Source organism: Salvelinus fontinalis, chromosome 10 (assembly GCF_029448725.1).
Source record: "Salvelinus fontinalis isolate EN_2023a chromosome 10, ASM2944872v1, whole genome shotgun sequence".
NCBI lineage: Eukaryota > Metazoa > Chordata > Actinopteri > Salmoniformes > Salmonidae > Salvelinus > Salvelinus fontinalis.
The window spans coordinates 20,199,941-20,256,689 of NC_074674.1; the positions used below are offsets into that span (position 1 = coordinate 20,199,941).

A 56,749-nucleotide genomic window follows, 5' to 3' on the forward strand; every position below is an offset into this window, starting at 1 on the left:
TCTTTGAGGATATTTCCATTTGATGGAGAGTACAGTGTTTCTGTGTGTCCCCTTAGTGACAGATGTCCAAATGTCAGAGACTGCACAATAGCAGTCAGACGTGTCAACACCTCTCTCTCCATCTGATCCTCTCAGCCTCCATAAGTGCCATCTCATGCTTATCAATTGTTTCCACTTTTTTGATCCTCATTGCCAGTTCTATCCTTGTTTTCATGCAGTTTTGGTGTTCTGGACTGCAGTCGTGTGAAGTCAGCAAAGAACTTGCATGTTTCCAGTCTGTCAGTCCTGAGATAGCTAAATACAATTTGAAAAGAGTTTGCAGCAGAAGACGAAAATGCTGTTGTTTCTTTCAGAATACAACAACCAACTTCTAGGGATGTTGTCACCACTCACCAAGGTCTTCCTGAACTTCTTCCATCACTCTCATTCCCTGGGAAAACAAAGTCAGGTGGTACCTCACTTGGTCCTCTGCAAACTAGTTGTGTCCAAGTTCTGTCAGTCAGAACTGAAGGACAGTCAGCAGAGTCTGTAGATAGTGGTTCATCATCAGCAGCAGGATTTGGTGAGGCTTCTACTACAAGCAGTTCTAATGGAGAGCACATTGGAAATATTATACACACATTATTCACAGCATTTATAGTGGTGGAACATCCCACATACACACCCAGTAATATTGTTGTTACCGACAATATGGAAACTTAAAACTTTGCAAAAGGGAAATTATTTATTGTGTTTATGGGGATGCACACATAAACAGGGATGCACACATAAACACATGTGCGTGTACCCACACACACACACACACGTGCGCATGCACACAACCACACCTGAAGAATTCTGCTGGGGGGAAGTGGAAGCAAATGGGTCTTTATCCTCATCCTCAGACAACATTTATGAAGACACCTGTGTGGCTGAGGAGGTGGATGGCTCCTCATCCTGAGGCTCTGAGATAATTTCTGATGAGGACTGTGTGGCTGAGGAGGTAGATGGCTCCTCATCCTGGCCAGTGCCAGAGGGTGCTCCAAAATATTTCAGAAGTGCCCCTGAATTTGCATTGAAATACAGTATATAAATGCAACAATATGTCTGTGAAACTATATATTCACAGTATTATGAATGAATTGTGGTTTATTTGGTAGCATTTCGTAGTGTGACTGATTCGACCAGTTGCATTAGTACTGTACAAAGTTAGAGGTGGGCTATTTGATAGATTGCTTCACTCCCCCTACCTTGGGCTTCCAGTGGGGAGACCTGAGGTCAACCCCCTCCCCCCCATCTCATACTTCTGAGTGGGAGACCTTTCCAGGCATTAGCCTGCCTAGCTGACAAAATAGAATCAGGGCGCCCACTCCGACAAGGTTAATTGACTCACAGTCCCACACGGTGGTGACATGATATTATTGACGTGACGTGCAAATGAGCGATAGAAAACCGAATCCGCAAATGTCACCATTTTCAGATTTTTTGTGTGCGGGCGCCCCATGCCGGCCCCGCCATGGGCAATTGTCCATGTCGCCCATACCTAAATCCACCAATGTGTATGTGCACATTTATTTTGCAATGCTTGCGCACGCGACTCGAGCCGTGTGGTCAGCATGTTACTTCGAAGCAGTGTGCCGATGTTGTATCACTTTATTAGAAGTACGTCATCAATGACGTCCGAAGCTTCGTTTGATCACATGCCTTTTCCAAATGGTGTATTGCAAAATGCAAGAACCCACTGATTTCGCCGTGGTTCCAGAGCTTTCTTCTATTCAGAACTGCTTTCAAACGGTGACCTACTGGACACAATACTTACAAATATAGTCAGGATTTTGTACAGAAGTTGATGGGGTAGTTTAGCAGGTAGAGTAGGGAACATTCAGGCACGTGGGTATGAGCAGTGGAGGAGAAAGTACTCAATTGTCATACTTGACACTAGAAAATGACTCAAGTAAAAGTGAAAGTCACCAAGTAAAATACTACTTGAGTAAAAGTCTAAATGTATATGGTTTTAAATATACTAGTATCAAAAGTAAATGGAATTGACAATTGAAGCATTTGTGTTTAATGGTCGAAACCCGTTGAAGACACACTATTTAGAAAATATTTTTATTTGAAACCACACTTTCTGCACTGTTGTTCAAATAATTTGTTTTATTTAGTATAGTATAAGCTTCTGTCTTAACCATTCTAGAAAATGCCATAGATTCCGTTTTTGAAAAATAGTAAACTTGAAGGAAGATGCAAACATCTGGTATTCCAACTGGCTACAGGCCACTAAAGCTAACGATTTACCACTGCACCACGAAATTTTGATGAAAACACTAGAAAAATACGTATTTCTTATATTCACACGCTACTCTATATTGCTGACCACCAGATGTCACTAATGTGCAGATTATGAAGCTCCAAGTAACATTGTTTTTGGCACAATTTGGTGAAAGAGCCGAAGCCTTCAGGAAAGCCTTGATTTTCCATCACTATTCCAAAATGTGAATGCCACTGCATGGCGGATGTTCTGCTGATGCAGCCCTAATTGCCGCCAGGTGTGTAGTGTGAGGCAGCAGTCAATTAAGTCTCTGTAGAGAGTTGCCACACCTTGTACCATGTTGACTTAGCCACCTGATGGGGCCAAAAGCATCCATCAGGTTGTCACACTTGATTGCCAATTTGTCTTCTTGCTCACTTATAATAGGAAGCAGAAGTTGAAGTCACACCCTGGTTGTAAACATTCGAGCTCTCTGCTTTAAATCCCATAGGTGTTTTTTGCATTTGTGAACATAAGCAATCTGTTGAAAGGAGAGTCTTGATTTTGCTTTACACATGATTGAATTTTCAACTAACATGTATTTAAAGGGAAATCAACTAAAAATGTCTCCACGTCATTGGATTTAGGTTAAAAGTTGGATGAAAAAAATACGAAATGCCCTTACGTTGATCAATTTTTGCAAATCCAATCAGTTTTCCAAGTTGATTCAACGTCATCAAAGATTTTTGGGGGTTGAAATTACATCGAAACTACTTTGATTCAACCATTTTCCCCCCAGTGGGTGGATGGTTTTATTTTAGCACTGTCTTTTCCGACGTGTCAACTTGACACACACTGCTCATAAAGAAGATGTTGCTAAATATCCCCAAAATATCTCCAATTTATCGAAACAATTCAACGACTTTCACAGAATTGGAGAACTACAGCAATGTTCTGGTGAGAAAACTAGAGGAAATATGTAAAGAAATGTTTCGATGTAGCATAAAACCCATGAAGGGATTTGTAGGGGAACACGAACACTATTAGTGTATTAATGAGCAGGCATGACATCACACATCACTCCAATAATCCAATCCATTTATAGTGTTTGATTGTTTGCACTTTTCAGCACCTATATCAACATAGCTATGAAACTAAGTCAAACTATTGAGGTTATTATTATATTGGCCAGCAGCATACCACCCTGCATCCCACTGCTGGCTTGTCTGGGTTGGTCCCTGAATGGGAGACCAGATGCTGCTCGATTTGGTGTTGGAGGGCCAGTAGGAGGAAAAATATTCCAATGCCTGGATACACCCCTTAGTTGTGGTATATTGGCGACATATCACAAACCCCCGAGGTGCCTTATTGCTATTATAAACTGGTTACCAACTTAATTAGAGCAGTAAAAATAAATGTTTTGTCAAACCAGTGGTATGATATACCACGGCTGTCAGCCAATCAGTATTTAGTGCTCAAACCACCCAGTTTATAATTCAATGTAAATGACAATTGCTGGTGGACACCAGACTGAATCTGCCCTGGACTCTCTCTAGAGGAGATGAGACAGGATGTGTGGCTCTGTGTCAGTCTGTCTGCCCCGGGACCCCAGGCCTTCCATCTGGTCCTACCAGTAGAGCATTGTGCAGAGTCTCCAAGCAGGGAGCCAGGGACCTCCAGCAGCTTGTAGAGAAATGTGGAAGCAGGTACCATGTTTTCAACATTAAGGACAGGGCCCGTGGCACTCAGGTCTCAGAGTTCCTGGAGCAGGTAGTGGAGATGTAGGCAGGAAACAGAAAGAGCTTCTACAGCAGTCAGATATACTAGGAGGCAGAGGCCCAGGTCAGAGATATGGAAGGAATAATACACACAGAGAGGAAAGAGATGAGACAGAGGGTTGAGAGGGAGCTGCAGGACTCTAAAGTTGAGGGGTGATATATGAGGAAGATATCAGAACACTCAGAGAAAGACCCACTGAACTGGAGAGACAAGTGAAAGAAGAGAGAGGGGAGAAGAAAAGAGCTGGAGATGGAGCTGAAGAGAGAGTCTGATAGTAGGGAGGATATGGAGAGATTTAGAGAGAATGAAAGGAGGGAGAGGAAGGAGAGACACAGACAAGAGATTGAGGAGATCATGGAGAACCATGAAGAAGATGCCAGAGATGAAGCAGAGAGAAACCTGATGAAGATTGTTCTACCTGACTTACAGAGGAACGTCATGATCTAACAGACAAAGATGCTGAGGGAGTTCAACAGACAGATGGAGAATAAAGATAGACTGGTGAAGAAGGATAGATAGACTGAGAGACTGAAACAGAACTCGGAAGAGGTCTATATTACAAGTGTGAGAGCAAGGCAGGAGTGTCATTAGCTTTATTTTGCCAACCCCTCAACGATCAAAGTTCACCGGCATACTGCTGTAAATGTTGAAACCTTAAATATACATTATCTCTACAGTAGTCTGATTGTGTACAGATGTGCAGTATGCCGCTCACGTGAGATTTGGTTCCCGGTTTCGGAGACTACTCTACAGTGAAGGATTAATGAGTAATGCATGTGTATATTATGTGCTTGTCAGTTGAACCCATTAGTAATCAGTGATATGAATGAAGCTTACATTTAGCACTGTGTTGTCCCCCATTGATGCTGGGACTCTATCCTAATGGGACACTGACAATCACCACCTGAGACTGATATTGTTTAAAAAAGAAAAAAGAAAGTATTTATTTTGTAAGACATTTCTTGATTTGAAGGGTTCTCTACAGTACAGAGCTGACGTGCAGCTTTCATCAGTGAGCTAGTCTAGCAATGGGTCTCTCACCACCAGGTGTCTCTGTTACAACAGGAGCTGGAGGAACTATGAGGAGTAACGAGCAGCAGTAAGCCAGACTTACCGTGGCAGTCTGTAGGGAATCTTCTCTGAGGGATATATCAAACCTGATTTATTTATTATGCACACAAACACCGATCTATAGTATATCCAAGCGGACAGATTTTAGAACAAATATGAGTGGAGTGCCACCGTAGTGTTGGGGACAGTTCAAGTGTGCATCGTGTTAATGGTGTTAACACAGTTGCTATGCAGTTATCTTTGTTGTGGCGTTGTGTGTGTGTGTGTGTGTGTGTGTGTGTGTGTGTGTGTGTGTGTGTGCGCGTGACTGTGCAAATGTCTCATGCCCAGTTCCCCAGTCACCACCACACAGAGAGACAGACACGGTTATAAAAGAGTATGCTTCAATGTTTTAAAGCCAGTGGTTGGCATATACTCAGACCTGACAGTGTGTTTCTGTGAGTGTGTGGGTGTGTGTGTCTGTCTCACCATGGTGTTGTCATGGTATTTATGGGGGGGGGACGGGGGGACGGGGGGGGGTACAGACAGGGGATGGGAGAGACAGGGAGGAACAGAGAGAAAGAGAGTATAAATATAAAAAAAATTGTCTGGCACATCTCGGATGTTCTGTCTTTATTTTGAAAGAAAATAACATGATGAATTATGGATGAGTTATCAAGAGATAAATGAGGAGAGAACAGAGTGTGGGGCCCGGGGAACGACAAGGGGGAGCAGGAAGAAAGTCAAGTCAAGGAAACTGCATTGCATCAGTAATTGCTAGCCTCTCTCTCTCGCTCATCATGTTTAACACACCAGTGAGGTGAGAGACCTGCTCCTGCAGCCATCCGTGAAATCGTCCGCCATGCGAGAGGGAGGAAAGAACCACTGAAATATCAGGGACAGACTACACAAAGAGGAGACAGCGTAACACCCTAACACAAACACATTTACTCTCTCTCACAAACGCACACGCAAGCAGGCCCATATGTGCGAGAAAGAAAACACACAGGTTTACTCCACAGGCACTGTAATCTGCTCCATGGAGACTCAGATCTGCAGGAATTACAGAGGAAGGGAAGGAATACTAGCAGGAGGCAACAAGCTCTCTTCGAACATGATGATGCTGTTTCTCTAAGCCCCAACTCCTATCCATCCCTCTCTCAAGCCGAGTATCCTCCTCTGACCCGGGACATTCCAGCAAAACAGAAAAATAACATTCTTAGCTTTGAATCCTTGAAAGAACACAAAACCACGGAGATGCAGGTTGGACTCTTGTATTCAAACACATTTACGGAACATTTCAGCCTCATAAAAATCTATAAGGAAAGTATATTAGAAACAAATGAAGACATCTAAAAGGAAAGCTTGGTTCAGAGGGTACATCTGCTTGAGGCTCCGTTACATTCATCAGAAAACAGAAGAAAAAGAAAGATAAACATTCTTTTTGGGGGTTTTAAGTGCATTTAAAAAGAATCTCAGTCCACTTCAACATAATACACTGCTCTCTCTGAAAGTTACGGTACAGACACACTCAAAAGCACACACATCAATTGTCCAGATGTCCTGTAGTCATGTCCAGCACACTGTAGTGTCATTTAAATGTCTGTGTTTGCTGTACCTGCAATCTATGTCAAGGTCCCTGTATGTATGAGTGTGTGATCATTAGTGAGGGAAAACACACTTAGGGTGGTGATTATGCAACACACAAACACACACGATGATTATTTATGTTGTTGTGACTCATACAGCCGTAACCACCTGTTATCTATCTTTTATCTCATGTCTTTGAGTGAGTATGTGTGCGTACATGCGTACGTGTCTTAAATTAACCAGCAACATGCATCAGCCTACCAAACACTCCTCCACAACATACAGAGTGATGCACCATGGGGCACCAAGGCAAGAGAGAGATCGTCAGATCACAGACAGAAACACAACGTAACATATCTAGTTTGCACCTCTTCTTTTCACATGAATAAAAATGATTGGGAACAAAACCAGAAATAAACCGTGATTCTCTCCTCACCTAGCTGTGAGATCTTTCTTCGTGTGCTTCGTGTGTGTATGTGTCACTGTGTGTGTGTCACTGTGTGAGTGTGTGTGTGTCACTGTGTGAGTGTGTGAGTGCGTGGGTGTTTAGCCCTTGGAGTTGATGGTTTAAACAGTATATTCTTGGCAAGGAAATCGTCCAGAGATGCTGAGTCAAATTTGTCTTGTCAAATTGTTGTGTGCGATTTGAACAGCTGGTGACAGCAGTCTTAACTCCTCTGTGTGTGTGTGTGTGTGTGTGTGTGTGTGTGTGTGTGTGTGTGTGTGTGTGTGTGTGTGTGTGTGTGTGTGTGTGTGTGTGTGTGTGTGTGTGTGTGCGTGCGTGTGTGTGTGTGTGTGTTTGTGTTCGCGTGTGCGCACACACTGTTGACTTGGTGAAGTGTGATGGAAGTGCATACACCATAATTATATCTATTCTGAAACAGGAATTTAAATTCAGGATTTCTTATTTCAACGTATGAACATCTACAACAAGTATGAGGCAGGTTATTCCCAACACTTCAGTATAAGAATGCCAGGTTTCTCAGTACAGTATTTCTAGGTACAGTATTTTTACAGCAGCACAGTAATTTGCCAGAATACAGTAAGCATGTGAGTAAAGCATGTAAGTACAGTGGAGAGATACAGCCGAGAGAAAGGATGACAGTTCAAGTCTGTGAGCTAGAGTACAGAAGTTCCCCCTCAATCTAACCCTCTTCTATCTGATCCAGGACCTGTTATCCTTTTAGCCCCTCTGATCTCCAGCCTGATCGTTTCTGCTTAAGACAACTCCTTGTGGTTGTCATACCAACCAGTCTGACCAACAGTACTTTACAGTAGTATTCTTTTCATCGTTCTATCTCTCTGTAAACATTTCATCTCTCTTCAATACATTCAGATTCCAATCTATTATCCTCAATGACAGATTACCATGAGAACTGGAGCTATATCAATATGTGATATAGGAGTATCAACAGCATGACCAGATAGACTGTAGAATAGAAACATAGAATAGAAACATAGTCAATATTATATGACCCTCTGTAGCACGCCGACAGATGTCGGACCTTAATTTGACCCGTTTTGTCACAGAAGGAAAATAATCCTGCAGCAAGGGGATTTGAATGTCTGAAGAAAAATATTGAGAATCGCCGCCAGGGGACAACTGCAAGCGGCGTTTGAATACAACGCAGTACTGTACATTCATTGTACCTTTGACTGCAGTTCCGCTGGGCATCAGTTCAAGTAGCCTATGTAGGATACAGCACGTCAAACGTTGTTTTTTTTACATCAATTGTTTTATTATATGTTCAAGGCAAGCAATACAGTACATTTCCACTTCCCTTTATCCCCCAGCTTCCCCGTCTTTCCAACACTGTTCTATCTCTACAATAAAAGCTACAAAATTACGAACATGTAAAAAAATACCTTTAAGAAAGAATAAATTATTGGACAATAACAATTTGATTGTGAGCACACGTCCAACATAAAACATGATTAGGCTAAATACAAGGTAGGCTAAATTGATTAATAAAACATGAACAAATCTAGCAAGCAACAATATATGCTATGTTCCACCATTGAAAGAGAAAACCAACAAAGAAATAGAAAATAAACTCTGTGTGCTGGAATTCAGGTTGAAGATTTTGAGTTTTTGAATTAAACACTTCAGAGGACTTTTAAGTCTTGAATACATTGCAAGTTTTCCCTTTCACTTTTGATTCACACACTGAATGAGTGGAAAAGTTCCACAATTGGATTGTTCATTTTTCAATTAATTTATGCACACAAGTTAATCACATTTTTTTCAAGAAGTAAAATGAATAGTCTAAAAATTACACATCAAAGAAAAGTGTCTCAGCTCAACAACATTTTCTTTGGATAGGCTCAAATGCATATGCAACATCTTGACACCTTTATGAAATGAAATATTAAAGCCATACAATACTTCAAATACCGGCATTAAACTGAAAGTACAGTAGGCCTATGCTACTGTAGCCGGACCATAACAGCTTAGCAATGGAAATCTCACCAACAGTAAGGGATATCCTCACCAGACAATAACTATATTGTCTTCAGAAAGCATTCACACCCCTTGACTTTTCCCACAATTTGTTGTGTTAAATTGAGATTTTGTGTCACAGAATACCCCCCTATACACAATACCCCATTATGTCAAAGTGGAATTATGTTTTTAGAAATGTTTACAAATTAATAACAAATGAAAAGCTGAAATGGCTTGAGTCAATAAAGTATTTAACCCCTTTGTTATGGCAAGCCTAAATAAGTTGAGGTGTAAAAATGTGCTTTACAAGTCACATAAGAAGTTGCATGGACTGACTGTGTGTGCAATAATAGCGTTTAACATGATTTTTAAAGGACTACCTCAACTCTGTAACCCACACATAGAATTATCTGTAAGGTCCCTCAGTTGAGCAGTGAATTTCAAACAGATTCACCCACAAAGACCAGGGAGGTTTTCCAATGCCTCACAAAGAAGGGCAGTTATTGGTAGATGGGTAAAAAAAAAAAAAAAAAAAAAACAGCCATGGAATATCTGTTTGAGCATGGTAAAGTTATTAATTACACTTTGGATAATGTATCAATAGCCCCAGTCACTACAAAGATACAGGCGTCCTTCCAAACTCAGTTGCCGGAGAGGAAGGAAACTGCTTCTAACTCAGTTGCCGAAGAGGAAGGAAACTGCCCCGGGATTAAAACATTTACAGAGTTTAATGGCTTGTGATAGGAGAAAACTGTGAATAGATCAACAATATTGTAGTTACTCCACAATACTAACCTAAATGAAAGAGTGAAAAGAAGGAAGCCTGTACAGAATACAAATATTCCAAAACATGCATCCTGTTTGCAATAAGGCACTAAAGTAAAACTGCAAATAAATTGGCAGATAAATTAATTTTATGTCTTGAATACAAAGCATTATGTTTTGGGGGAAATCCAACAAAACACATCACTGAGTACCACTCTTCATATTTTCAAGCATAGTGGTGGTTGCATCATGTTATGGGTATGCTTGTCATCGGCAAGGATAGAAAATAAATGGACTGGCGCTAAGCACAGGCAAAATCCTGGAGGAAAACCTGGTTCAGTTTACAATCCAAAAGACACGAGGAGACAAACTCACTTTTCTGCAGGACAATAGTCTAAAACACAAGGCCAAATATACACTGGAGTTTCTTACCAGGAACAATGAATGTTCCTGAGATGCAAAGTTGCAGTTGTAATCACTGCCAAAGGTGACTCTAACATGTATTGACTCAGGGGTGTAAATACTTATGTATATTAAATATTTCTGTATTTAATTTTCAATACAATTTCTAACATTTCTAAAAACATGTTTTCACTTTGCCATTATGGGGTATTGTGTGTAGATAGGTGAGAGAGAGAAAAAAATATATGGAATCAATTTTGAATTCAGGCTGTAACACAACAAAATGTGGAACAAGTCAAGGGGTATGAATACTGAAGGTACTGTAAATAGCCTAACTATAGAACATGGGCGAGCACCCACACTGGAGGACAGTTTATAGTTCTACAGTAGGCCTACATCTGTCAATCAACTGATGGCTCAAATGTGCTCATCAACTCAGCCAGGGAAACACAAACAGTAGGCTATTATCGGTTTTCACACCTTTCATTACAGTATGTAACAATGGACAGGCTAACGGGTAGCATGAAGAACGTATTAGAATATAATCCAAAAACAAGAGGCCTATTGCAAACCATCGATGGCACTAGATTATCGTCAGTTGATGTCTCGTTAAACCATCAATAACAGCTAGATTAACCCGCACAGCTGATCTCAATTGCAACCATAATGGTTACCTCATTATTGCGCCCTAAAAGATGTCTGTGTTACCTTAGTCCTGCTTGCAACCAAAGTCTTTCAAGAGCAACTGCCCCTAAAAAAGAACCAATCCCTTTGAAAACGGCCTCTGTGGCATCAAATTGAGTCAGAAACATTTGTTCTAGTGACAACATTGACTACAAACTGTAAATAGGATCATTTTTGACGTAAAGTTAGTCTCATCTAAAAAGGAGTTTGGAACCTGGGTGCGTCACAACGAGTAAATGTTGGGTTGGGTTTGGATTACAATGACCACGTTTACATGCACACCAATATCCCGTTATTATTCAGGCTCCTCAAGTATTCTGAGTTGATGCATATAAACATCATATCCCGTTTACAATAACCCGAAAAAGCTTGTATCCGGATATGAGAAACCCATATAAGGGATATGCGGATCTTAGACGGGATACTGTGGCATGTAAACTTCTTATCCTGCTTACTGTTGTTTTTCACAGTCTGCTCAGGTGCAGTTGTGCACATCATGGGTGTTGTGTGAGGTTTTCATCTGATTAGAATATTAGAATTTACGACATTTGGTAGGCCATTTTATATTTTCTGACATTTGGTAGGCCATTTTATATTTTCTGACATTTGGTAGGCCATTTATATTTTCTGACATTTGGTAGGCCATTTTATATTTTCTGACATTTGGTAGGCCATTTTATATTTTCTGACATTTGGTAGGCCATTTTATATTTTCTGACATTTGGTAAGCCATTTGTTTGTCGGATTATAGTTAGATAGGACAGAAGAAAAGCTGCATGTAAGCCTAACTTGTTGCCCCCAGAAGACTAAATAAAGTAGTCCTCACCAGAATAATGTTTTACATTGATAGAATGAATGCATTAGTAATCTAGTTAACACAGGTAAAGTTGTCTGTTGCATTTAGGGACCGGGGAGAAATATCAAGAATTACAAAACAGTGGAAAGATTGGTCCTGTGCAAAATGTCCCGTGTCATCAGTTTGACTGGTTTCATGAAAATGAAAAAGCTGAGAAAATGATGAAAGGCTTCAGTTCATCTTGGGTGCATATTTTATGTGGTTGAAATACTGTCTGCTTGCATAACAGTGTCAAAGAAAGATAACACATTACATGTGCATTTGCATTTTCTCAAGAGATGCTGAAAGAATCATATTTCTCCTCTCTTGTTCCTAAGACAAAATTAGCATTTGTTGTATAATTTTACTGCAAGAAATGCATAATTATATTATATATTTTATTACGCAACGTGAGAGGTTATAGGCCTATAGTCAGTGTCCATATTTCAGTTACTATTCCATTTAACACATACAGTATGAACTTAAATTAGGAATATTCTGTTTATTCATGGTAATACACGTTCAAAGGATCACAGCCTTTTGAGACTGAAAAGCCCTATATCGATTGACCATGCCTTCAGGATTAGGTTGGACAATGCATGCTTCCAGCAGAATGCACAGCCGAGCAAACTATGGTTTGCATGCCCTACTGAAGGAACCCCAGTATCCTGCTGCCTAGTCACCTTACCCCTACCTATATGTACACATATACAGTGCATTCGGAAAGTACTCAGACCCCTTGACTTTTTCCCCATTTTGTTACGTTACAGCCTTATTCTAAAATGGATGAAATAGTTTTGTTTCTTATAATACCCCATTATGACAAAGCAAAAACTGATTTGTAGAATTTTATGACATTTACATAAGTATTCAGACCCTTTACTCAGTACTTTGCTGAAGCAGCTTTGGCAACGATGACAGCCTCAAGTCTTCTTGGGTATGACGCTATAAGCTTGGCACACCTATATTTGATGATTTTCTCCCATTCTTCTCTGCAGATCCTCTCAAGCTCTGTCAAGTTGGATGGGGAGTGACACTGCACAGCTATTTTCAGGTCCCTCCAGAGATGTTCGATTGGGTTCAAGTCCGGGCTCTGGCTGGGCCACTCAAGGACATTCAGAGACTTGTCCCGAAGCCACTCCTGCGTTGTCTTGGCTGTGTGCTTAGGGTCGTTGTCCTGTTGGAAGGTGAACCTTAGCCCCAGTCTGAGGTCCTGAGCGCTCTGGAGCAGGTTTTCATCAAGGATTTCTTTGTACTTTGCCCTGTTCATCTTTCCCTCGATCCTGACTAGTCTCCTAGTCCCTGCCGCTGAAAAACATCCCCACAGCGTGATGCCACCACCATGGTTCACAGTAGGAATGGTGCCAGGTTTCCTCCAGATGTGACACTTGGCATTCAGGCCAAAGAGTTCAATCTTGGTTTCATCAGACCAGAGAATTTTGTTTCGTTATAATCATTGAACAGTACAGAGAATTAAGTAAAACCACAAGTGCAAATCCATATCTCCATCCATGGCTAATTTAGGAAAAGGACAATTTTAGCTAGATGGCTAGCTAGTCACCGGAGGACAACACAATGAGATGCAACAATTCAAGTTTTTCTGTCAATGACGTATGCTCTCAATAGGATTTGACAGGAGTGACGATTTCCCGATTAAGACATGAAGGTCAGTCAAAGTAATGTTGGATTGTCATTTCTCTTTTCTTATTTGAGCTGTTCTTGCCATAATAAAGACTTGGTCTTTTACCAAATAGGGCTATCTTCTATTCCACAAATTAACTTTTAACTAGGCACACCTGTTAATTGAAATGCATTCCAGTTGACTACCTCATGAATCTGGTTGAGAGAATGCAAGAGTGTGCAAAGCTGTCATCAAGGCAAAAGGGTGGCTACTTTGAAGAATCTCAAATATATTTTGATTTGTTTAACACTTTTTTGGTTACTACATGATTCCATATGTGCTATTTCATAATGTTGATGTCTTCACTATTATTCTATAATGTAGAAAATAGTAAAAATAAAGAAAAACTATGGAATGAGTAGGTTGTGCCCAAACTTTTGACTGGTACTGTATATTTTGGGAAGCCTGGCTTCCCTTGGCCCCCATGAATACACACCACTGATTATACCCAAAGCGGACATTGCCATTGGCTGCACGAAGTCACATTAACAGAAATCCCATGCAGCCTTGTTTACAAGTTGGAACACTGGAATTTGAGATGTACTATACATCTCGATAAGGATGATAGAAACCCTCATTATTTAGTTTCATGATTTTCAATTTGAGCATAATTATTTCTATATAGCGTACACTTCCTCGTTCTGAATTTCATAATTCAAGGGTGACAGGTGTGGCTTCATGACAATGATTGCAAGAGCAGCTGCTCACCATTTGATGGCTCCAGTGCAGTTCCACCTCCAACAACGCCAAAGCATTGGCTATGCGGGTGTCTGCTTTCTCCGGTTAACGATTGATCTGATTGAACCTAGGCTTCTGTCCTTTTCGAACAGACTAAGGGCGAGGTATGTGTTTTACAAGCATTCAGTACAATTGAAATCAAGTGTTTCCTCATTTACCACGGCAAATCTACTGTGGCATTTTACCCAACACTTTGTGTGAATGGAAACTAATGTTGGTGTAGCCTTCTGTTATTTTTTGATATTCATATTCATAATTCCTATTTATGTTATCCATTAAATACAAAAGTCTTTAAAATATTAGTGTCTGGTATGGTCTCTTTAAAAAATTAAAAAATGTGTATTTGAAATGTGTAACTAAATTAAGTCAATCGGGTGGTTTGAATGATATGTGTCAGAAGGGTGTGTGCCAGAATCAACCCCACGCCTACACGGCACTGAAGGTAGCAGCCCTGACTGCTAGACCACCCCATGCCACAATTGAACGACATTTTGATAGTTGATTCGTAACCTTTTTGCTTATGTATTTTCTATTGGTCGCTCTCCTATGCGGCATTAGGCTCCATTCCGTAGGTACCTCACTATTCTCAATTTCACCTTTACATCTAATGTTATAGGCCTATGTGTGCAATTAGTTTTGATAGGCTACAGTAGGCTATAGTTTGGGTGTAGCCTACTGTACGGCTACATTTTGGATACACTTGACACTTGTATGTCGTGGTGGACCAATTTGTATCTTTTGTTATTAAGCTATATAAAACAACGGTTGTTGACGTGTATAGGTTCATTTCAGATACATTTTTGTACATTTCAATGTTTCAGTAATAGGACCTATACGTCTACAGTACCAGTAGGAAGAAAAACATATATACTGTCTGGTGCTTTAGTGTTTGAGCAAGCGAGAGAGGGACAGAATAGTGATCAAATTAAAATCCAACATCTGTACTACAGTGGTGAGTTCATATCTGTACTAGGATCTATTGTCTAGATTCTAGTTCAGCACTCAGGGCCCAGGAGTTAGGGGCCAGGATTGTTCCTGGACCGGCCAAAGCTAACACGTTAGCATGTAGCAGTATTTACATGTTAACACATGATTGGCTCTAGTGAAGCAGGAAACTGCCTGCCGTTAAGATCCAAACAGGCCTCAATGTCTGGGGCAGGAGCCAATGAGAAGGGCTGAGGTGATTATATCCTGAACACACACCTAAGAGGGTTTACACACACACACACACACACACACACACACACACACACACACACACACACACACACACACACACACACACACACACACACACACACACACACACACACACACACACACACACACACACACACCAAAGCTAATACTAATTTTATACATGAGCGATATGGTTGGATCATTAAAATCAGAGCCAACTAAAAGCAATAACAAAAACACTCCATATATAAAATTACAGATGCACAACATCAAGCTGGAGCCTTGGCAGTTTCACCACAAATGAAAGGAAGAAGTGGAATTTTGTTTTACTTTTAGACAAAAATATAAAAATCATGATATATATATATTTTTTTTTACATCCATTTCCACTGTTTTGTACAATCATAAAGTTGATGTGGATTAATGATGAAGATCTACAGTAGGCCAGCCAGCCAATCAGCCAGTCGGCCACCCAGACAGATAGTCAGTAGACCAGACAGCCAGTCCTGTCAGCCAGCTCTGTGTGTGTATGATCTGTCTGCAATGCGTTTGCAACATCAGGGACTCTCTCTCTCTCCTCCCCTCTCTCTGTCTCTTTCATCAGCATGTCTCAGACTGATCTCTCTGATTACTGAACAGCTCACAGGGAGACAGCGACTGAGAGGGAGGGCTGTCAGTGTCAACAGGGTTATTCTCATGTTAGACAGACAGCTGTCATATCAGCTCAAGGCAGCCCTGAGTTCAGAATTGACTGACTGACTGACCGTCTGTCCATCCATCCATCTGACTGGCATGACAGCAGCTTAACATCCTAGGATGATGTCAAACTCTGGTGACGACAATTCTTCTGGGAACAAACTGACTTAGTTCAGAAATACACCATCACCATGGAAACAGAGCCCACACGTCCCTGGGTCTGTCACTCTGTCGCAGTCTCTCCAGCTGTGTGCTACCTAGCGTAGCTGCATGTGTGCACTCTGTCCACGAGCTGCTCTGTTGATTAGCTGTATGGATCTTTTCGTTCATTTTTATTTTAGCTAAGTGCAGACATCAGTTCTGTATAGTCTGCTCGGCCTGCAATGCTTCATAGGAATTCAGAAATTGACTGTACCTCATGGGAACTGGGGCCAACTATCTCTGTCTGTCCTGTCTGTCCAGCTGCTTATTTCCACTCTGTCTCTCTTTAGCATCCGCCGCTAGCTCTGTCCATTAGCGTTAGCTGCTCTATGCCAGCTCTGTTCATTTGGGGGTTTGTCTGTTTGCTGCTTACTTGATATGAACTGTATCCTTGTTGTTACACCCTGTCTGACAGCTGTACACGTTACACTACTCATCCATTAGCATTAGCCACTCTGTTGGCTAGACGTTAGCTGCGTACGCTAACACTGGGCTCGGCCCGTGGAGGCAGCGCGGTGCTCATTGACCCTGCTCGGTTCAGCGTTGACATCTTGGTTATCCCCTCGCTGCCGACGGTAGAGAGCGGGAAATTCTCATAGCTCTCTGGCGCCCCCAAGCCACAGTGGCAGCGCTGCAGCTGAACCTTCAACTCCTTTTGAAAGTTACTGTTCAGGAAGCCGTACACCTGTGTGTGTGTGTGTGTGTGTGTGTGTGTGTGTGTGTGTGTGTGTGTGTGTGTGTGTGTGTGTGTGGAAAAGGTGTTAATGTACAGCACCAGCACATGTTTGTAATGAGATTTCCATTTCCACAATTTTTATCAATACAGTTCAATAAAAATTAAGTTAATTTATTTTCAATTTAATTCTAGTCCAGTCCACTCACCACAGGGTTGACACAGGTGGAGGCCATGGCAGTGAGGTGGCAGGCAGAGAACAAAGCATCGTGCTGGCAGGCGGGCAGCGCCTGGTGGTGCCAGTCGAATATCGTGTTGAACACGTTGAGCGGCAGCCAGCAAAGGGCGAAGGCAGCTACGATGGCCGCCAGCATAGCATTGATCCTCTGGGCTCCTCGGGCCATCCGGCTCCGCTCCACCATGTCCCTAGATGGGAGAAACACAGGAATGGACTTTTTATTTGTTCTTGGGGGGGGCCACAGGAACGGACTAGATGAATGGGATTTATACCACACTATACCAGGTACTCATTAACTTCATTAACATTTACTCATTAACTGTTCACTGGCTATCCCCTTTGATAATCATTGGACTACTACTGCACTCATTCATTTATTTCATTCTCCAATTCATCATTGGTAATTAATTGACTACCATTCACTGAATCCTGTCCTGATGTATTACCTGCGTCTGAGTAAGTAGACTCTCATTTGTCTTCAACTTTTCTTCACAATGACTCCATTGACTATGAACGACTCATTAATTTGCCAATTCTTTGACTGTCCTGTGTGTGTGTGTGTGTGTGTGTGTGTGTGTGTCACCTGCGTCGACGTAGGCGTAGGAAAATGCGGAGGTAGCAGAGCAGCACCAATAGCAGAGGGACGCAGTACTGGAACAGCAGCAGGAAGGTGGTGTAGGCCAGACGGTGTCTATCTGTCGGCCATTTCTCCATACAGATCACATGGTCTCTGAGGAGAGAGAGAGAGAGAGGAGGAGAGAGAGAGTGCTACATCTGGCATGCACAATCAAACACACACACACACACACTAACCTGAAGGGGTTGGCGGGCAGTGTGAGGTTCTGGAAGGGATCGTCAGTCAGAATGTTGTAGGATAGGAAGGGGAGGGATATTAAGCAGGCGACCAACCAGGTGAGACCTACGGCCAGATAGGAGTGGCCTGCTGCTGGGGACCAGCCAGTAGGGTGCAGGATCAACTGATGGCGCTCCAACGCAATCAACACCAGGGAGAATATAGACACCGTCACTGACACACACTGTACAAATGGAGTGACCTGAGAGGGAAGAGAGGAGATATATGAGGGAGAAGAGAGGGAGCGGGAGGAGAAAAAAAAGACAGATTACAGACACAAACAGACACGGAACGGTTATCCAACAAACATACAGGTGCAGGAACTGTGTTCTCACCTTGCAGAGTGCCTCTCCCAATACCCAGCGGTCCATCAGAGTGTAGATGACGGTGACTGGCAGACACACCACACACATCAGGATGTCCGAGCAGGACAGGTTGGCGATCAGAATGTTGGTGACGTTACGCAGCTCCTTCTGCCGCCCAATGATGAACACCAGGCCCACGTTGCCTAGTAACCCCACCGCGATCACCGTGCTGTAGGCCACAATAAGGAATGTGGCCCCGCACACCGAGGGCGGGCACTGGCCTGACTCGGACCAATCAATGGTCTCCCAGATGCCAGGGGAGCTGCTGTTATTGGTCATGGTGGAAGAAGGGCTTAGGAGGCTGTTAGAGGGTGCTTACTGAACTCCCTCTGAGGGGGTAGAGACTGGGAGTTGATGGGGGGCCCGAGAGAGTTCAAGGCGGTGTAGAGGGGTACAGGGTGATGGGGTAGACAGGCAGTTATAGTCTTTCTATACCCTTCTCAGTTGGCCACAGCTGGTTGGTCGTCATGTTGCTAGAGTCGCCGTGATTGGCTGTCCGAGTCTGCTAATCACTTTTATTGGCTGAGCCCACTCCCTCGGTCTGCTGGAGACACTGTGACTGGCTTGGCTCAGGATCAGCTCAAAGTCTCTATGTGTAAAACAGGGAAGACAATAGAAGATAATCTCACAGTCTATTTACTGTATAAGAGTAGAGAATAATCTACAAATAAAAAATAAAAAAAGGCAGGGGATGGAGGAAAAGAGAATATAGCTTCGAAAAGACCATAAGAAGGAGAATGTAGAGAAGATGAGAGAACATGTGAAAAGACAGAACAGGAGATGAGAGGAGAGAAGAGACTAGAAGAGAGGACAAGATGATAATGAAAAAGGAAAAGAGAAAAAGGAAAAGAGAGTTTAGATGAAGACAGAGAAGATACGAGAAGGGTTGAGATTTGAAAAAAGGAGTTGAAAAAAGTTGAACAGAAAAAGAGAGGAGGGGGATAACTAATAAGAAGAGAAGAAGAAAATAAGAGGGAGGAAAGGCTTTCATTGTCCACTATATATAACAATGTCCACTTAATATGCATAAAAGGTATTAAGTCTCTAGCCAGTGTTGAAGAGCTCAGGGATAGATATTTAAGGAGGAGAAAGTAGAGGAGGGGAGAATATAATTATGTCGGTCTATCTTCCCTCAAGAAAGCAGGTCTCGTTTTAACGCTGTATGACTGACAATTACTACAGATTCTCTCTCACTGTCTCTCTGTTCCTCTCTCATTCTCTCATCTTTATTTCTTTGTCTCCCTCTTTGTCTGTCTCGCTCTCCCTCACTCTACTGTAACCATCTTATCATCTCTCTTTCCTCAGAACTCATCTTTCATGTCTTTTGTTTCTTTCTTTTTCCCCAGCAGGTTGCGCACACACACACACACATGCACGCACGCACGCACACGCACGCACGCACGCACACACACGCACACGCACACAAACACAAAGCTAAATGCTGGACAGCAACAGTAATTTCTGGCTCATTTGCATGAAAGAGAGAATGCAGCTCAGATGAGGCATGTAGTCATGCAATCATACATACACTACCCATTAGGACAGGAAACAAGCACACACACACAGGAGAGGAGAGTGTAACAGTCCTGACCTGTTTTATGTTGTTTTTGTATGTGTTTTAGGTCAGGGCATGTGTTTTGGGTGGGCAGTCTATGTTATCTGTTTCTATGTTGGTTTTGGTTGCCTGGTATGGCTCTTAATTAGAGGCAGGTGTTTTGCGTTCTCCTCTAATTAAGAGTCATATTTAGGTAGGGTGTTCTCACTGTTTGTTGGTGGGTGATTGTCTCCTGTGTCTGTGTCGATGTTACACCATACGGGATTGTTTCGGTTTGTTCGTGCGTTCTTTGTAGTAAGTACTTGTTCGTTCGTTCTGCGTGTGTTATGTCAGTTCGTCGTATTAAGTCTGTCTAGTTTCGTTTTTGTTATTTTGTTAGTTATATCAAGTATAGTTCGTTTTCGTCTTTGTCTGTTTTGTTTATTTAATAAATCATCATGTATTCACAACCCGCTGCGCCTTGGCTCGATCACTACTCCACCTCTTCTTATGAAGAGAGAGAGGAACGCTGTTACAGAATCACCCACCATTCCAGAGCCAAGCAGCGGAGTAATTGGAGTAAGGGACAGGAAAAGAAGGAGCAATGGACATGGGACGATATATTGGACGGAAAGGGTTGCTACACATGGGAGGAGATCCTGGCTGGTAGGGATCGCCTCCCATGGGAACAGCTGGAGGCACTGAGGAGAGCAGAGGCTACCGGAGAGAGGAACCGGAGCTATGAGGGAACGAGTCTGGCACGGAAGCCCAAAAAGCCTGTAAGTAATTCCAAAAAATTTATTGGGGGGGGGCTAGGAGGTAGTGGGCCTAGGGCAGGTAGGAGACCTGCGCCCACTTCCCAGGCTTACCGTGGAGAGCGGGAGTACGGGCAGGCGCCGTGTTACGCAGTAGAGCGCACGGTGTCTCCTGTACGAGTGCATAGCCCAGTGCGGGTTATTCCACCTCCCCGCACTGGTAGGGCTAGATTGGGTATTGAGCCAGGTGTCATGAGGCCGGGTCAACGCGTCTGGTCTCCAGTGCGTCTCCTCGGGCCGGCATACATGGCACCGGCCTTACGCATGGTTTCCCCGGTTCGCTTACATAGGCCGGTGCGGGTTATTCCACCTCCCCGCACTGGTCGGGCGACCGGGAGCATTCAACCAGGTAAGGTTGGGCAGGCTCAATGCTCAAGAGTGCCAGTACGCCTCCACGGTCCGGTATTTCCGGCGCCACCTCCCCGCCCCAGCCTAGTACCTACAGTGCCTACACTACGCACTAGGCTACCAGTGCGTCTCCTGAGCCCAGTTCCTCCTCCACGCACTCTCTCTGTAGTGCGTGTATCCAGTTCGGTGCCTCCAGTTCCGGCACCACGCACAAAGCCTCCTGTGCATCTCCAGAGCCCTGAACACACTGTATCTTCTCCCCCTACTAATCCTGATGTGCTTGTCCTCAGCCCGGTGTCACCAGTGCCGGTACCTCGCATCAGGTATAGAGTGGGCTTTGAGAATACAGTGTGCCCTGTCCCTGCTCCCCGCACTAGTAGGAAGGTGCTTATCCTTAGCCCGGTGCCTCCAGTTCCGGCACCACGCACCAGGTCTACAGTGCGCCGTATCCGGCCAGAGCCATCCGTCTCCCCAGCGCCATCTGAGCCATCCGTCTCCCCAGCGCCATCTGAGCCATCCGTCTCCCCAGCGCCATCTGAGCCATCCGTCTCCCCAGCGCCATCTGAGCCATCCGTCTCCCCAGCGCCATCTGAGCCATCCGTCTCCCCAGCGCCATCTGAGCCATCCGTCTCCCCAGCGCCATCTGAGCCATCCGTCTCCCCAGCGCCATCTGAGCCATCCGTCTCCCCAGCGCCGTCTGAGCAATCCGTCTGCCATGAGCCTGCAAAGCCGCCCGTCTGCCATGAGCCTGCAAAGCCGCCCGTCTGCCATGAGCCTACAGAGCCGTCCGCCAGACAGGAGCCGCTAGAGCCGCCCGCCAGACAGGAGCCGCTAGAGCCGCCCGCCAGACAGGAGCCGCTAGAGCCGCCCGCCAGACAGGATCTGCCAGAGCCGCCCGCCAGACAGGATCTGCCAGAGCCGCCCGCCAGACAGGATCTGCCAGAGCCGCCCGCCAGACAGGATCTGCCAGAGCCGCCCGCCAGACAGGATCTGCCAGAGCCGCCCGCCAGACAGGATCTGCCAGAGCCGCCAGCCAGACAGGATCTGCCAGAGCCGCCCGCCAGACAGGATCTGCCAGAGCCGCCCGCCAGACAGGATCTGCCAGAGCCGCCAACCAGACAGGATCTGCCAGAGCCGCCAACCAGACAGGATCTGCCAGAGCCGCCAACCAGACAGGATCTGCCAGAGCCGCCAACCAGACAGGATCTGCCAGAGCCGCCAACCAGACAGGATCTGCCAGAGCCGCCAACCAGACAGGATCTGCCAGAGCCGCCAACCAGACAGGATCTGCCAGAGCCGCCAGCGAGCCATGAGCTGCCAGAGCCACCAGCGAGCCATGAGCGTCGAGAGCCGTCAGCCCGCCATGAGCGTCGAGAGCCGTCAGCCCGCCATGAGCGTCGAGAGCCGTCAGCCCGCCATGAGCGTCGAGAGCCGTCAGCCCGCCATGAGCGTCGAGAGCCGTCAGCCCGCCATGAGCGTCGAGAGCCGTCAGCCCGCCATGAGCGTCGAGAGCCGTCAGCCCGCCATGAGCGTCGAGAGCCGTCAGCCCGCCATGAGCGTCGAGAGCCGTCAGCCCGCCATGAGCGTCGAGAGCCGTCAGCCTGCATAGACCTGCCAGAGTCCCTCAGCCAGGATCTGCCAGAGTATATCAGCCGGGACCTGCCCCTTGTCCCGGTGTTGCCCCTTATCCCGGTGCTGCCCCTTGTCCCGGTGCTGCCCCTTGTCCCGGTGCTGCCCCTTGTCCCGGTGCTGCCCCTTGTCCCGGTGCTGCCCCTAGTCCCGGTGCTGCCCCTTGTCCCGGTGCTGCCCCTTGTCCCGGTGCTGCCCCTTATCCTGGTGCTGCCCCTTGTCCCGGTGCTGCCCCTTGTCCCGGTGCTGCCCCTTGTCCCGGTGCTGCCCCTTGTCCCGGTGCTGCCCCTTGTTCCGGTGCTGCCCCTTGTCCCGGTGCTGCCCCTTGTCCCGGTGCTGCCCCTTGTCCCGGTGCTGCCCCTTGTCCCGGTGCTGCCCCTTCTCCTGGTGCTGGCCGTTTATTTAGGGGATGTGAGTTTTAGGGTGGTCATTGGGAGGGGTAGACAGAAGCGGGGGGTGACTATGGTGGTGTGGGGACAGCGTCCAGAGCCGGAACCACCACCGTGGTCAACTGCCCACCCAGACCCTCCCCTGGACTTTGTGCTGGTGCGCCCGGCGTTCGCACCTTGAGGGGGGGGGGTTCTGTAACAGTCCTGACCTGTTTTATGTTGTTTTTGTATGTGTTTTAGGTCAGGGCATGTGTTTTGGGTGGGCAGTCTATGTTATCTGTTTCTATGTTGGTTTTGGTTGCCTGGTATGGCTCTTAATTAGAGGCAGGTGTTTTGCGTTCTCCTCTAATTAAGAGTCATATTTAGGTAGGGTGTTCTCACTGTTTGTTGGTGGGTGATTGTCTCCTGTGTCTGTGTCGATGTTACACCATACGGGATTGTTTCGGTTTGTTCGTGCGTTCTTTGTAGTAAGTACTTGTTCGTTCGTTCTGCGTGTGTTATGTCAGTTCGTCGTATTAAGTCTGTCTAGTTTCGTTTTTGTTATTTTGTTAGTTATATCAAGTATAGTTCGTTTTCGTCTTTGTCTGTTTTGTTTATTTAATAAATCATCATGTATTCACAACCCGCTGCGCCTTGGCTCGATCACTACTCCACCTCTTCTTATGAAGAGAGAGAGGAACGCTGTTACAGAGAGATGTGGGCAACTATAGATAGACTGGGAACACACACCGATGCAAAAACAAACACAGACACACACACTGCCCTCAGGTTAATGGTGTTAGTTACTGGCTCCTCTGATGAGATTAAACACTAGAGACAAATGGCTTAATATGACCGTAAAATAAGTGTGTGTGTGTTTGTATGCGTGTGTGCATGCGTGCGTACATGCACGCCCGTGTGTCTCCTTCGATTAGTCTAGACAGTTGTAGTAGATATATACAACAGTGTAGCTATGGCTCGTTAACATAAACATAGAGTAGGCTGTAGAACAGAGATAAACTGTAGTATAATATTCCCTGATCTGGCAGCAGACAGGGATGTCTGAAATCCCTGGCCTCTCTAAAAATACCAATGCGCTCCCAGACACATTTAATAACACACGCATGCATGCTCGGATGCACACAAACACACGCGCAAATATGAACACTCACAAATATGCACGCGCACACACATGCTGTATGTACGCAAACACAGTGAGCGTTTCTCCCTCCTTCTTTATCTGGCTCACGCTTTACGCTCTCCCTCAGGCCAGCGGTGTCCTGGTTTGAGAAAGCTGTTTAATTAAACCTACTTTGAAAAGACAATACATCATGTTTATGACACCACCTCATTAACTCAGACACTTATCGCTAACACTAATCAGGAAAAACAACGTTAGTATCTCTCTTGTGTTTTGCTAGCTACTCTCTACTGAGTATTTTTACTGTGCTATGAATATTGCGCGCAAATGACCAGTCGGTTTCATCAAGAATTAACACTCCCCCATCTCTTCCCTCACTCCCCCCTGTCTTCCACTGTCTCCCCTATCTTTTACCACCAATTCCTTTTTTTTCTTGCTCTCTTTAACTCCCTCCTGTGTCTCTCTCTCTCCCTCTCCGCTCTCTCTTCCTAACCCCTCTCTCTCTCTCCCCATTCTATTTCTGTCTGGTGATATTGTTCAGTCATTAAAGCAGCAGGTAGGGGTTGATGAGCAGCATATGGCTGGTTTATTATAAAAGGTAGAAAACAAATGCTACGGGACCAGTGATTTCAATCGGATTTGTCTGTCTGAAGAACACGTCTCAGTCTCCTCAAGCGTCTTTCTTAGTGTGTGCAAGACAAGAGTCTTGAGTCACTCAGTGGAAACAATTTATCCAGCGGAAGAAAATAATCAAGCAAATATCCTCCATCCAACATCCCCCAGAACTCCCTGCTTGGATAAACAACGAACCCTGTCACACAGACACACACGCTAGCATTTGTGTCTCCATAGGTGTTCTAGTGGAATAGGACATGGAGGGCTCTATTTTAACAAACCTATCGCAGTGGTATTTCTAAGGCGGTAACACTATAGGTTCAGGAGTGTGTCAGAAATATTTGAGAAAGTGCTCCATGGCGAAATATGTGTTGTGAATTTATGGTATTTTATGTATTGCCTTGGAATCAACTCCAATTCCAATGTTAGTGCGTTATAGTTAGTTAAATTGCTTACCGAAACAAAATAACAAATGTAGACCTATCTATGCTAAATATATTCACTTGAACCCATTTGCAGTCCACATTGTTCTAAGTAATTGCATGGCCTCAATAGCATTCACACTGATATATGGGCTCCTACTGTACATTACATTATGGCTGAGCAGGGACGTGCCAAACATTGTCAATCAGCAAGATTAAATTCATTATTGATAAGGCCTAAAAAAAAGAACAAATAATTTTAAATCAAATTCTAAACAACACAACTTGTGTCACACTTACAGGCATCATCATTTCTCCCCGTGGGCATTTAATGTTACCTTTTGTATGCATATCCAAAATGTTCACAGTAGCTGGACAAAGATCCAATATAAAGAGAAAGGGAGAATGTACCCTCACCGTTATACTGCTCCCAAATAGAACTGTGTTTTATGAACATAATCGCAACCATTTTACAGATCAGATCGCATTCACACATCTCCAGAAGTTGCATTGCAAGTGTGCCACGGACGTTGTCACCATAAAACCAGGAAGGTGAATCCTAATAAGTTTGGTTGTAATAACAATAAACGAAAAACAAGCAGTGTTTTTTTAACAACTACAATAAATAAATGTAAAATGTAATGATAAAAAAGACACACAATACTGTTGAACCAGCCTTTGTTATAATAAGCCTAATAACATGCTGACCAGACCGGACACGTCGTGTGTGAGCATCGCAAAATAAATGTAGAAATCCATGTTATTCAATTATTGCCCGCGCCAATGAGCGTCTACGTTGCCAAGGGCTAAAATAGAAGTCATTCCTACTTGTGACGCAGATCGCACTGAAAGTCCTGCCTCTCCCATCTCCTCATTGGTTTATAGAAGCAGGTACCCACGTGCCATCTCCTCATTGGTTATACCCACGTGGGTGATTGAAAGATGAACTTTGTTGCCGGTTGTCGTGGTAATACTATGAAAGTTTAGATGCGATCACCATATAAGTTCAAAGATGAAAAAGCCTGGAAGGAGGAGAGATGACTAGAAACGATTCGGTTGGCCGTTATATGTGTGGATTAATTGTCGGAGTAGAGGAGTTTGTGCATTTCAGGTAAAATAACAACTCAATGTTTATATCCCAGAACAAATTAGCTAGCAACAGCAAGCAAGCTAAATAGAACAAATTAGCTAGCAAGTGCAAGCTAACTAGCTAAATTGCCATGCATGTTTAATGCTTTTCGACGTGTCCTCAAATTAATGTCATTGGTTCAGAGTTTGTCTTTATATTTTAACCTGCGTGTCGTGATCGCGTTTGGTGTAGGGGGACAAAATACATTTATGCATGACAGTTTTATTTAGCTAATGTTAGCTAGCTAACTAACTGTTATTGTAGCTTTCTGTTTGTATGTAACTTGCACCTAAATGATTTTCTTTTATCTTTCCAACCAGGCATAGTACTATGAAGGCCCAACTGATCTCGACAACAGAAATTCACAATTCAGGGTAACGTTAGGCAATTAACTTCTATTAGATAACTGGAAGGATTTAGCTATGTACAACCATTTTTCAACAACCATTTTCCATCTAGCTTATTGGTCATCTACATGTTACTAGCTATACATGCAGTTAGTTATATGTCTGTCATATTGTGGTATCGAGCTATAAGTTAAACCTGATCAATCAAATGGATAGGTGGAAGCAATTATGGTAATTCCAACTGCCCTTAATTAACTAGGTCTCTTAGTTAGACTACACAAACAGAGATAGGCTGGGGGGGAGAAAGGATGAAAGTGAGAGAGAGGTGGGAAGAGAGTGGAAGACACAGAGAAACACAGCAGTGCAAATGTACTTAGACTTGCGTATTTCAACAACTCTTCTCTTCCAACTTGTTAGGCAATCACATGCGGGGGAAGGATGGCCAGCCACACAGGAGGCTGCTTTTCACTAAGGACGAGAAGGAGGCCGTGCTGACCGAAATGCATGCTTGCCATTTTGGAGTGAAGCGCATGATTGCCAAAATCAACCTACGCTTCTTCTGATGGGGAATTGTCAACGAGATGGACAGCTGGGCAAGTGAAATTACCTTTTGTTTATCAGTCACATTCTATTATATCTGAAATTATTATGATTTCAATTACTGTCATAATCAAAGAACACACAATGTTTAAATTTGTCACTTTGTTCTTAAAACACTTTGTGTCTAGCCTACCAGAAGTTTGAGAGGGTGAAGACTGTGGCGCTGGAGTTGAAACCCATCAGTTGTTTCACCATGGCACATGATCAGTAAGTGGCACAATTCACGTTTTGCACTGATAAGTTGTTTTGTAATGTCTGCTTTATTTGACCACAGCAGAGTTCGATATTGTGTCAGTATCCTTACAAATATGAACATCTGCATACTGTACGACACAGATACGGGTAAGAATGATGTAATATTCTATCTAATACTTTAAATATTAGGGCGTAGACAACATCGGACACTTCACGAAATCTAGGAATGGCAACAGCTGGTGTCTGACGACGACCGATCTCTTTACCAAGTGGATGGAGGCAATACCCATTAAGGTCAGTAAAGGAAGAGTACATGCTTAACTCTAAATTCCCTTCTGTAACCCATTAAAAAGGGTACTTGGAACCAATTTTTCTTTCTGTTTTGTATGATACCTGTCAAGGATGAGACTGGCGAGGCCACCTCCAAGGTGACGATGGACATCTTCAACACCCACGGTTTTAGGCTGTGTTCATCTTGAGTGACCGAGGTCGTGAACTCTGGAACAAGGCACAGCTGTTATAGGTTATATTCTGTCACCCAACGGTTTGTTTTGTTTCTCTTTTTAAATTTGTTTTTGTTTTTCTATGGTACATAGTCAGACATACACTACATGACCAAAAGTATGTGGACACCTGCTTGTCGAACATCTCATTCCAAAATCATATGCATTAATATGAAGTTTGTCCCCCCTTTGCTGCTATAACAGCCTCCACTCTTATGGGAAGACTTTCCACTAGATGTTGGAACATTGCTGTGGGGACTTAATTCCATTCAGCCACCTGAGAATTAGTGAGGTCTGGCACTGATGTTGGCCGATTAGGCCTGGCTCGCAGTCGGCGTTCCATTTCAAATCAAAGGTGTTCGATGGGGTTGAAGTCAGCGCTCTGTGCAGGCCAGTCAAGTTCTTCCACACTGATCTTGACAAACCATTTCTGGATGGACCTCGCTTTATGCTCGGGGGCATTGTCATGCTGAAACAGGAAAGGGACTTCCCCAAACTGTTGCCAAATGGTTGGAAGCACAGAATCGTCTAGCATGTCATTGTATGCTGTAGCGTTAAGAAGCCGGTTGGATGTACTGCCAAATTCTCTCAATGTACATTCAATTCTTTGGCAACAGCTCTGGTGGACATTCCTGCAGTCAGCATTCCAATTGCACGCTCCCTCAACTTGAGACATCTGTGGCATTGTGTTGTGTGACAAAACTGCACATTTTAGAATGGCCTTTTATTGTCCCCAGCACAAGGTGCATCTGTGTAATGATAATTCCAGGGTTTTTCTTTATTTTTACTATTTCCTACATTGTAGAATAATAGTGAAGACATCAAAACTATGAAATAACACATGGAATCGTGTAGTAACCAAAAAAGTGTTATTCAAAGTAGCCACCCTTTGCCTTGATGACAGCTTTAAACACTCTTGGCATTCCCTCAACCAGCTTCATGAGGTAGTCACCTGGAATTCCTTTCAATTAATAGGTGTGCCTTGTTAAAATATAATTTGTGGTATTTCTTTCCTTCTTGAGCCAATCATTTGTGTTGTGACATGGTAGGGGTGGTTATACAGAAGAAGCCCTAATTGGTAAAAAACCAAGTCCATATTATGGCAAGAACAGCTCAAATAAGCAAAGAGAAATGATAGTTCATCATTACTTTAAGGTCAGTCAATGCGGAAAAATTTAAGAACTTTGAAAGTTTTTTCAAGTGCAGTCGCAAAAATCATCAAGCGCTATGATGAAACTGGCTCTCATGAGGACCGCCACAGGAATGGAAGAACCAGAATTACCTCTGCTGCAGAGGTTAAGTTCATTGGAGTTACCAACCTCAGAAATTGCAGCCCAAATAAATGCTTCAAGTAACAGACACATCAACATCAACTGTTCAGAGGAGACTGTGTGAATCAGGCCTTCATGGTAGAATTGCTGTAAATAAACCACCACTAAAGGACACCAATAATAAGAAGAGACTTGCTTGGGCCAAGAAACACGAGCAAAGGACATTAGACCAGTGGAAATATGTTTTTTTTTGGTTCCAACCGCCATGTCTTTGTGAGATGCAGAGTAGGTGAATGGATGATCTCAGAATGTGTGGTTCCCACCGTGAAGCATGGAGGAGGTGGTGTGATGGTGCTTTGCTGGTGACACTGTCAGTGATTTATTTAGAATTCAATGCACACTTAACCAGCATGGCTCCCACAGCATTCTGCAGTGATACGCCATCCCATGTGGTTTGGTTTTCAACAGGACAATGACCCAACACACCTCCAGGCTGTGTAAGGGCTATTTGACCAAGAAGGAGAGTGATGGAGTGCTGCATCAGATGACCTGGCCTCCACAATCACACGACCTCATCCCAATTTAGATGGTTTGGGATGAGTTGGACCGCAGAGTGAAGTAAAAGCAGCCAACAAGTGCTCAGCATATGTGGGAACTCCTTCGAGACTGTAGGAAAAGTGTTCCAGGTGAAGATGTTTGAGAGAATGCCAAGAGTGTGCGAAGCTGTCATCAAGGAAAAGGGTGGCTACTTCGAAGAATCTCAAATCCAAAATAAATCTTGCTGTGGTTAACACTTTTTTGGTTACTACATGATTCCATATGTTATTCCCTCGTTTTGATGTCTTTACTGTTCTTCTGCAATGTAGAAAATAGTCAAAAGAAAGAAAAAGCAGGTGTGTCCAAACTTTTGACTGGAACTGTATGTACTTTTTTTGTTGCCTGTTTTGCATGTTATTTCGGCATTCATTTGTATCACAAATCAGTGTGCAAACAATGTAAAAAAAAGTTTAAAAGGTAATAAAGCCACAAAAACATGGTCGTTTTTTTGCTTTCTTGAGTAAGGCAGCTCCAAAATACAAGAGTTTCAGCCTAGCTCAGTGCTTTCTGTGGTGGTGATGCAGGCAACGGAAAATACAGAGTGTAGGGGTTGGTAATGTTCTCTAGTTGCGCCGTGAATGGCTCAGTGTTCTGTCAGTCATGGGGACAATACACCACCGCAAAATCTATGGGGAGAGCTCGAAAAATCCAAGCCCCTTGGGTGCTGCTATAGGTTTACATTAGAAGTGCCTATCCAACAACGCTCAAGGTCATTTGCCACAGATAAAATGATGTCAAATCACATATCTACCATAGCTTTGATTGGACTGATGTAAACATCATACTTTCAAAATCTTAGCTAGACAAGCAGTCATCATGAATCAAGTCGACAATCGAATGAATCAAGTCGGCAAATCATTTTCAATCCTTGTCATTTGAAGAGATGTTATAGGTGCTCATCGGCCACTGGACACAAGTTGGAAAACAAGTTGGAAATTGCAAAATTCAATTACGAGTGGTTTGGAAGGAATCAGTGGCTAACTGCAAGAGTTGCAAACCAATCACTAGCCTGCTATTCAGTGGAGAGGGTGTGTGGTCTAAGGCTAGGTTTAAGAGTCTCTTTGCCAAGCGTTACAAAAAAGGATAGGCATTCAGATTCAACACCGTGGGCCAGAAAGGGTTGAATACATTGTCCATGCTGTCAATCCAGCATGACTTCTTCCGTGTTCAAAACAACTGGAAACTCGGAACTAGGAAACCTTAGACTTCAGTGAGTTCAAGACAACTGGGAACTCGCAATAAAATGTGCTCCGACTTGGAAAATAAGTTCTGAACGGTCATCCAACTCGGAATTCCAAGCAGGGATCTCTGGCCTCTTTCTAGAGCTTTTTTCCCCCCAGAGTTCCCAGTTGTCTTGAAAGCACCATAAATCCAGAGAAAGTCAGACTTTGATGACAACCTTTGATTACAAAATTTGCCCACAAGAAGGACCGCTGCGCCACCTTCCTCTTCAAGTAAGCACAGCACAACAAGATGAGTCCAAAAATGTATTGCATGCTTCTGCATCAATTATGTAATATGCCAGTGAGATATGTATACTGTAGCTAAGAAAGTAATACTGTGTATGTTGTGTAGTAAGCTGTTAGTAGCCCATGTGCCACACCCTAATAATTTGGCACCTTTCCCCCTCATAACTTAGCCTACTGCTCTGACTTGGTTGTGCACGTGTAGCCTGTAGCCTGTTTTAGAGAAATGTCATCATCGAATATTGTAAGAGCTTTCATTGTCTGCTTATATCCCCCCTTTATTTTTTCTGACTTGGTGTACAGGGAGAATGGAACCTCTTACCCTTTCAATTTGTCTATTAAAGTCATGGGTACACTAGCAATGGCTACCAGTCCTGACTTGAATGGGAACTGCCATCTATGGATTATATTTCAATGGTTGGTTGTGGCTCTTTGTCTTTTGCAAATTTCAATATACAATCGCAGGAAAAACGGACAGTTTGGAAAGCAAATGCCTACTGTTGAAAAGAGAAGACTAATATGTCTGTAAAGCCAATATTTAAAAAAATCTCAACAACTCACAATTTAGCGAACAGCAGCACTGTTTTTCAAGGAAGCTCATCTTGAGATAGGCTTTTGCCAAGACGCATGCATCGACCAATCACCTTGAGTAGTAGCCTATGGCTTCAACTTCATCATTAGGTGAGTCAGTCTACTCTAGCCTACAATATACAGTATATACAGCATATATATACACAATAATACTATCATTCTTTGAATTCAAGACCAGATTGATCTCAGATTGTCAGCGTCAGAGGAGCACCTAATTTCGGTCATTTGTGTAGTATTAAAAAAAGATTCAGCTAATGTCTTCTATCATGTAAACTAAGTACAAATGCATTTTTAAAGGCCAATACTTCTCCGGACTCTGCTCAACTCTGCTCAACTTTTTCTTCAACAATACATTCATCATGCACCTTGTTGCCTGGAAGTGGGCTGCCTAACAGTACAGTTCAAGATTGCCAGTAGAGCATTCCCTCCCTTAAAGCCTTAGCTCCCATCACATGTTGCTTCATTCACAGTGTACTCATCTATATGACAAAATGAGATGCAACCGCTTTGTGTTTCAGGAGAGAGATCTTGTTCTCCGATCACTGTTTTCTACAAGGACGAGGCTCAAGCGCGCGCGCGCGCACACACACACACACACACACACACACACACACACACACACACACACACACACACACACACACAGCTGTGTTTTCAGGAAATTCAGGACTTTGAGTGTACCTATTTCTTTTTTACAATAAAAAATATCATATTTGACCTAACCATAAACCTTAATCTAACCCCCAAAACTCTAACCCTAAACCTAACCCTAACCCCAAAATCCTAAACCTAACTCTTCAGCTTAAAATAGCATTTTAACAAATTCAGGACCTGAAAAAAAGTCCTATCTTTTCAAAAAGGATATTGTTTACCTAACTTTTCAGGACATTAAGGTGAAATGTTAGGACATTGGGCTCCTGAAAACAAGTGCAAATACACACACTTAGAGAGACATACAAACACACACTACAGTCTGATGAGAACCATCAGGAGTCGTAAATGGTTTATTATTCATATCAACTCATATCAACTCAAGTTACAATCTAATATCAATTGGCTTCGGTTGATAATTAACTGAGAACATCACTGTGAGTTCTGAACAACAGTAAAAAAAACAGCACGACATTAGTTATGATCTGACACTTACAGAGGCTTTGGTTTAGACTGAAATGCAGTCCCAAATGACACGCTATTCCACATGCAGTATAGTGCTTTCCACTTGAGCCTTATTCCCCATATAGTGCACTACCTGTTTACTATATACTATATCGACCAAGCAGATCCTACAGGTCCTAGTTTTGTCGCACCTGCCCAGTTGTGTGGTCATGTGCAGCAAAAAAGGACATAGGAAAATTGCAGTTGGTCCAGAACAGAGCAGCACGTATTGCACTTAGACGTACACGGAGGGAGTGTCATTAACATGCATGTCAATCTATCCTGCTCAAAGTTGAGGAGAGATTGACTGCATCACTATTGGTCTTTGTGCGAGGTGCTGATGGGTTAAAGGTACTGAACTGTCTGTTCAAGCAGTTGGCACCCAGTTCAGACACTCATCGGTACCACACAAGACATGCAGCCAGAGGTCTCTTCACAGACCTCAGGTCCAGAACAGAGGCTGGGAAACACACAGTATTAAATAGAGCCAAGACTACATGGAGGTCTCTGCCACCGCAGGTAAATCAAGCTAGCAATAAAACCAGATAAGAAAAATCTGATAAAAGAACACCTTATGGCACAACAGGGACTGTGAAGACACAGCCATTTTATATATTTTATACTGTATTTTGTACTGTATTATGTATTGTATTATGTAGTTTTATCTATATTATGTATTTTATTTGTTCTGTTTTGTTTCCTGTTTCAACCCCAGGAAGAGTAGCTACTGCCTTGGTAGTGGCTAATTGGGGATCCTAATAAAATACTAAATATGGGGCAATAGACCATGAGTACGTCCTGGTACTTATTGGTACTCTCTACTTCCAGTATGATGTAAACCTTCTAACGCTTCTTTATGTTAATCCAGTATAGTCTCTAGTGACCCTCCCGGTATGTACTTCCAAAGAATTTCTAAATAATCATTTACAAGCGACTCCAATTTACAAGCGACTTGGCAACTCCAATGTAAATCACTCGTTACTGCCATACACAGGTTGGAAGTCTACAATAGCCGACTAGGCATTTTTTCAGTTGCTTGTACATATTTATCTGGAAGTATATATTGTCAGTAAAGGACATAACGAACGTATTTTGACATTATAACACTTGCAGAGCTGTCTAATGGGAGTTTGAATCAGAGCTTTATGAGCGTTAGAGAAGTGACACGTCATACTCATCGTCAACATCTCTAATGCACAGATGTTGGAACAGGCTGGAACTAAAGCCTGCAGCTCTCCAGAACCAGGGGTTTAGACAGCAACAGCTGCAGACCCATCTGACCTCTGCTCACTACAATAATCCACAAGCCATAGTCCCTCAGTGGCACTTCATGAGAAAGCTTAAAACAGAAAGTGTGGTAGCAGAGAGAACAGTCTAGGACTTGGGTGACTAGAGTATTTGGCAATTTTTTGGGCCTTCCTCTGACACAGATAGGTCCTGGATGGCAGGAAGCTTGGCCCCAGTGATGTACTGGGCTGTACGCACTACCCCCTGTAGTGCCTTACGGTCAAATATCGAGCAGTTGCCATTCCAGGCGGTGATGCAACCGGTCAGGATGCTCTCGATGTTGCAGCTGTAGAACTTTTTGAGGATCTGGGGTCCCATGCCAAATGTGTTCCGAGAGGGGGAAAAGGCATTGTCGTGCCCTCTTCACAACTTTCTTGGTGTGTTGGACCATGATAGTTTGTGGACACCAAGGAACTTGAAACTCTCGACCCGCTCCACTACAGCCCCGTCAATGTGAATGTGGCTGTGTACGGCCCTCCTTTTCCTGTAGTTCACAATCATCTCCTTTGTCTTGCTCACGTTGAGGGAGTGGTTGTTTTTCTGGCACCACACAATGTGTGTGTGTGTGTGTGTCTGTGTGTAGCCAGGTCACACCAGATCCAAGTCCCCAGGACGTTCGAGAGATGCCTTCAATACAGGCCTCTAGGGGCAACGGTGAGCGCTATTACTATCAAGTAGGCTTGCAGCTTGCAAGGGTGTTGTGGATGGGGGATGGGAGTAATCCAGCTCTGAGAATCTGCTGGACTCCGGCAGCATGGTGACCCTGGCTTACCCGCAGTGGCTCACACGAGAGGGGAAGGAGGAACTGGGGTCGAGGAGGTGACAGTGTCCTGTGTACACGGGGACACGAAGAGGTACCCAACGGTGCCAGTGAGGATAACCACCCCAAGGGGGGAGTGCCAGATGCGCGTGGGAGCTGTTCCTAACCAACCCGTGTCCCTTCTCCTCGGTCGAGACTGCCCTCTCTTCCAGGCGCTGTGGAGGAGGGACCTGGGGAGGCACGCAAGGGAGGTAGGAAGAAAAGGAAAAAGGACGTTGGCCTGTGAAACCCAACCCACGCCACGAGAGGTGTCCACTGGGCCCGAGTCGGACCAGGAGGCTCGCTCTGACAAGCGAGCCAACGTGTGAGGAAGACCTCAGGCTCCCCTTTATGGAGATGGAGGCCCTAGACGGACCTCCCAACACGGGAATACTCACGGGTCAGTTCGGGACTACCCAGTTAGAAGACCCCAATCTCCAGAACGCTAGGGGGCAGGTAATTGCAGTGGATGGCGTACTGTTACTTGGGGTAAGTGATTGGAGCTACCCCCACTTCGCAATCAAGCATCATTTATTGTATCAGGTAGTAAAGCGTAATGGGGAGACAAAATACTTGTTACCCAGCCAGTATGTTAGGACTGTGTTGCAGCTTGCCCACGCCCACCTGCTTGGGGCACACCTGGGGATGGAGAAAACGAGGGAGCGTTTCGGGAACCGGTTGCACTAGCTCGGAGTCAAGCGTGCCGTGGAGGACTACTGCCCTAGTTGCCCAGAGTGCCAGATCACAGCTTCGAGGGTGCATTATAGAAATTCTTTGGTTCCCTTGCCCATTATAGGAGTGCCATTCAAGCGGGTGGCAATGGATCTGGTGGGTCCGTTGGTGAAGACCGCAAGGGGACACCAATACATACTTGTAATTGTGGAATACGCCACCTGGTATCCTGAGGCAATCGCGCTACGCACGGCGGCAGCCAAAGGTATCACACGGGAGCTCTTCCATTTATTTAGCGGGTGGGTGGGTATTCCGTGGGAAATCCTGATGGACCAGGGCACCGCATTCATGTCTCGCCTGATGAAAGATGTCTGCAATCTGTTACGAATAAAACAGGTGAGGACCAGTGTGTACCATCCACAAACAAACGGGCTGGTGGAACCCTTCAATAAGACCCTAAAACAGATGCTGAAGGTCATAGAGAGAGACGGGAGGAACTGGGACCAGCTGCTGCCCCACCTGATGTTTTCAGTGCGTGAGGTACCCCAAGCATCCACGGGGTTCTCCCCCTTTGAGCTCCTGTATGGCCGTCGGCTTCGCGGGCTGCTGGACCTAGCCAAGGAAGTCTGGGAAAAGCAGCTGACCCCTCCTTCGCAGCGTAGTAGAACATGTGGAGGAGATGAGGGAGAGGATGACGGTGATTTGCCAGTGGTGAGAGAGCACATGGCCCAGGCACAACGTGCCCGGGAGCATGTCTACAACCAGGGGGCCCAACCACGAGAGTTCCAACCAGGTGAGAAGGTCTTGGTGCTGATCCCTACAGCGGAGAGTAAATTCCTGGCTACGTGGCATGGGCCCTATGACATCGTTGAGCGGGTAGGCGACGACAACTATAAGGTCCTCCAAACGGGGCAGAGAAATCCCCTCCAGCTTAACCATGTGAAATTACTTGAGAAATGGCAGGCATGTGAGGCGCTGTGTGTAACATGGACCTGGCCACAGCAGGTCCCGCCCTCGGTCGAAGTTGCAATGGAGGAAGACCTCAGCCCGACCCAACGACAAGAGCTCAGAGAGTTGGTCCAGCGGAATACGGACATGTTCTCCGAGGTGGCGGGGCACACGGAACTCGTGGAACAATATATCCACACACGTCCTGGAGAAAAAGTGCGCAAACGGCATACCGGATACCAGAAGCCAGGAGGGTGGCGGTCCAGCAGGAAGTGACGATAATGCTAGAAATGGGGGTATTGGAGGAGTCACACAGTGAGTGGTCTAGCCCCATAGCGCTGGTTCTGAAACCGGATGGAACCGTCAGCTTCTGTAATGACTTCCGGGGCCTAAATGAGGTCAGTAAGTTCGATGCCTACCCCATGCCCTGGGTGGACGAACTGATCGACGGCTCGGGGATGGCGAGATACATCAGCGCCGCCGAGATACATCAGCGCCTTGGACCTGATGAAGAGGTACTGGCAGGTGCCACTGGCAGTGGCCTCCCGGGAGAAGAATGCCTTCTCCACCCCGGGGGGGCTATACCACTACCGGGTTCTGCCTTTCGGGCTCCACGGGGCACCAGCGACCTTTCAGCGACTCATGGACCGCGTCCTGCGGCCGCACAGTGAGTACGCAGCTGCTTATCTGGATGACATAATTGTGCACAGTGACAGTTGGGAGTCACATCTTTGTAGGTTACAGGCCGTGGTTGATGCACTAAGGGATGTAGGTCTGACCGCGAAACCCCACAAGTGCAAGCCGGGCTACGCCGAGGTGGAGTACCTGGAATATCAGATCGGGAGAGGAAATGTGGAAAAAAATCATTGCCAATAGGGGATGCCCGGTCCCCCGAACTAAGAGGCAGGTGAAGTCATTCCTGGGGTTAGCAGGGTACTACAGTAGATTTGTACCCAACTTTGCCGCAATAGCTTCTCCCCTCACAGACTTAACGAAGGCACGACTACCCCAGACGGTCCGATGGACGGAGGACTCAGAGGCGGCGTTCAAGGCCCTGAAGTATGCACTATGTTCGCATCCGGTACTCGTCACCCCGGACTTCTCAAAAAACCTAATGGTCCAGACAGACGTGTCTGACACCGGGGTAGGGGTCGTTTTGTCCCAAGAGCAGGAAGGTGAGGAGCACCCAATCATGTATGTCAGCAGGAAGCTCCTCCCGAAGGAGAAGAAACACTTGATTGTCGAAGGAGTGCTTCGCCGTGAAGTGGGCACTGGACAGCCTCAAGTATTACCTCCTCGGGAGGAAGTTCACCCTGATCACTGACCATGCCCCCCTTGTGTGGATGGCAAGAGGTAAGGACACGAGTGACTGTGTCACCCGCTGGTTCCTGTCCTTACAGCGATTCTCTTTTTCTGTAATCCACAGGTCGGGGGCCCAGCGCGGCAATGCGGACGCCCTCTCCAGGAGGAGTGCAAACCAAGCCCTGAGCATGCCTCCCTCCCAGTCAGGGCTAAGGGGGGGGGGGGGGATATCCCAGGAGGTCTACCCTGGGGGATGGTAATAGAGTGGTGGTACGTGAGGCGACGTTGGCTCCCTCTGCTGGGAATACGGGAGCTGGGCACCCCGACACGGACAGCTCTAAGTGAAGGTAATTATGGGGAAGTGCCAACCAGCCGTGGAGGCCAAATAAAAGGAGCACTGTGGCACACCGTGAGAGAGAACGGGAAGAGACCGACACCAAGCAAAAGTAGAGGAGAAGGACCGCGCCAAACCTAAGTGATTTTCTTTGTAATGTTTTTTTTCTGTCCTAGTAAAGCTGTTTTGCGGACTAAAACCTCCCTGTCTCTGTATCAATCTCTGCACGCTCAACCCAACACCCCACGGTTTACCACAACACATACCAACAAACAAGTGTAATCATTCTGCAGTGGTCCCTACAGTGTACCCTCAAACCGGTGTGATTAGAACGCTTATTTAGAACATACAGTTTCGATTGAGGCAACAGTCAGCATTTGAGCTAGCCATACTGTTTTTTTGGGGGGGATGCAATGTTCAGATATTCACAGAAGTAACGACAGCATACACAATCATCCAAACCGGAATATGTAGGCTACATTAGTCCTAGCGCTAACTGAGGAGAGATTGACGTAACACAAGCCATCATTTTTAGATAACTCTCGGCTGTCAGAAACCACAATATAAATGAGCTAATAGCAATTACTGTTTATAATTCAACACAATACAGGTAACCTTAACATTGATCAAAATAATTGACTAAATCACTTTCTAGAAAATGAAAGTAATCCGACGACGGCTAGTTTGTGCACGCCGCCATTATTGTTTTCTTGTATCAACCAAAGATAATAAGAGGAGACAAGATGAGTTTGGTCTGTTTGCAGTGTGCATGTTGAAGGGGGTGTGTTGTCTACGATCATTCATGTCCCTTCATTCACTTCCGGGAAGTTTACTTGAGAGATGATTGACCCATTCTTTCACCTCATAATAATATATTTGGAAAGACAGATATTTACGTTACACCCAGAATGCATTGTATAATGTCAACAAACATGGCTCCACACATACCTGGCAAATAGCTTAGCATTAGCTCATTATAATCAGTACAGCCTTCAAAAAAGTATTTTACACAAATCATATGTGTCCTGTACAATCTAAGCAATAATCGGAATGCATTACTTGTCACCAGGACTTGAAAATGTGAATAAAACTGTAAATACATTTTGCTCCATTCATACTCGGCCTTCGGAAAGTATTCAGACCCCTTGACTTATTCCACATTTTGTTACGATTACAGTCTTACTCTAAAATGTATCAAATTGTTTTTTTTACCCTACACACAATAGCCCATAATGGCAAAGCAAAAACTGTTTTATAGAAGTGTTTGCTAATTTAAATATTTTTTTTACTTATATATCACATTTTCCATAAGTATTCAGACCCTTTACTCAGTACTTTGTTGAAGCACCTTTGACAGAGACAGCCTCCAGTCTTCTTGGGTATGACGCTACAAGCTTGGCACGCCGGTATTTGGGGAGTTTTTCCCATTCTTCTCTGCAGATCCTCTCAAATTATGTCAGGTTAGATGGGGAGCGTTGCTGCACAGCTATTTTCAGGTCTCTCCAGAGATATTTGATCAGGTTCAAGTCCAGGCTCTGCCTGGTTCACTCAAGGACATTCAGAGACTTGTCCCGAAGCCACTCCCGTGTTGTCTTGGCTGTCTGCTTAGGGCCGTTGTCCTGTTGGAAGGTGAACCTCCGCCCTAGTCTGAGGTTCTGAGCACTCTGGAGCAGGTTTTCATCAAGGATCTCTCTGTACTTTGCTTCGTTCATTTTTGCCTCGATCTTGAATAGTCTCCCAGTCCCTGCTTCTGAAAAACTTCCTGACAGCATGATGCTGCCACCACCATGCTTCACCGTAGGGATGGTGCCAGGTTTCCTCCAGATGTGATGCTTGGCATTTAGGCCAAAGAGTTAAATCTCACCTCCCTGACCAAGGCCCTTCTCCCCCAATTGCTCAGTTTGGCCGGGTGGCCAGCTCTAGGAAGAGTCTTGGTGGTTCCAAACTTCTTCCATTTAAGAATGATGGAGGGCACTATGTTCTTGGGGACCTTAAATGCTGCAGAAATGTTTTGGTACCCTTCCCCAGATCTGTACCCCGACACAATCCTGTCTCAAACCTCTAAGGACAATTCCTTTGACCTCATGGCTTGGTTTTTACTCTGACTTGCACTGTCAATTGTGGGACCTTTTATAGACAGTTCTGTGCCTTTCCAAATAATGGCCAATCAATTGAATTTACCACAGGTGGACTCCAATCAAGTTGTAGAAACATCTCAACAATGATCAATGGAAACAGGATACACCTGAGCTCAAATTCGAGTTTCATAGCAAAGGGTCTGAATACCTATGTAAATAAGGTATTTCTGTTTTTTATTTTTAACACATTTGCAAAAACCTCTTTTCGCTTTCATTATGGGGTATTGTGTGCAGATTGATGAGGGAAAAAATGTATTAATCAATTTTAGAATAAGGCTGAAATGTGGAGGGGTCTGAATAGTTTCCAAATTCACTTAATTGTGGTCTGACTCTATGACTTATGGCATAGCTGCCACAAACACACACACACACACACACACACACAGTGATTTCCACTGCAGTAATGCCCTCCATATTCAGTGTCCTATTCTGCAGTATTAGCTGCTGTGTTATTGTGTAAGACTTCATGGTGTATGTTTTTGGCCTGCTCTGGGAAATGTGTTGTTTGCTTTACACTGTACTGTACAGGATATACAACACTACCATGTGTTTTACTGAAAATGGTCTGTCTTCAACACTGTACATGTTATAACACACACATGCACACATAGACAAAGAGTTACACGATGTCTGGTATTGATCCTTTCTCAGGAGTAGCCTGGGCAAAGAGCAAGCCTGGAACTCTCTCTCTCTCTCTCTCTCTCTCTTGCTCTCTATACTTCATTAGCGTATCAGTAAATCAGATCACTGTACGTGAGTGAGAACCATTCACGCTTTATCAGAGTCAGTATGGTTCCCTCGTGCTGAAACAGCTGTCTACCCGAAACCAAGTGATTGACAACATCTTAAAAAACACAAGATTTCAAGAAGACAACAACTACACTAATGAATAAACGGTAACATCGGAGAATACAGGAGCATCAGAGCTGGACAACACAAATCTCGGTGAAGAATGAAACCAAATGTCTGAATGAGATTGAGAGGACATTTACCTTGTGTCTATCTCCGAATGCTCAGCCAAGTCACCTGCTGTAGGCTACACGGACAGAACAGATGCGTTCTCTCTCTTGTGTGTGATATATCGGTGCTTCTCTGCTGCCGCCTCTGGGCTGTGCTGTGTGGAGGGACTCACTGCGCGTAAACGCGGCTTTATAACGAGAGGAGCATGGGGAGAAACAGGGGAGGGGAGAGACAAGTAGGGGGCAGTCGGCAGCGAGTTTTATGATAAGAGAGAGAGAGGGGGGGGGGGGGGGTTAATAAGATAACTTCTTGGGAAAAACGTGTATTTCTTCTAAGACATTTAAACAGATTATTAAATCAAGAGGAAGATTAAAAAAAAGAGGCATCCTGCCTTTGGTGTGAATATGTCTAATAATCTCAAATTACATATGAAGGCATGAGTCATCATATTTGTGCATATTCTTCTTTTATCTAGAAGAGACTAATAGTCAGACAAGTCTTATTTAACCTATTGTCATTGGATACTCTTAGAGATGGACAAACATAGGCCTAGACCAGGGGAAAATAAAGAGTTTGGCGGGAATGGACACAGTATGCTTTATTCTATAGCTAGAGGACTCCTGATATCTAAGTATAATTGTTGTCTTGATTTGTTGTTGTCTTGTACCAATGGTGTAAAGTAAGTAGTCTTTTGGGGTATCTGTATATTACTATTTATATTTTAGAAAATGTTTACTTTTACTTCACTACATTCCTAAAGAAATTAATGTATTTTTTACTCCATAGATTTTCCCTGACACGCAAAAGTACTTGTTACATTTTGAATGCTTAGCAGGACAAGAAAAATAGTAAAATTCACACTCTTATCAAGAGAACATCCCTGGTCATCCCTACTGCCTCTGATCACTAAACACAAATGCTTGTGTTTATTTCTGAGTGTTGGAGTGTGCCCCTCTCTATCCGTAAATTAAAACATCTAGAAAATTGTAACGTCTGGTTTGCTTAATATAAGGAATTTTAAATTGTCACACCCTGATCTGCTTCACCTGTCCTCGTTATTGTCTCCAACCCCTCCAGGTGTCGCTTGTTTTCCCCAGTGTATTTATCCCTGTGTTTCCTGTCTCTCTGTACCAGTGTATTTCTCCCTGTGTTTCCTGTCTCTCTGTGCCAGTGTATTTATCCCTGTGTTTCCTGTCTCTCTGTACCAGTGTATTTATCCCTGTGTTTCCTGTCTCTCTGTGCCAGTTCGTCTTGTATGTTCAAGCCTACCAGCCTTTTTTCCTGCTTTGCCTTTTCTCCTTTTTCTAGTCCTCCCGGGTTTTGACCCTTGCCTGTTCTGGACTCTGTACTGCCTGACCATTCTGCCTGCCCTGACCTCGAGCCTGCCTGCCACTCTGTACGTCCTGGACTCTGAACTGGTTATGAGCTTTTGCCTGTCCACGACCATTCTCTTGCCTATTCCCTTTGGATTTAATAAACATCTTCAACTCCAACCATCTGCCTCCTGTGTCTGCATTTGGGTCTCGTCTAGTGTCATGATAAAAATGATGTATACTTTTACTTTTAATGCTTATGTATATTTTAGCAGTTGCATTTACTTTTGATACCTAAGTATATTTAAAATCAAATACTTTTAGAATTTTACCCAAGTAGTATTTTACTGGGGGATTTTTACTTTTACTTGAGCCATTTTCTATTAAGGTATCTTTACTTTTACTCAAGTTTGACAATTGGATACTTTTTCCACCTCTGTCTAGTACTATCTTTTTGCTAACTAGGACTATCTACTTTAAGTGCTGCCTGTCTTCGCAGTAGCCTTCTTGGTGTGTGAACTGCTTACTGCTCATAACTGGCAGATGATTGTTGACACATCAACCAGGATTAAAGGGCAGGGCAATTTGACTGTTGTGGTTTTGGCAATACTGTCTGTGTCAACGGCGGTCTCATCGAAACTAAGACCGTAGCTGAAACAAAGATGCTTCTGCTGAGCTGTTTGTGGAAGGAAAGAGGAAGGCTTCGTACCACTCACTCGTTTACCTAGTTATTTTCAGCTGATCTCATTTTGCTCTTTTGTAGCTTTGGCAACTACTCCTCTCTTCCTTCTATCCCTCTGTATCCGCTGCTAGAGGCACATTCTATCACTCTACATTTCATGCTCCTGCCTCCACCATAGGAAACTCTTTTCCATCTGTGGAGACTTTCTCCCATTCCTCACTTCCCTCATCAACTCATCCCTGGCCACTGGCTATGTCCCCTCTGACTTCAACAGGCAGAAATTGCTCCCCACCTTCAAAAACCAAAACTCTGATGTCCAAAACTACAGACCGGTATTCAATTTTTCTTTTCTTCCAAAACACTTGAGTCTCTGACCAACTCTCTTGCTATCTCTCAGAACATTTTTCTTGTCCCTAACCAGTCAGGCTTCAAGACAGGTCACTCAACTGAGCATGCTCTTCTCTGTGTCATGGAGGCTCTCCGTTCTGCCAATGCTGACTCTCTCTCTTCTGTTCTCATCCTCCTAGATCAGGGATGGGCAACTGGCAGGCCACAGCCTCCCTTTTGAAGGCCCTCGGATGCATGAAAATTAAACCTTCTGTTGCATGTTACAGTAGTAGAATACACAAGATGCAATTTAGAAATGTGGTTGTGCATCAGCAGTTTCCTCTTGTTATGTCAGTCACTGACAGTCACTCAATTAGCCCATCAGCTAAATGTTTTTATATTGGTAAATTAGTCTAGCTGCCAACTATCTAAACTTAGTAATCATGGTATTTAGTGAACTACTACACCATTCAAACCAACCAAGACGTTTTCTCGCCAACTTTTCTTTATGTATGAAAGGTATTGCCAGCGACAAAGCTTATATAGCGCATTCGGAAAGTATTCAGACCCCTTCACTTTATCCATATTTTGTTATGTTAACGCCTTATTCGGAAATAGGTAAAAAAAAATATATACATATCCTCATCAATCTACACACAATACCCCATAATGTCAAAGCAAAAACTGTTTTTTTGACACTTTTGCAAATTTATAATAAAACACAACAGAAACAATGTATTTCCATAAGTATTCAGACCCTTTGCTATGAGACTCGAAATTGAGCTCAGGTGCATTCGGTTTCCATTGATCATCCTTGATGTTTCTACAACTTGATTGGAGTCCACCTGTAATAAATTAAATTGATTGGACATTATTTGCAAAGGCACACACCTGTCTATATAAGGTCCAACAGCTGACAGTGCATGTCAGAGAAAAACCAAACCAAGCCATGAGATAGGATTGTGTTGAGGCACAGATCTGCGGAAGGGTACCAAAAAATGTCTGCAGCATTGAAGGTCCCCAAGAACACAGTGGTCTACAACATTCTTAAATGGAAGAAGCTTTGAACCACCAAGACTCTTCCTGGAGCTGGCCGCTGGGCCAAACTGAGCAATCGGTGGAGAAGGGCCTTGGTCAAGGAATTGACCAAGTACCCGATGGTCACTCTGACAGAGCTTCAGAGTTCCTCTTTGGAGATGGGAGAACCTTCCAGAAGGACAACCATCTCTGCAGCACTCCACCAATCAGGCCTTTATGGTAGAGTGGCCAGATTGAAGACACTCCTCAGTAAAAGGCACATGGTAGCCCGCTTGGACTTTGCCAAAAGGCACCTTTGCCAAAAGGACTCTCAGACCATGAGAAACAAGATGGTCTGATGGATCCAAGATTGAACACTTTGGCCTGAATGCCAAGCATCACGTCTGGAGGAAACCAGGCACCACTCATTACCTGGCCAATACCATCCCTATGGTGAAGCATGGTGGTGGCAGCATCATGCTGTGGGGATGTTTTTCAGTGGCAGGGACTGGGAGACTAGTCAGGATCGAGGGAAAGATGAACGAAGCAAAGTACAGAAATATGCTTGATAAAAACCTGCTCCAAAGCTCTCAGGACCTCAGACTGGGGTGAAGGTTCATCTTCCTACAGGACATCGACCGTAAGCAGACAGCCAGACAACACAGGAGTTGCTTCGGGACAAGTCTCTGAATGTCTTTGAGTGGCCCAGCCAGAGCTCGGACTTGAAACCCATCAAACATCTCTGGAGAGCCCTATAAAATAGCTGTACATCAACGCTCCCCATCCAACCTGACAGAGCTTGAGAGCATCTGCAGAGAAGAACAGGTGTGCCAAGCTTGTAGCGTCATTCCCAAGAAGACTCGAGTCTGTAATCGCTGGCAAAGGTGCATCTCAAGAATGATCAATGGAAAGACGATGCACCCGAGCTCAATTTCGAGTCTCATAGTAGAGGGTCTCAATACTTATGTAAATGTGATATTTTAGTTTTTTTATTTTAATAAATTTGCAAAAAAAATCGAAAAAACTATTTTTTCTTTGGCATTATGGGGTATTGTGTGTAGATTGATGAGAAAGAAACAATTCAACCCATTAGAACAAGTCTGTAACGTAATAAAATGTGAATAAAGTGAAGGGATCTGAATACTTTCCGAATGCACTGTTATTTTCACCAAATGGCTTGTCATGATTGTGGTGACGCTCTTAAACTCTTGATGGTTGCTTGGCAACGCATGTTGCCTCTATCATCCTGGCAGTTCTAAACTTTGCGAGGCATGTCACTTTTTTCTTAACCAAAACTGGATGAACCCATAAATAATTAATGTGGGAATAAAGAAATTATGAATTATGAAAATATTGGAATAAAGTAGGATAATACAATTGAAGACTTCAAATTGTTGCTTACTGAAACTCGTAAAGTAATCCAATTGTTATAATACATTTGATTTAAGTAATAGCCTACCCATGTGTGTGGTCAACTACACTGAACAAAAATATAAACGCAACATGTGAAGTGTTGGTCACAGACATTTTAGATACGTGCAAAAATCTTATTTCTCTCAAATTTTGTGTTACAAATTTGCTTACATTCCTGTTAGTGAGCATCCATTCTTTGCCAAGATAATCCACCTGACAGGTTTGTCATATCAAGAAGCTGATTGAACATTGTCATTACACAGGTGAATCTTGTGCTGGGGATAATAAAAGGCCATTCTAAAATGTGCAGTTTTATCACGCAACACAATGCCACAGATGTCTCAAGTTTTGAGGGAGCGTGCAACTGCCATGCTGACTGCAGGAATGTCCACCAGAGCTGTTGCCAGAAAATGTAATTCCTGTCAGTAAAAGGAGCTGGTAGGTCCATGTCTATCAAGTGTAAAAGGACAGAAAGTCCCTCACCTCTCCTCTCAGATCAATCACCTCCTGTGGGACGCATTCCCTTGGTATCATGTCAATCTGTCAGCTAGCCACTCTCTCACCTAAATACATTTTTGTGATGTATCTGGCTGTATGTGAGTACACTACAAACCCTGACCAGAGGTCCACACCTTTACAGCGCAGGAGGTAGTTTGGTTGCCCTATTCCTGGAGTTGCTGGTTCAAGCCCTGCTGAACCCCCGCTGTCTTCTACAATCTCTACATTGAGGCAGTTGTAAGTAGAGTTCCTGTCTGCCATGAGTAATTGGGAATCAGTGTGCGTGTTTCAGTGCTCAACAGGCCTCTACTCTCTCTTTGAAGTGAATGTATGGACATGATGCCACACATCTCTATGGGGGACACATCGTTTTGGGGAAGAAAATCATTGCTAATATTATATATAAGTTCCAGTGAAGCACCATTCACTGTGCAATCTGAGTTTACACATTGTTCAGAATAAGTGCTGCCTATGCTGACAAAAAGCCACTTTGGGAGAAATGAAACAAGCAGATTGCAGAGCTGCCTTTGTTCACAACTGTTCGCAATTTACTTTGATAATGAGTTTCTGATTCTTCGAGATAGATTGCATACTGAGAGAGTAATACGGAGAGAGAGAGGGGTGGAGGGAAACAGGGTGGGAGAGAGAGAGGGAGAGAGCGAGCAAGACACAAAGATCCCAGCTAACAACAGATGTTCCCACATCTTTAGAGAATGTTCCATTTAAGAGTCTCATTTGGTCATTGCCTAATGTTTTCATAGGAATGTTCCAGTGATTTTCAAGGACGGTTTCCAAGAGACCATTCCCTTAATGTCAAACAGTACTTACCCAGAACGTGGTTACCATGTTCTCAGAACATTCAATATTAAGGTTCTAGACACGATTCATTGGAACTTTGCAAGACCATTCCTGTAAGCAATGACGTGCAAAACATAGGACCTTCTGTTTTTTCTAGTTCCCAGCAGTTTAAGACGTTTATAGGATGTCCCCTGATGGTCCCAAAGAAACATTTTCCACCATAAAACGTGTTTCTGTACATACCACCCCTTGTTACTTTTGCCGAGGCCATCAAGGCCCTGATTATTAAACAAATAATATATTTACAGATTTTTGTCTGTGGCAACATTAGGGACTACCACACACAGTGCTTTTAACATACAATGTTTTCAACTTACATATTTGACACACATGATTACATGGTGCATGTTCATTTATACATGGCCTCCCGGGTGGCGCAGTGGTCTAGGGCACAATTGGCAGAGCGTCGTCCGGGTTAGGGAGGGTTTGGCCGGTAGGGATATCCTTGTCTCAGTATGTAAAACATGTCATAAAATGTATGCACTCTACTGTAAGTCGCTCTGGATAAGAGTGTCTGCTAAATGACTAAAATGTAAATGTAAATACAGTAAATATTATTCAACATGTCCTCATCTGGGATTTGAACTCAAAACCTCTTGGGTCACGGCATTTCGACCTTCCTGCTATGCAACCATGTCTGTTTCTGTTATCCGTTAATCGAAATATTCTCTCATTATTGATTTGATTTACTTGTTTCAGCACTGCAGCCCGCTGTCCCTCTTTTGAAGACCCTCAAACCAATAAATGAAGTCAGGGGTGCACACATGTGGGTACGCAGACCCATGAGCAACTGTGGCCCCTCATGATAAGTTCAGATATTTTTATCACCCCCCATCAAAGTTACCCATTCCTGATGTATGTCAAATTGTGTAAAATATGTAAGTTGAAAAAGCTTTGTGTTGAAACACTGTTTGTGTATGTGGGGTGTCCCTAACCTTGCCAACAGACAAAGATCTTTATGGGCTTGACAACGTTTCTTCGGGACCATGTCTTTAGAAACATCCCCGGAACGGGTCGGGAACTAGACAAAAACCTCCAGGGGACCATGACATAATATCCTACATTTTAAACGTTCTTTGAGACAGGATTGTCCTTGCAACGTTCCATATTAACGTGTCTAGAACATTAATATCTTATATTCTGAGAGCATGGCAACCATGTTCTGTGTATGCTTGGTGTGACGTAGATAGAATATTCTCCTACGCTTACTATTTATCCACGCCAAACTTGGTGCAAAACCACGCCCATGAGAAAACCTAGCAACATTCAATGCTGTACTGATTGGTCAGAATTCGGTTGTTCCCTGTGATGATGTAAAAGCGCGCGAGAGAAGGTTCAACTCTAGAGATGGATTTCCCACCCAGAAAAACTTTGCCATCCATTCCTTACATTTCCCCCGAATTTGGATATGAAGTTGCATTATAATATGCAGCTTTTTAGTGAGTGATTGAAGTCAGCCTGACCAGATGGATAGCATCAACATCATGGATAGTTGCATTTGTTTTGGCGGTACAGTATGTAAAGCTGTGAATTATATTATACTTGGAGTATTACATTTGTTGTAACCTCTCCAGCCCTGATAATAAAGATCTGTTCATTTAACTTTGAATTTGAGTCCTTAGTGGTAATTTCCACGACAATAGCAAGCATGTTCTGTGTACGTTAAGTGGGATGTTGATGGAATATGCAATTCTGAATTGAGCCCAACCCTGGTGAGTGCCTGCGTGAACTTGAATGAAGCAGGAAAAGAATAACAAAATTCAACTGAACACCCTTCAAATATTATTTTGTCACGATTCTTTGGTTTGATTTTAAGTTTGAGATTCTGTTTTGGTCGATAGACACCCATTTCTGGAATTTGATTATTCCAGACTGAGTGAGAGTCAGGCAGAGCAACATTTTAAAGTCTGTAGACATTCTCAGAACGACAGAGAGAAATAGAGAGCAAGCTACACTAGTCATATCATATATTTTGAGAACATGGCGACCATATTCTGTGCGTTTCTGGTGGGGTAAATACAGGCAAATATGTTGATAAAAGTCACCTTGTCCTAGAGAGAATTACACAGTTATCAAAACGTCACGCCAGGGTAAGCCTACAAGAAACACAGCCCTTATTTCAAGTGTTTCTAAAATCCCCAATGGGAAAAATGAATGGTGGAAAACAATTGGAACGATTTCCTTGTTTGACAGCTAGATGTTATGGGTATTATGACTCGTACTGTGGTACTCTATAAGGGATCACAGCCTTCACCTGGATTCATGGAAAGAGCAGGTGTTCCTAATTTCTTGTACACTCATTGTATGTCCGAACTCAGAATCAAATAAGGCTTCCCCAAAATAACATGGATTCTGTGGTGGAACGTTTATTTTGATTGGCGATTTTATGCATTTATCAAAATCCCATCAGGTAGCCTGATTACAGATGTGTCATGTAAACAAGATTATTAGGGAAATCGTTCTTCTTGCACAGCATGTTAATGTTTAAATTGAACTATTATATTATTCTGACCATTCACAATAATCGTATTATTGTGTGCATACTCAGTGCCGGCTGTGTTCCTATTGGTCAGTCACCGGGATCAGCTTGTAACACCAGCCACACTACATGATAAAGGCCCAAAAATTCTGACACGACCAGAACTTTGTCTGAGCCTACGACCACACGTAGTGGTACTTAATCGGCGGACCTTAACCCTGTTACACTGAACGAGCCAAGATGTCCAGCAATCGTTTACAACTAAGAATTTGCCCACGACATGGACAGCTTGTCTTGGACAGCAAAATCCAGGCATAAAGTGGCTAAAATTGTACAGTCTGCAAAGGCTTTAACAGAGACAAGCCACAGTAATACAGACTTTAAGAGATCATTTCAGCAGATTATAATGGTTTGATCTTTTGACTGACTCACACAGAGGATGATTTATCTCATCAGAGGCCAGATGGCATGAGGGGGTGTGTGTGTGTGTGTGTGTGTGTGTGTGTGTGTGTGTGTGTGTGTGTGTGTGTGTGTGTGTGTGTGTGTGTGTGTGTGTGTGTGTGTGTGTGTGTGTGTGTGTGTGTGTGTGTGTGTGTGTGTGTGTGTGTGTGTGTGTATCCGCTCTGTGACATCAGCCACTACTTTGGATGAAGGTGGGAGACACAGCACACACACACACAGGGCCATATCAGCGATGGGTGATGTCATATCAGGGTACAGAAATAACACACATGTTCTCAATTATCTCCAGGTCCTATTCATATATGAAACAAACTGGCCATTAGTGCTGAGAAATTAACTGACATTTTGGTTATTTTTCATTTTTTAAAGAATTAATTGACTGGCATCTGTTGAATTATTTGAATTAGATTTTGTTATTTTTTTTCTCTGTGAGCTCACTTTGCACAGTTTCTCTAGAGATGAATCAGATCAAGCCCGATCCGTGCAATGTAGTAGGGAGTTGTAGTTTCTAACAGTCCAATATTCAACATAATATAAAAACATACCGTGTATTCTGCGCTAAACTAACTACAATGACCATAATCCATTGCCTGCCTACTTGTCCAGTCTATGTTTATTTTATGCCTGCTACATAAAAGAGACAGAAAAATGCGTGATCAAGAGGGATGGAGAACAGTTGCTTCATGAGGTATCTCTACCTGAAAATACATGGTCAAAATGATTGATAATTGGTATTCGGCAGTCATAAAGGTATGGCTTATTTGCTTTGCAGAACTCCTAAAATAGTGCATAGGCAGAAGCTCTATAGAGATGAGATGATGACTTGGAATGAAATAATAAAGTCTTTAAATAAAAAAAAAATATATATTATTAAAGAAAAGTAATGTGAAAGAATTATGGTTAATAAGTGATAAGCAGTAATGGGCAGTCACTACCATCACAGAATTGTTATTAATAGTTTTTATTCTGTGTTACAGCATTCAACCCACATAATGAATTGCGCATTTAATGTTTTCAAAAATGATTGTGTGTGCATGCGTGCCTTTGTGCGTGTGTGACGAGTGCAATTGCTCGCATGCTTGTCGCAGCTTAGAGCCCTCAGAAACACCTGCAGCTGTGAGTGTATAATCAAGCAGACAGGACTTCTGCAGCCAACCATCATCTCAACACACACACACATCCTGATCTCTGCTCATCTACACAATATCCACAATATCCACTCCAACCGTTATCTCTCAGTGACATTAAAAAGACTTCAGAAATGATTTGTTTTTTTATTAGCTGCATCTTCATTGATCTGGAGGACAGTCTCTCTCTATTGTCTCTTCTCTCCTCTGTCTTCCTCCCCTCTCTCCTTTTCCTCCTCTCTCTCTACTTCTCTCTATTTCTCTCTCTTAGTAATACTCTCTCAGTACCAGCGCTCCACACGGGCTGGTTGATGGGTATCTGAGCCCCAGTTGGAGACCTCTAGGATGGGAAATCATCTTAGCTCCTTCTTTGACACCGCCTGGAGCTCAACGTTCTAATATTACACGCCAGAGGAGAGATGGGATCATGGAGGGATAAGTAGAGGTGAGAGGGGGAGCACGCGCATGAAATGTGATTTGATGTGAACCCAATCTTCTCCTGCCAGAAAATCTTATCACACCCTGTTATCATTTCATCTCTCCATTTGAGTAATATTTTCTCTCTCCATCCTTCATCATGAATGTTCTTCCATTGTTCCCGTGAAATGTGTCTAGAACGTTAATATTGAATATTCGGAGAACATGGTAACCACGTTCTGGGTAGGTTCTGTTTGACATTAAGGGAATGGTCTCTTGGAAACCGTTCTTGCACGTCACTGGAACATTCCTTTGAAAACGTTAGGTAACGACCTAATGAGACAACTTCTCCAACGCTCTCGAAAGTTGTGGGAGCGTTGGTTGTTAGCTGGGAAGTTTTTGATGGGATTTTATTTTGAAACGTTCCAATGTTTAAAACATACAGTTGTCCGCTGAGAGAGTGAGTGTCGCTGGGTGTCATCTCTAATGAAATGGAATGAGAGAGAACACAAAACATTGACAGTTCTCCAAACAAATTTTGGAATATTTCCTATTAAAATAAGTTATGATTACTTGGCTCACTGCATATTTGCATTTAGAAATCACCAAATGTATGGTAATGTTTGGTGGAATATTCTTCAAACCAGCAGAAAACTGATTTGATGTGAAACCAATCTTCTACTGCCAGAGAAGCTTATCACACCTTGCTATCCCTAATGTTCTCTCCCCCTCTCTCATACTCCATGAAACACGTCTGTCCTACCCATTACTTGAACTTCAGCTCGTTCCCATGTATGTGTATGCGTACATGCACTGCCTAGTCACACCTGATGACATTGACAAAGCATGATCAGGGGAGTCAACTGTAAGCGTATGTGTGGGACAAATGTTATTACAATGTAAAGGTGAGGCGTCAGATGAATGAGATTTGGTTCCATAGGGAAATCATTGAATTAGGTAAATGCACCAGTAGATGTGTGTGAGTTATCAGATATGAAGGTAAGACCCAGATGCAGACCACGTCGGATAACCAATAGTTGAATAATCCCAAAGGGGCAGGCAAATAGACAGGTCAAGGCAGGCAGGGGTCAATAGACCAGAGAAGTGGGGGAGAGGTACAGGATGGCAGGCAGGCTCAGGGACAGGCAGAGTGGTCAGGCAGGCGGGCTCAGGGACAGGCAGAGTGGTCAGGCAGGCGGGCTCAGAGACAGGACAGGCAAGGGTCAAAACCAGGAAGGTGAGAAAAAGAGAGACTGGGGGAAAAGCAAGCGCTGAGACAAAATGTTGGTTGGCTTGAACAAACAAGACGAACTGGCACAGACAGACAGAAAACACAGGTATAAATACACAGGGGATAATGGGGAAGATGGGTGACACCTGGAGGGGGTGGAGACAATCACAAAGCAAGGTAAAACAGATCAGGGTGTGACATGAGTAGGCTGTAGGTGTCACGCCCTGACCCGAGAGAACCTCTTATTTCTCTATTTTGGTTAGGTCAGGGTGTGACTAGGGTGGGTAGTCTAGTTTTTTCTTTTCTATGTTGGCCTGGTATGGTTCCCAATCAGAGGCAGCTGTCTATCGTTGTCTCTGATTGGGGATCATATTTAGGCAGCCTTTTCCCACCTGTTGTTTGTGGGATCTTGATTTTGTATTGTTGCTCTTCAGCCCTACAAAGCTGTACATTTCGTTTGTTACTCTTTCTTGTTTTGTGCCGGTTATCATAAATAAAAAATGATTAACCTACCCCACGCTGCATCTTGGTCCGACCATCCTTCCAACAACGATCGTTACTGTAGGCATATGTAGGCATATGTGTGCCAGTGGAGGCTCCACAGAGGAGGAAGTGTCACGTTCCTGACCTGTTTTCCTTTTTTCTTGTATTTATTTAGTTGGTCAGGGCGTGAGTTGGGTGGGTTGGTCTATGTGTGTTTTTCTATGTTGGGGTTTTTGTGTTCGGCCTGGTATGATTCTCAGTCAGAGGCAGCTGTAGATCGTTTGTCCCTGATTGAGAATCATACTAAGGCAGCCGGGGTTTCACGTGTGTTTTGTGGGTGGTTGTATCGCGTGTCTGCATTCGTGCCACACGGGACTGTTTGTCGATTGTTTCATGGTGTTCTTTTGTTTCGTGTTTCGATTCATTAAATAATCATGGACACTAATCACTCCGCATATTGGTCTGACCCTTCTCGCCTCTCCTCCTCGTCCGAGGAGGAGGATTACGACGATCGTTACAGGAAGGGGATGACCATTCTACTCAGGGAATTTCATCTAAATAAAATAGTGAAACATTAACTAAATTATCCTTAGTTAATGATAAAACTATACTAAATATATTCACGTGTCACCAAATAATTTATTAAAACACACTGTTTTTCAATGAAGGTCTACAGTAGCCTCAGAAGCAGTCTGTAGGGTAGCACCATGGTGTAGCCGGAGGACAGCTAGCTTCTGTCCTCCTCTGGGTACATTGACTTCAATGCAAAACCTAGAAGGCTCATGGTTCTCACCCCCTTCAAAAGACTTACACAGTAATTATGACAACTTCCGGAGGACGTCCTCCAACCTATCAGAGTTCTACCAGCATGAACTGATATGCTATCCACCCAATCAAAGGATTAGAGAATGAGTCTAGTACTGAAAGCATAAGCTACAGCTAGCTAGCACTGCTGTGCATAAAATGTGGTGAGTAGTTGACTCAAAGAGAGAGAAAGACAATAGTTTAACAGTTTTGAACAAATTCATTTATTCCAAAATTGAGAGAGCTATTTGGTTGTATATATATTTTTTACTTTCACTTTACAAATGCAGCTAGCTAGCTAGTTTAGCCTACTCAAACAACCGGCTCAAACAAAGAGGGATGCTGTGTTAGCTAGCTGATTATGGCTAACCAACACTGGAACTCTTCCAAGTCAAGGTAAGCTTTTGGTTTTATTAATTTATTACCCCAGAGGACCGTCGGTTAACTGCTAAACTGCTTTCTGACTGTACACTGTACTGCATGATTATAGCGGGTTTACTAGCGCGTTAGTTCTAGTAGGTATGTTGACTATGATGTGAACACGATGTATGCTGCGTGTAGTGGTTAGCGGTCATGATATGAAGGTTTGGCTTGGAAAGGATTTTTCACATTGTCAAGGACAGCTGAAGTGTTGCTCACTGAAGTCCGCAAGCGAAGGGAAAAGGTGAGAGGAGTAGAGCACGTAGATAGTTGCGAGCAGGAATTATACAATACCAGTCAAAAGTTTGGACACACCTACTCATTCCAGGGTCTTTCTTTATTTTTTATATTTTCTACATTGTAGAATGATAGTGAAGACATCAAAACTATGAAAAAACACATAAGGAATCATGTAGTAACAAAAAAGTGTTAAACAAATCAAAATATATTTTATATTTGAGATTCTTCAAAGTAGCCACCCTTTTTTATGTTGACAGCTTTGCACACTCTTGGCATTCTTTCAACCAGCTTCCTGAGGTAATCACCTGGAATGCATTTCAATTAACTGGTGTGCCTTGTTAAAAGTTAATGTTCCTTCTTCCTTCTTAATGTGCTTGAGCCAATCAGTGGTGTTGTGACAAGGTAAGGGTGGTATACAGAAGACAGCCCTATTTGGTAAAAAAAAAACTAGTCTATATTATGGCAAGAACAACTAAAATAAGAAAAAGAAACGACAGTCCATCATTATTTTAATAAGACATGAAGGTCAGTCAATACGGAAAATTGCAAAAACTTTGAAAGTTTCTCCAAATGCAGTCGCAAAAACTATCAAGCGCTATGATGAAACTGACTCTGTTGAGGACCGCCACAAGAAAGGAAGACCCAGAGTTACCTCTGCTGCAGAGGATAAGTTCATTAGAGTTACCAGCCGATGAAATTGCAGCCAAGAAACACGAGCAATGGACATTAAACCGGTGGAAATTTGTCCTTTGGTCTGATGAGTCCAAATCTGAGATTTTTGGTTCCAACCGCCTTGTCTTTGTGAGACGCAGAGTAGGTGAACGGATGATCTCCGCATGTGTGGTTCCCACCATGAAGCATGGAGGAGAAGGTGTGATGGTGGGATGAGTTGGACCGCACAGTGAAGGAAAAGCAGCCAACAAGTGCTCAGCATATGTGGGAACTCCTTCAAGACTGTTGGAAAAGCATTCCAAGAGTGTGCAAAGCTGTCATCAAGGCAAAGGGTGGTTACTTTGAATAATCTAAAATCTAAAATACATTTTTGGTTACTACATGATTCCATATGTGTTTTTTCATAGTTTTGATGTCTTAACTATTATTCTAATAATAAAGAAAAACTTTTGAATGAGTAGATGTTTCCAAACCTTTGAATAGTACAGTATATACAATGAGCAAAATTATCATGATGTTTATAGGTGGCTGCTATGAGAGTGAACTGTGTTTGCGTGTATTTGTATTTGTATTTATTATGGATCCCCATTAGCTGCTGCAATGGCAGCAGCTACTCTTCCTGGGGTCCAGCAAAATTAAGGCAGTTATACATTTTAAAAACATTACAATACATTCATAACATGTTTCACAATATATCAGGGGTGTATTCATTCTGCCGATTCTGTTGAAAAATGTTTC

General features: G+C 43.7%; 1 protein-coding gene and 1 long non-coding RNA gene across 2 annotated transcripts; one reads left to right on the forward strand and one right to left on the reverse strand.

Annotated features, from left to right (window-relative positions):
• Positions 1-6,319: 6,319 nt before the first annotated feature.
• LOC129863788 (neuropeptide Y receptor type 1-like) lies at positions 6,320-41,782 on the reverse strand. The gene is made up of 6 exons (XM_055936045.1): positions 41,601-41,782; positions 18,373-18,991; positions 17,998-18,239; positions 17,768-17,914; positions 17,156-17,372; positions 6,320-16,958 (listed from the first exon to the last, which is right to left on the reverse strand). Exons 2-6 carry the CDS (start codon positions 18,679-18,681, stop codon positions 16,743-16,745), a joined length of 1,131 nt encoding a protein of 376 aa, XP_055792020.1. The 5' UTR covers positions 18,682-18,991; positions 41,601-41,782; the 3' UTR covers positions 6,320-16,742.
• LOC129863789 (uncharacterized) lies at positions 26,084-30,365 on the forward strand. The gene is made up of 5 exons (XR_008761016.1): positions 26,084-26,385; positions 26,724-26,777; positions 27,168-27,557; positions 27,735-27,839; positions 27,947-30,365. It is a non-coding gene; the product is annotated as an uncharacterized LOC129863789 (long non-coding RNA).
• Positions 41,783-56,749: the final 14,967 nt, after the last annotated feature.

Coding starts and splice junctions, on each gene's coding strand:
- LOC129863788 (XM_055936045.1), bottom strand. CDS start 18,681: ATGACCAATAACAGCAGCTCCCCTGGCATCTGGGAGACCATTGATTGG. Junction 17,915..17,997: donor CTGCCCGCCAACCCCTTCAG/GTTAGTGTGTGT, acceptor CTCTCTCCTCAG/AGACCATGTGATCTGTATGG. Junction 16,959..17,155: donor CCACCTGTGTCAACCCTGTG/GTGAGTGGACTG, acceptor ACACACACACAG/GTGTACGGCTTCCTGAACAG.